The sequence below is a fragment of the Somniosus microcephalus genome, chromosome 17 (genome assembly GCF_052327205.1).
Source record: "Somniosus microcephalus isolate GS21.2 chromosome 17, FLI_Smic_1.0, whole genome shotgun sequence".
NCBI lineage: Eukaryota > Metazoa > Chordata > Chondrichthyes > Squaliformes > Somniosidae > Somniosus > Somniosus microcephalus.
In genome coordinates, this window is record NC_141003.1 from 81,249,242 (window position 1) to 81,321,330 (window position 72,089).

At 43.2% G+C, this 72,089-nt stretch overlaps 1 protein-coding gene and 1 long non-coding RNA gene across 6 annotated transcripts; one reads left to right on the plus strand and one right to left on the minus strand.

The window, feature by feature from the left end:
• The first annotated feature begins 12,690 nt into the window (after nucleotides 1–12,690).
• Nucleotides 12,691–21,294, plus strand: LOC147105876 (uncharacterized). The gene is made up of 2 exons (XR_015081634.1): nucleotides 12,691–12,811; nucleotides 18,394–21,294. It is a non-coding gene; the product is annotated as an uncharacterized LOC147105876 (long non-coding RNA).
• Nucleotides 21,295–21,343: 49 nt separating this feature from the next.
• gata3 (GATA binding protein 3) lies at nucleotides 21,344–41,198 on the minus strand. 5 transcript variants are annotated; one of them, XM_086010732.1, is made up of 7 exons: nucleotides 41,060–41,195; nucleotides 40,179–40,553; nucleotides 38,336–38,875; nucleotides 35,243–35,344; nucleotides 33,254–33,396; nucleotides 30,406–30,531; nucleotides 21,344–22,990 (listed from the first exon to the last, which is right to left on the minus strand). In XM_086010732.1, the coding sequence occupies exons 2-7, from the start codon at nucleotides 40,411–40,413 to the stop codon at nucleotides 22,691–22,693; spliced, it is 1,446 nt and encodes a 481-aa protein (XP_085866858.1). In that variant the 5' UTR covers nucleotides 40,414–40,553; nucleotides 41,060–41,195; the 3' UTR covers nucleotides 21,344–22,690. The 5 variants fall into 5 exon arrangements, with proteins under 5 accessions (XP_085866858.1, XP_085866857.1, XP_085866860.1 ...); XM_086010731.1 differs by having other exon boundaries at nucleotides 33,254–33,399; nucleotides 41,060–41,194; XM_086010735.1 differs by having other exon boundaries at nucleotides 22,929–23,014; nucleotides 33,254–33,399; nucleotides 41,060–41,198.
• Between the last annotated feature and the right edge of the window lie 30,891 nt (nucleotides 41,199–72,089).

Below are 72,089 nucleotides of genomic sequence, written 5' to 3' on the forward strand. Positions count from 1 at the left end.
GAGGTCCGAGACTGGAGATTGGTACGCCTTACCTGGGTCTCTGAAGCCTTTTTAAGCTTCCCGCTCGCGCCTCCCGCCGACACCCGCGGTCTGAGGCCTTACCTGGGTCTCTGAAGCCTTTTTAAGCTTCCCGTTCGCGCCTCCCGCCGACACCCGCGGTCTGAGGCCTTACCTGGGTCTCTGAAGCCTTTTTAAGCTTCCCGCTCGCACCTCCCGCCGACACCCACGGTCTGAGGCCTTACCTGGGTCTCTGAAGCCTTTTTAAGCTTCCCGCTCGCGCCTCCCGCCGACACCCGCGGTCTGAGGCCTTAGGACAAGTGACCAAATGCCTGGTCAAAGAAGTAGGTTTTAAGCAGAGTCTTAAAGGAGGAGAGAGAGGTGGCGAGGCGAAGAGGTTTGGGGAGGGAATTCCAGCGCCTAGACGGCTGAAGGCTCGGCTGCCAAAGGTGGGGCAAAGGAAGTGGGTGATGCACTAGAGGCCAGAGTTGGAGGAACGTAGAGTTCTCAGAGGATTGTAGGGCTGGAGGAGGTTATAGAGATAGGGAGGCGCAGACTGGGAATCAAAGCTGAGACCCTCTGACCTGTATGGCTAAGCCAGTAACATTTCATCATTTCTCTATGTCTTGGCAGGCTTAAAATTATGGGTTGAGTTGCAAAATCGTTGTCATCTCTGCAAGTACGTATATAGGAATCACACAATTATCAGGCAGGTGATCTACAATGCGGGCATATTGCACACACTTCAGTGTTGTCAGATGATACAAATGAGTCTTTTTCTACATGTGTCACTTAGAAAGAAAGCATACATTAAATGTAATGCTCCCTAAGATTTTATTTTTGATATAAGCCTAGCTTGTGCATGCCAAGAAATAAAAGCATGGCACCTCTAAATACATGGATGCAGGGACCCATACTACTGAGAACATGTCACTGGAACCTGTAGCTGACTTGAGGCAATGCTTGAGTCATTTTATTTTTCACTCCGCACCTGTCCTCAGGCGTGCATCTCCCACCCTCCCTCCGCCAAGCCTTACAGGGATTGATATAGCAGCAACCTTGAAGTGAGTAGCAGCCGGCAAGCAGCATGAATCACACACTCTGCAGTCACTACCTGAGGCACTTGACTCTCCAGCAACAGAGAAAAATACAGTCTGCCACTATTTATCACCCCATGTGTCAACAAGCCTAGCTAAGGCACCCTACCTGCCTCCCAGCCTTGATACTCAGCGTCCTGTGCCAAGAAAGGTCACCAAGAGGTAAAGAAGCCCTTCGACGACTCGGAGCCTGCAGTTTTAGGCGCTTCCCCCCTGTCTTAATTGCAGCAATCAAAGAGTTCAGGAATTTGCAGCCTACAGATGGGCAGGAAACAAAATTCCGAAGCTCTGCTCCAGCTATTGAGCAATCATAATGTTTACTTTCCAACTTCTTCCGTATATGTGTGTTTAAAAGGGCTGTACGGACATGGTTTGCACTTAATGTCTGTTTTCCTTTTGCTTGCTGCACAAGCCCATGTTGAATTGTAGAGCATAATCACAGCTAATTGTCTGAGTTTTTGCAGTCACATCATCCTGATTATTTTTTCTTTTTTAAGGCGTGTACCCCCCCACTCCCTTGGGAATATATGTATTTTTATTTTAACTGCGTTCATTGAATTTATCATTGTTTACTCTCATTGCAAAGGTTTTCTAACTGACCCTATTGGGAAGTTGCAGCAAATGACGTTGTATACGCATAGATGGTGGTGCATCGGAGTCCATTCGTTGTGGGGAATATTTCATATTCATTTGTATAGCACCTTTCATGAGCTCAGGACGTCCCAAAGTGCTTTACAGCCAATGAAGTACTTTTGAAGGGAAATGGAGTCACTCACAGCTTTGCTACTTGCAGGTTTTGTGGCTGAGGTCCTTCATCAGATGTTTTCTACATTCAATGGAGACCAGTGCACCCTTGCACCAATGCTAAGCCTGTGTTTTGTTGTGATTTTTTTGCTGTAGTACAGAGTAGCGGATGGTTGCTTCATGATGCATTATGATATGGTCTCGATTGAACCAACAGAGGGTAAGATCTCTGATTGCTGCATCACTATATATATGATTTGATATAGGTGTCAAATTATGAAGGGACAGAGTAGATGGAAACAGGCCGATCCCAATAATTGAGGGTTCGAGAATAAGAGGACACAGATATAAAATTCAATGCAAGAGATGTACGATAGAGAGCTGTAGAAGTTTTTTTTACACCAATGGTCGTGAGGCTCTGGAATGCACGACTATCAGTCTCGCCCCTGAGCCAGGAGGTTGTGGCTTCAAGTCCCACTCAGAGACTTAAGCCCATAGTCCAGGTTGACATTTCAGTGCAATATTGAGGGAGCGCTGCACTGCCGGAGGTTAAACCGAGGCCCCAGTCTGCTCTCGCAGGCGGACGTTGAAGATCCCATCAAAGAAGAGCCTGGTGCCTTGGTCAATTTTAAACCCTCAATCAACATCATTAAAAAAAACACAGATTAACTGGTCATTGTCTGATTGCGGTGGGTGGGAACTTGCTGTGTGCAAATTGTTTCCCACATTGCAACAGTGACGACACTTCAGAATTACTTAATTGGCTGTAAAATGCTTTGGGACATCCTGAGGTTATATATAAATGAAAGTTCTTTCTTACTGGAGTTAGAGATTAAAGCAGAGCCCACGTCAACATATAAAAATAGGCAGGAAAGGGGGAATAAAGGGCTATGGAAATAGGATGTGCGGGTGGGATTACAACTAATCATGTGGAGTATAAATACCAACACAGAGTGATTGGCCAAATGGGCAATTTCCATGTTGTAATTTCTATGTAGTTCTATGGGATGTCATCTTGTTGCACAGTCAACAATGAAACTGGTTCTGGAGAGGTTCCGCGCAGGTGGAGTTGAATCCTAAAACAATAGCAAAATACTGCGGATGCTGCAAATCTGAAATAACAACAGAAAATGCTGGAAATACTCAACAGGCCAGGCAGCATCCGTGGAGAGAGAAACAGAGTTAACATTTCAGGTCTAGAGAAACAGAGTTAATGTTTCAGGTCTGTTTGTTTTGGTGCTGGCACTGAATTGGAAACCTGGCTGGTTGCGGTTTGATTCTGTCGTGGGGCGGGATCGGCGCAGGCCGGGGAGCTGGGCAAACAACACGCTGGCATGTCGAGGTCTGGAAAAATTTTAACCTCATTTTAATATTCAGGCCCCGAGCTGCCCGCGCCCGGAAGAACTCACTGTCTGGCCAGTGGGCAGGAGTGGGAATTCGGGCGGTAGGAGAACCCGGGGAAATGGTCCCCAGCAATCAGATGAGGGGGGGGGGCGGGGCGGTGGCTCCAGACCCAATTACGATCAGGGAGTGGAGGGGGGGGAAGCCTGGCGTAAGGGAGGCCCAAGGCTTCTTAAGAAAAAATGTAAACTTATCTTGCTGGGTCCCGCTCCATTTTAACTACACCTGGTTTCCATCAGGCAAGGAAGAGTTAAAATCTAAAGTGTCACATCCGCAGCCCCCCGACTTCGGTGCCTGAACTTAACGGGGTCGAACTTGGTCTGGGTCCGTTTCCAGGCCTAGTCGTGGCCCTGCGTGAACAGCATGCCACTCAAACGAAAATTGGGCCTCGGGCCCTCAACGACATCTCTGGGGCCAGCTGCTCTCGCGCTGCCATAGGCAGCTCCTCCCACAAGAAAAACAATTTTAGCGGCCCTCGGGTAAGCTGTGGGAGGGGGTGGTTTGGGATCAGGCAATGTGTGGGGGCAATCGACAGGACTTTGGAAAGTTAACCACCTTTAAACGTGCCTTTATTCGGTGGCCGCTGGGGCTGCTGAAGAATCCAGAGTGGGACAGGCCCGACACCTGCCCCGATCATCAGGAACACATTTTCTAGAGGCGCCCCTTCAACAGGCGTTAGGCTGCTCATTAACATATTTAAGGAGCCCAACGCCTGTTTTATGCATCCACTTGGGATACCTAAAAAAATGTTCTTTCACCTGAAAAACAGGCGCAAAGCATGCCAATTTGTACCCCAAAGTGTTGTGATTTAAACTGCAAGACAGAAAGACTGAGGTAAGTCAAGACATTGTACATGATTCCCTCTCCTCAGATACTCTCCCCCTCCCTTTTAAAACCACTGTCATTACCCCCTTCAAAAAAGCCTACCCTTGACCCCCCTATCCTTGCAAACAACCTCTCCATTTCCCACCTCCCTTTTCTCTCCAGGATTCTTGAACATATCCTCCCAAATCCGTCCCATCTTTCCCACAACTCCACATTTCAATCTCTCCAATCGGGCGCCTTCCCCCTGCCACAGTACCGAAAGAACCCTAATAAAAGTCACAGAAGACATTCTCTGTGACTGTGGCTATGGTGCAGGCTCCCTCCTCATCTTTACATAGAAACATAGAAACATAGAAGATAGGAGCAGGAGTAGGCCATTCGGCCCCTCGAGCCTGCTCTGCCATTCAATGCGATCATGGCTGATCATCCAAACTCTGTACCCTGTCCCTGCCTTCTCCCCATTTCCCTTGATCCCTTTAGCCTTAAGAAATATATCTAACTCCTTCTTGAATATATTTAATGAATTGGCCTCAACTGCCTTCTGTGGTAGAGAATTCCACAGGTTCACCACTCTCTGGGTGAAGAAATTCCTCCTCATCTCTGTCCTAAATGGCTTACCCCTTATCCTTAGACTGTGACCCCTGGTTCTGGACTTCCCCCGCCTCTCGACCTCTCTGCAGAATTTGGCACAGTCGACTGCACCATCCTCTTCCAAGGCCTCTCTTCCGATGAGCAGATGAGTGGGACTCAACAACAACAACAACTTGCATTTATATAGCGCCTTTAACGTAGTAGGAGCGTTATCAAACAAAATCTGACACCAAGCCACATCTGGAGATATTAGGGTGGATGGCCAAAAGTTTGGTCAAAGAGGTAAGTTTTAAGGAGCGTCTTAAAGGAGGGGAGAGGGAACTCCAGAGCTTAGGGTCTTGGCAGCTGAAGGCGAGTCAAATTGGGGATGCTCAAGAGGCCAGAATTAGAGGAGCACAGAGTTGGTTTATTTTTTATTCGTTCACGTGATGTGGGTGCCACTGGCAAAGCCAACATTTATTGCCCATCCCCAATTGCCCTTGAGAAGGTGGTGGTGAGCCGCATTCTTGAACCGCAGAGGGCAGTTAAAAGTCAACCACATTGCTCTATGTCTGGAGTCACATATAGGCCAGACCGGGTAAGGGCAGCAGATTTCCTTCCCTGAAGGACATTAGTGAACCAGATGGGTTTTTACAACAATCCAGGAGTTTCACGGTCACCATTACTGAAACTATTTTTTTCCAGGTTTATTTAATTAACTGAATTTAAATTCCCCAGTTGCACATGGTGGGATTTACATCTACTGGCGCATTAGTCCAGGTTTCTGGATTGCTAGTCCAGTAACATAAACCACTGTGCTACTGTACCCCATAAATGTTGTGGGGCTGGAGGAGGTTACAGAGATAGAGATCCCCTCACTTGGTTCCAATCTTACCTATCCAAGGATAGCCAGAGCATCTCCAGCAATGGCTTCTCTTCCTGCCCTATGACATTACCCATTACAAACCTTAAGCAAGCCGGGGAGTGATTTGCTCACAGTTCACTTGTTGGAGTGTGAATGCGTTGTTACAGTAGGAACTAGAACGAGAAATTTTCTTCAGCAAAAAAAAACAGCATTTGTTAAGCCAACTTTAATTGACAGAAGGAATTTCCCCCTCATGATCTATTTTTTTTCTTTCGTGTGTATTTCTCAGTTGAGTAAGTCACAGGGGTGACTGGCCTCTGTACGTTCAGTGCATACGTCATCCTGCAAAGGGGCAAGGTACATTTTTCCTCACCTCTCTTGCTTCCATTGTTTCACCAGGAGAGCTTGTACACAGTTACATTATAAAATATACATACTCTAATCTCGTCGGGCCTTAGCTTTTTTTCATTCGTTTTATGGGATGTGGGCGTCGCTGGAAAGGCCAGCGTTTATTGCCCATCCCTAGTTGCCCTTGAGAAGGTGGTGGTGAGCCTCCTTCTTGAACCGCTGCAGTCCGTGTGGTGAAGGTACTCCCACAGTGCTGTTAGGGAGGGAGTTCCAGGATTTTGACCCAGCAATGATGAAGGAACGACGATATATTTCCAAGTCAGGATGGTGTGTGACTTGGAGGGGAACTTGGAGGTGGTGGTGTTCCCATGCGCCTGCTGCCCTTGTCCTTCTAGGTGGAAGAGGTCACGGGTTTGGGAGGTGCTGCCAAAGAAGCCTTGGTGAGTTGCTGCAGTGCATCTTGTAGATGGTGCACACTGCAGCCACGGTACACCGGTGGTGGAGGGAGTGAAGGTTTAAGGTGGTGGATGGAATGCCAATCAAGTGGGCTGCTTTGTCCTGGATGGTGTCGAGCTTCTTGAGTGTTGTTGGAGCTGCACTCATCCAGGCAAGTGGAGAGTATTCCATCACGCTCCTTACTTGTGCCTTGCAGATGGTGGAAAGGCTTTGGGGAGTCAGGAGGTGAGACACTCGCCGCAGAATACCTAGCTTCTGACCTGCTCTTGTTGCCACCGTATTTATTTGGCTGGTCCAGTTAAGTTTCTGGTCAATGGTGACCCCCAGGATGTTGATAGTGGGGGATTCAGCGATGGTAATGCCGTTGAATGTCAAGGGGCGGTGGTTAGACTCTCGCTTGTTGGAGATAGTCATTGCCTGACACTTCTGTGGCGCGAATGTTACCTGCCACTTATCAGCCCAAGCCTGAATGTCATCCAGGTCTTGTTGTATGAGGGTATGGACTGCTTCATTATCTGAGGAGTTGCAAATGGCGCTGAACACTGTGCAGTCATCAGCGAACATCCCCATTTCTGACCTTATGTTAGAGGGAAGGTCATTGATGAAGCAGCTGAAGATGGTTGGGCCTAGGACACTGCCCTGAGGAACTCCTGCAGCGATGTCCTGGGGCTGTGATGATTGACCTTCAACCACCACGACCATCTTCCTTTGTGCTAGGTATGACTCCAGCCAGTACTGAGAGCTAAGTGTTTTGCATGGAACAGTGGGGTGCCTGCTCTAGTGAATGTTCCATAACATAGCTTTCAATGTTCATGAAACAGTTCTGTACTCAAGATCCAATAACGGTGCAACCATATTACTGCAGCAAAGAACCTTGTGATGACTGTGTGGAGGAAAAATTCAGTATCGCCCCATTTGGGACGCCATTATCGGCCGTGCGCAAAGTTTAGCGCCTGGCGCTAATTATCGCCTCAGACGGCAAACTTGGCTTTTATCGCCCCTGGAGTGATTGGAGTGCTAAATCAGGCACTTCATACCTGTCTTAAGGCGCAAAGGCCGAGGAGCGAGGCGCTACTTCACAGCGCTGGCGAAGCTCATGTGATGTCAGTCAGCAATGGAACACAGACACACTGGCGCCGGCCAGTTCTTAAAGGGGAGTTCTGACAAAAGGTCATCGACCTGAAACTTTAACTCTTTTGCTCTCTTCACAGATGCTGCTTGACCTGCTGAGTTTCTCCAGCATTTTCTGTTTTTATCTTAAAGGGGAGGGTTGATCTTGCTCTCTATCCACATCCTGCTCATTGCAGCCTTGAATCTCGGCCTGGAGAGACCTGTACATCAAATCTGTTGGAAAGAACAATGGAGAGACCCAGGGAAAGAGCTCAGAGTGCAGCCCCCACAGTCTCTTCTAAATTGATACAAGGAAGGGCAAATCAAAATGAACCTGCAAAGTGCTGCTCAGTACCCAAAACTCCTTCACACAGCATTGAATCTCTCCAGAAGTCTCTCTCTCTCTCTCTCAGAATGCGTGGTGCAAAAATGTCACCAACAAAAAAAGGCAGGAAGCAGTTGCCTTTAAATAGCGCTCCACCAGTCCCTTTCTGACTGCAAAACGCTCCCGTCAACCTGTCATTGCTAGCGGCAGGCAGTAAGGCAGGGGGCACCTCTCAATATCCGGTCTGGGGCGCTACCAGGGCGTTGCGCACTCGACTGACGTCACGATCTGCCTGCGCAGGAGATCGTGGCGGTAGTGTTTAGCGCCGCCGCAAAATGTCTACTTAATTTCGCGAGCGGCGCAAACATCGCCGCGCCCGGGCGCTAATTGCTTTGCGCCCCATTTGCACCCTCTTAAGGCACTAACAGGAGTCACAAACCAAGTGAATTTTTCCCCCACTGTATCTTTTAAAATGATTTTATAACCAAAATAATATTTTCAGCACCTGCGGTTAAAATAATTCAAAGCAGAAATGTGAGATTCATGTGAAACGCTCGGCTGCAATTTTTCTTTCCAGTTTTCTCATCTCCTCCTCCTCCTCCTCCTCTTCAGCTGAAGGTGCTGAAGTCAAGCCCAATGGAGCCCACCAATGATCACACAAGTGATCGTTTTCCAAGTGTGAAACTTGACACGCTGGATTAGGTTCCGCTGTGACACCCCCGCGCTAAATTAGCCGGCTAACACTCAGTGGCCCCGGTTCACACGAGAGAGCGGTTGCTTGGCTGAGGTACTGGGGGACTCTCAGCACCTATGAAACTGTGTGCACCCAACAACACTGAGGAGCAGTGCTCCCTCTAAGCTGAGCGCGTAGGCGGCCGCGCAGTAATCTGCATGGCCGCTTGCAAGCTTTTCCGTCTGAAATACTAAAATTTAAAGGGGCAGAGCGCATTTGAAGGAAACAGGTCGCGCACAACAAAGACAACTTAGAGGGAGCATGGCTTAGCAGGTGTCGACTTGGGCAGGGATGCTAAACGGGCGGCATCTCACCTGCCCCCTGTTATGCGCCCCGCTTAATATTCCTTTCTATTGAAGTCAGTGGAGCTGAACTTCGGGCGCGGAGTATAACAGGCAACCCATACGACGCCATCCGTTTTACACTGCCACGCCAGGGCAATTTCTACCCCTGAGTTCCTTAAGAAAAGGCCCAGAGTAAAGAAACTGCTGACTGTTTTAATATGGCTGAAGGAGACAGCCAGGAAATGCTATAAACCAGGAAAAGAAAAGTAAGGATAATGGATAATCCAAGATTTTTTTTGTGAAGTACAAAAAGCTGTAAATTTGCATAGCGCCTCATTTCCCTTGTAATATTGCAGTGTCCGACATTGGTGCCCAACATTGCAGTTTTCCTGTTACATAAATTTGGTAAAACCAAGACGCTATATAATAAAAGAAAAGATGAGAGAACAGGCAGGGAACACAGCACATTTCTTCTTCATTATCTACTGATCATGTCTAGCGCAAAGCTATGTATTTACACATCCATTATGTCATTATGCCTGATGAAGCTGAGTTATACGTTCTTCAAGCAAATATGTTCTTGCACTTTTCAACATGTATTCTTGCAATAAAGGTGTATTATTTCACAAAGATGTGTAAACTATATTTATTTAAGTCATTTTTTTAAATTCACTGGTGATCTACATGCGACTATATCAGAAATTAAAAAGCCTTAAATCAGGATTATACATCATACAAGCTACAGTCCACACACAAACCCCAGAAATGTCACCCCTCTATACCAAATAAATCTTGGAGGGGCTGCGGCGGAAAGGACATCCTCCTATTCTGGTCATTCAGCCGCTCTGGACAATGGACCAGGGAACACAGGGGCCGTGACTAGCCTTGCAGCTCAGTTGGACATAGCCCAATGCTTATTGGACGCACTTGGCAGGAGCGTGAGAACTCCCTGCTGTACGCCGCCTAGCTCAGTTCTCACTGTTGGCTGCAAGAAGGGCACATCCCCCTCACTGTGGCAGACTGCGACAAATATCTGGATGAAGCACTCTGGGGAAGAGCCCACTCTGAAGGCGTGATGTTTGGCCTCCACCTGGAACTAAGGAAATGCCAAACAGTGCCAGTTCTTGGAGACCAATCTGGAACAGCCCCAACATCCAAACCATCCTCCAGGAGGATAAAGCAGAAAGAGTAAACAAGCCAGCAACAGCAAACCACCGAGTGGATTGGTCATGATCGCAAGCTCAACCAAAAGGACCACTTTTCGAAAGAGTCGGCGCAGACTCAATGGGCTGAATGGCCTCCTTCTGTGCTGTCCTATTCTGTGATTCTATGGTTCAATATTAGGCAGGACAACTCCCTCCCCAGTCAAAGACTCAAGCTGAACCCCAGGGACCAAGAACAAACTTTACACCCACATTGCACACAGTGCCAGTGCAACCATGCCAAGAAACACTCAGCTGCTTGTAGATTGTGCTAAAACCTGATCCTTGGGTCTCCAGCAGCCAGCTGCTACCCAAAAGAAACGTTTACTGGGATTCGCTAAAGTCACTGGCCAAGAAGATTGGGTTTTCCGAACCACAGGAATTAATGGTTCCTCGGAAGTTTACTTCCAGATTGCCGCTGGTCACCAGAAGCCCAAGTGTCAGGATTCGGCAACACTAGCGCAGGCTTTAATGTATAAACGCACTTCTCCCACAAGCACCAAGTAATCAAAATGTACAATGATTTTACAAAACGTCTGGGGGTGTTGGTGCACAAATCTTCGAAGGTGGCAGGACAGGTTAACAAAGCAGTTAATAAAGCAAATGGGATCCTGGGCTTTCTAAATAGAGGCACAGAGTACAAAATCCAGGAAGTTATGTTAAACCTTTATAAAACACTAGTTCGGCCCCAGCTGGAGGATTGTGTCCAGTTCTGGGGCACCACACTTTAGGAAGGATGTGAAAGCTTTGGAGAGGGTGCAGAAGAGATTTACTAGAATGGTTCCAAGGGTGAGGGATTAGAGATACGAGGACAGACTGGAGAAGCTGGGGTTGTTCTCCTTGGAGCAGAGAAGGCTGAGAGGAGATTTGATAGAGGTGTTTAAAATCATGAAGGGTTTAGATAGAGTAAATAAAGAGAACCTGTTTCCAATGGCTGAAGGGTCAATTGGGCAGATGCATGGCAGATGCAGTATAATGTGGATAAATGCGAGGTTATCCACTTTGGTGGCAAAAACAGGAAGGCAGATTATTATCTGAATGGCAATAGATTGGGAGAAGGGGAAGTGCAACGAGACCTGGGTGTCCTTGTGCACCAGTCGCTGAAGGTAAGCATGCAGGTGCAGCAGGCGGTTAAGAAGGCAAATGGTATGTTGGCCTTCATAGCGAGAGGATTCGAGTACAGGAGCAAGGATGTCTTGCTGCAGTTGTACAGGGCTTTGGTGAGACCACACTTTGAGTATTGTGTACAGTTTTGGTCGCCTTATCTGAGGAAGGATGCTCTTGCCATGGAGTGAGTGCAGCGAAGATTCACCAGACTGATATCTGGGATGGCAGGAATGACGTATGAGGAGAGATTGGGTCGATTGGGCTTATATTTGCTGGAGTTTAGAAGAATGAGAGGGAATCTCATTGAAACTTATAAAATTCTAACAGGACTAGACAGACTAGATGCAAGAAGGATGTTCCCGATGGCGGGGCAGTCCAGAACCAGGGGTCACAGTCTAAAGATAAGGGGTAAGCCATTTAGGACAGAGATGAGGAGGAATTTCTTCACCCAGAGAGTGGTGAACCTGTGGAATTCTCTACCACAGAAGGCAGTTGAGGCCAATTCATTAAATATATTCAAGAAGGAGTTAGATATATTTCTTAAGGCTAAAGGGATCAAGGGATATGGGGAGAAAGCAGGGACAGGGTACTGAATTTGGATGATCAGCCATGATATTGAATGGCGGAGCAGGCTCAAGGGGCCGAATGGCCTACTCCTGCTCCTATCTTCTATGTTTCTATGATAGCTAGAGGACACAGATTTAAGGTGATTGGCAAAAGAACCAGAGGCGACATGAGGGGAAAATGTTTATGCAACGAGTGGTTAGGATTTGGAATGCGCTGCCTGATAGGGCAGTGAATACAGATTCAATACTAGCCTTCAAAAGGGAATTGGATAAATATCTGAAGGAGACAAAATTACAGGGATATGGGGAAAGAGCGGGAGAGTGGGACTGACTGTATTGCTCTTCGAAAGAGGCGGCGCAGGCTCAATGGGCCGAATGGCCTCCTTCTGTGCTGTACTGTTCTACGATTCTGTGATTAGAACGCTGGAACTCTTCAAAATATCATTTGATTGAAAGACCACAGTATGGAAATAATGGCCCAGAAATTCGGGTCCCAACGCGTGAGTACGGACGGAGTACTCACGCGTGGACCCGATGGAAGTGCCGGAATCTTGCATGCACTACACATGCGCGGGAAACCAGCAGTTCCGATCCTCTGAACCAAGGGGTTCAGAGGTCGAACGCATGCGCGCGGGAGTCTGCGCGTGCGCGTTGAACTTCCTTTTTTTTTTCAGGTTTTAACATGCGGGTAAGTCTGTACATTTTAGAAATGTAAAAAGCAGCCGTAAGGACTTCATTTTCAAAGGTAAGTGGTCAATTATTTAAAATTAAAACATTTTTTCCACAGGTTTTTTACTTTTAAATACTTTAAAGCAAGGTAAGTTTATTTTTAGCCCCATTTTTTTATAAAATTATTTTTTTCAAAAATTTAAATTTTTGTTTAAAATAGTTATTTAATGTCATTTTTAGTTTATTTACAAAGTGTGATTTTTTAAAAATTTATTTGAAGGTAAAGTACAGTTTTACAGCCTCAGCATTTATACGTTTTGACAGGTCTATCTGTCAAGACTTATGAATGGAGCATTCCCTGCTCCGATTGGCTGCCTGTTGCTCACGTGATCCCAGGGGACGCTTCGCACTAACTACGCCCCTGGGACACGCCAGCATAGCGCGCCGGCCTCTGGGACAGGTCTCGGAGAGGAATTCCACGCAGGCCAAGAGGCCAACGGCCGGCGCGCTAGGTAAGTGTAGGTCGGGGGCTTGCACCCGCGGGAAGCCCCCGACCCGAATTTCTGGGCCAATGTTTCAGCCTGCTATTTTTTTTAATTGCCTTGGCAACCTCAAAAGGAAACTAAGCAGAAAGTGCTTCACTTTCACGACAGAATAATTAGAAGTTATACTCCGTTGCCCTGTTCATCAACACCATCAGTATATACAAGCACTAAACTCAGTAAACCTGGTTGTGTGAACGTTTACAAGGAAATGCATGTGACACCTTAATGGAGAGTTTGATTTCTTAATGATTCGGTTAATTCCCTTAATTTGTCTTTCAAATTACAAGAGTGTTTAAAGTTTTGATTGTCGTGTCTTTTTTTATTAAATAAAATTTAAATGAAGCACCAATAAAGTAGTCTGTTGTTACAGGTTAAGGGGGAGACCATTTTGGGGCGCTAATATCAGCTGGGCGCAAAGTTTAGCGCCCGGCGCTAATTAGCGCCTCCAACTGCCCCTGGAGGTGATTTGAGCGCTAAATCAGACGCTACACATCTCTCTTAAGGTGCTAATGTCGGGGAGCGAGGCGCTACCTCAGAACGCTACTGAAGCCCAGGCAATGTCAGTGACCATGGAAGCCAGACAGACTGGCGCCGTCCAGTTCTTAAAGGGGAGGGGACTATCTTGCTGGCCAGCCACACCCTACTCATTGCAGCCTTGAATCCCAGCCTAGAGAGACCTCGAAAGTAATTGTGTTAGAAGCACTAAGGGATAGGCCCAGGGAAAGAGCTCGGCGCTTAGGAACCTCAAAAGTGGTGCTGAGGACCAAAACTCCTTAGGACAGCGTTAACTCTCTCCAGACGTCTCTCTCCCTCTCAACCTGCGTGTACCAAAAATGTTGCCGACAAGAAAAAGCAGGAAGCGCACACCTTTAAATAGCGCTCCCCCAGCCCCTTCCCAACTTGAAAATGTTTCCCTCTACCTGTCATTCCCAGCAGCAGACGCTAAGGCAGGGGGCACGACTCAATTTCTGGTCCAGAGCGCTACCGGGGCGTTGCACGCTCGACTGACGTCACGATCTGCGGACGCAGGAGATTGTGGCGGTAGTGTTTAGCGCCAGCGCAAAACGACAGGTCAATTTCGCGAGCGGCGTTAAAATCGCCGCACTTGGGCGCTAAGTTGTTAGCGCCCCCGACGGGAGGTGCTAACCAACCGAAATGTTTCCCCGTAAACCTCTTTCTTTCATAAAATTATGCCACTTAATGCTATTGGATTAAAATGGTATACTACACAGTTGTGAAATGCTACTGTAATGCGTTGGCCTATGTTTTACTAATTCTTACATTGATGTAAAATTCTATTGCAATGCACAAATGTTTGCACTTGCCACAGATGGCAGGATTGGGGTTTATGCTTGTGTCCTCACCACCCCTCTTCCGCCCCCCCCCCCCCACACACACACACCAAAACACTGTGATGCCAACAATACCGCTGTAGAGATGGCCAATTTTTTTTTCCACACAAGGAAGGAAAATTCATCTCAGCCTGGCCTGCTGCCTCGTCACCGCCAGACCATTCCCGTGGAATCGTTTCTTAATGGTGAGAGATTAGAAGCTCTGAAGGAGCAAAGAGATTTGGATGTCCATGTACACAAACAGTTAGTGCACAGGTACAAAAAGGAATCAAAAAGTCGAATGGGATGTTGGCCTTTATCTTAAGGGGATTGGAATTCGAAAGTGTGCTTCAGTTGTACAGAACTTTGGTCAGATCCCCTCTGGAGTGTTGCGTTCAGTTTTGGGCACTGAACCTCAGCGAAAATATAGTGGCCTTGGAGGGGGTACAGTGCAGAGGCACCAGAATGATACCAGGGCTTAATGTGTTAAATTATAGAAACATAGAAGATAGGAGCAGGAGTAGGCCATTCGGCCCCTCGAGCCTGCTCCGCCATTCAACGCGATCATGGCTGATCATCCAAATTCAGTACCCTGTCCCTGCTTTCTCCCCATACCCCTTGCTCCCTTTAGCCTTAAGAAATATATCCAACTCCTTCTTGAATATATTTAATGAATTGGCCTCAACTGCCTTCTGTGGTAGAGAATTCCACAGGTTCACCACTCTCTGGGTGAAGAAATTCCTCCTCATTTCTGTCCTAAATGGCTTACCCCTTATCCTTAGACTGTGACCCCTGGTTCTGGACTCCCCGACCATCGGGAACATCTTTCCTGCATCTAGTCTGTCTAGTCCTGTCAGAATTGTATAAGTTTCAATAAGATCCCCTCTCATTCTTCTAAACTCCAGCGAGTATAAGCCCAATCGACCCAATCTCTACTCATACGTCATTCCTGCCATCCCAGGTATCAGCCTGGTGAATCTTTGCTGAACTCCTTCCATGGCAAGAACATCCTTCCTCAGATAAGGTCAAGGAAGGACAAGTTACATAAACTTGACTTGTATTCCCTTGACTTTAGAAGATTGAGAGGTGATCGAATCGAGGTGTTTTGATTAAGGGATTAAGGGGAAGCTATCTTCTCGGGTGGGGAAAACCAGAACAAGAAGGCAATGTCTTAAAATTAGAGCTAGGTCACTTAGGAGTCAAATTAGGAAGCACGTTTTCACACAAAGAAATCAGGAACTCGCACCTCCAAAAGGCTGTGGATGTTGGGGGTCAATTGAAATTTTCAAGACTGAGATTGATGGGTTTTTGTTAGGTAGGGTATTAAGGGATATGGAACAAAGGCAGGTAAATGGACTTGAGGTACCGATCAGCCATGATCTAACTGAATGGCAGAACAGGCTCAAGGGGCTGAATGGCCTACTCCTGTTCCGATGTTCCTAACTGAGCAACAATGTTGATAAAATAAAAAACAGAAAATGCTGGAAATACTCAGCAGGTCAGGCAGCATCTGTGGAGGGAGAAACAGAGTTAACGTTTCAGGTTGATGACCCTTCGTCAGAACTGGAAAAAGTTAGAAGTATAACAGGTTTTAAGCAGGTACAGAGGCTGGGGAGGAGGGGAGGAATAGAACAAAAGGGAAGGTCTGTGATCGGGTGGAAGGCGGGAGAGATTAAATGACAAAAGGGATGATGGTGCAAGGTGAAAGGAGAGGGTAATGGGACAAGTATAGGAACAAAAGATGAGTCTAGAGGAGGTGTAAATGGGAATGGCAGAATCATCAGCAACAGCTACCATCCAAAAAAATGAGGGCCGAGGTTATGATCTGAAATTGTTGAACTCAATGTTGAGTCCGGAAGGTTGTAAAGTGCCGAATGTTGATAAGATCTTCTTTTAAATGCCTCAGTGTCATATTTGCACATAGTAACAGGATCGTTCTGTGTCACGCTGAAGTCCCAAATAAAGTAACAGAGCATGGCACAAGTTGGTGCAACTGGGTCTAAGTTTGGGCTAGTGCCAGGGAGTAGTAAAATCAGATCACTTAGATTGCCATCCCTTGGGTTCATGGATTGGGATTTGCGAGTTTATTGCAGGAATTAAATAATCTCGTGGGCAGCTGCCCTTTTCCCTCCACATCCTCGAAGTTTAGAAATATATTTTTCCGTCTTTACCTTCCAACATACATATTTTTGACTTGTGAGCTTGTTGAAGTGACGCTCCTTGCAGAGCCAGCAGTCTGCTGAAATGGGAGAGATCCTGGCCTGTATTGACTTGCATGAGTTTCAGAATGTGCTCATATTTACACAGCCGCCCGGCTACCATTTCAACAGGGTGCACGGTCCAAGAGGCCCTCCTTAAATTGGGTGTCTGGTGTCAGGAAATGGTTTCACTTCGAGGAGGGAGGCTGAGCCACAAAACAGGGTGCACTCTGAAAGTTTCTCTGAGAAAAGGCAGGCCACAAGGTCCACTTTACAAGAGTAAGGCTTGGCCAGAAGCAGCGTGCTAGCGGCCCCAGAGTAATCTACACACTGTACGGAGGAAGCAAGTTAGTGGGAGGTGAAAGCGTCCTGAGGCCAAACAGACTGTGCGATTCAGCAGCCATGCGGGGGTGCACGGTGAAGGTGACCAAAATAATAATCACTCCACTCCCTTGAATGGATCAAACAGCTTTGTTCTGTGGCAGAGCACAGGCAGCTAGTAATTCTGAGGGCAGGGAGACATCACAGAAATCACAGAAACCCCACAGTGCAGATAGAGGCCATTTCGGCCCATCGAGCCTGCACCGACACATATCCCACCCGATCCCCGTAACCCCTACACCAACACATATCCCACCCTATCACTATGGGTCAATTTTTTTTTTTTTTTATCATAGCCAATCAACCTAACCCGCACATTTTTGGACTGTGGGAGGAAACCGGAGCACCCGGAGAAAACCCACGCAAACACGGGGAGAATGTGCAAACTCCACACAGACAGTCACCCGAGGCCGGATTCGAACCCGGGTCCCTGGCGCTGTGAGGCAACAGTGCTAACCACTATGCCACCGTGCTGCCATCAGTTCCACTCATTTGAATTCAAACTTTGAATCTAATTTATTTGCTTACAAGTGGGAAGAATAAAAGCTCACCAAATTCTCTCTGGCACGAATAGGATTAAGAGACAATTAGACATGTTTCTGGAGAAAGAAGGGTTGATGGAAATGGAGAAAAGGTGGGTTAGTAGGATCAATCTCAGGCTCAATATATGAGTAAAGGCTTGTTGGGCCTAATGGCCTTTTCCTATTCCTAAAATTTCTTAATGAGGCAAAAAGGGAATTGTTCATCTAAATATCTAGGAATAGGGCTCGAGGTGAAAATCAAAGTGTTGGCTCTGAAATGGGTTTGTGCATGCCAGCCATGTCTACAAATGGCAGCATGTCCCTCTTGTTGGTGTCTATAACAACACATGCTGCATTACTCAAGAGCTGTTTCCTGGGTTGTCTAAAGTGAGTTTTTTCTGACAACACCTGAAGTGATTCCCATCGCTCACGCCGTTAAACCCACAGACCAAATCTGGCCCATTCGGTTACCTAATCCTGCAAAACAATGTCTTTTGTGAAAAGGAAAATTGAGGACAGAATGATACAAGAGTCCCATGTCACACAATGACACTTTCATGACACGGCGAATTTTTCAACAAGAGCCATATCACCGTATGAATTACGTCATTGCATCACTTTAATAAATGCAGTTGCTAATGAATTTCAAACAATGCCAATGCTCCTGTAATTATTCACACCAGCCAACAGATAGATTTTTGTTAACCAATGGTATTAAGGGATATGGGGCACAGGCGGGTATATGGAGTTAGGTCGCAGATCAGCCATGATCTCATTGAATGGCGGAACAGGCTCGAGGGGCTGAATGGCCTCCTCCTGTTTCTATGTTCCTAAATTCCAACTCATCAATGTCTATCTCAAACTATTAAATGTTAATTATTAAAAGTTTAAATATGAAAATCACTTTTGGTCAACTTTACATTGGGCAGTTGCATTAAATGTACAATTCATCCCAATTAATAACATTTATAATACTCCCGTCATTGATGGCACTGTAGGGCCTTTCTAAACCGATAAACTAAAATGTGCCTCATTCATACCAATCTCGTGATTACGGTATGGTTGTGATTATGATTACTGATTATGAATATAAAGATAATTTCTTTTTAAATTTCCAGATTTCTCTCCATCGCCATTGAAAATGGCAGCTCTTGTTGGGGCATGGATCCACAGCCAATGGCAGCCCTCTAATACCTTACCCAAATGGCTCTTCTGGATACGTGTCTGGACAGTATTGGCGGACTGATTGGTTGAGAGGGCTTCACAGCCAAGCCCACACACCAAGAACCAGTGGATAGTGATCAAGACCCAGCACTAGCATGGGAGGCAGAGGGCAATCGCTAAATTGAGTATTAATATAAAATATGTCCAGACCCTAATATACCAGTTGAAGATCTTTGTTGGAGCATGTGTCATTTACATCAACAGGCTGTTGGTACGCTGAACTTTGCAGTGGTGACTAAGGTGTAGAGAAGCATGTTAAGTTCCAGATGTAAGCCATCTGTATTTATCTCTGTTCCCACCACCTAGGCCTCCTACAGGGCGAGCATAATTGGCATTACCAGTCACAGAGGGGAGTCAACCTGCAGTAAAGGATGATTGGCAGAGATGATGATCTTCAGTGACAATTGGAAAGATTGAGGATATTTCAGATCAGTGATTTGCTTCCATTTATACTGTGTCTGAAATCTATGCAACAAAATGCCAATGGCTGCACAAAGCTGTAAATATAAGAATTGTGCATCAAAAGGGTTTTCAATGTTGGCTCGCTGATTGCATTGCAGCATTACCAGAATACTGTACTGGAGTCAGGCCCAGCTCTGCATGCGTGTGGGCGCCTCTTCTACAGATCCCAAACCCCTCTCCAAATAAATAGAGGCTATGCTGAGGAATTGAGTGTTCTGTTGCCTTTTGCTGTGGGCTCCACGCCGCCCTGTGTGTCAATTGTCAGCTGGCATCGTCGCTTGGCAGAGGTCACCGCAGAGAGAGTGGGCCGGCCGACCGGCCTCTTGACCATTCGAATGAAACTCTCCATCTAACATCTGTCAAAGTTAAACAAGGAGCCGCTCTAGTAAAGGTCGATTCAGCCGCTGAGATGGCAGTGTCACTCCGTGTTATTAAACTGATAATATCGCACATGTCAATTTCTGGTTGCCAAGTCAATGTCATAATGGCTCCCCTCCCCCCAGAATTTTTTCAACTGAACTCATAGTTCCCAGATAAGTCCGTGATGTAAATGTTAAATTTTACCTTGGAAGTTTAAATTCCCTAATACTCCATCTTGAGTTAGAGAAAGAACGTGCATTTACTCATTGAAACTTATAAAATTCTAACAGGACTGGACAGACTAGATGCAGGAAGGATGTTCCCGATGGCGGGGGAGTCCAGAACCAGGGGTCACAGCCTAAAGATAAGGGGTAAGCCATTTAGGACAGAGATGAGGAGGAATTTCTTCACCCAAAGAGTGGTGAACCTGTGGAATTCTCTACCACACAAGGCAGTTGAGGCCAATTCATTAAATATATTCAAGAAGGAGTTAGATATATTTCTTAAGGCTAAAAGGATCAAGGGATATGGGGAGAAGGCAGGGACAGGGTACTGAATTTGGATGATCAGCCATGATCTCATTGAATGGCGGAGCAGGCTCGAGGGGCCGAATGGCCTACTCCTGCTCCTATCTTCTATGTTTCTATAGCGCCTATCAGGACGTCCCAAAATGTTTCACATCCAATGAAGTTGTAATTGAATTAAATCTAGTGGTTAATATATCCCCGTAGGCTTCCAAATTAGGGGGGGGTGCGGGGTCTGCACCCTAGCAAATCCACAAATGGATGCAAAAGGGCTCATCGGGATTTTCTATTTTTGATTACTTTCTCGCACATTATTTAGGTTGCTGTATACTAATAATATTTTCTGCAAAGATAGCATTGTTTTTCCTCAGGAGTAGCTTTGACACCATCTTTGTCGGCTTAGGACAAGGAGTAGCTGGGAAGTGTGTCAATGTTTGCGTGCGACCCCCAGGAGTGCATGAATATTGCAGGGGGGGCCGTCCACACAGACGAGTTTGAAAACCAATGCTGTAGGTAGTATATTACTGACGTAGTGCACCGTATGTCTATTTTATGACACATGTACACGCTTATATGTATATACACATATACACACACACGCACACATACGGCAGAGTACCAAGTCCTAAATGCTGACCAGCCAGCACTCCCTCAACCGATGAAAAGCATGCAAATCAGTCTCAAATTTATGTCCTACCCACTCACGATGGACACTGAACAGATTTATCCAGCCCAACCTGCAGAGCCTTACAACTGGAAAGGCCAGATCACTACATAAGACAACGGATTCAAACTTGTACACTTCTTCTGTTCATTTATTAATACAAGTAGCATAGTATTCCATTCTTTACAAGGGATAGGAACAGGTCAGGTAATATCTATTCACCAATAACTTACTTTACTAGAAAAAAAAAAGAGAAATACTGTATCCTTAAAAGCTCCACATCTGAAAGGTACTGCATAATGTACAAATAACTTAGAACCTGTTACATTTGTCTACGCTGCCAGTTTTCTATGTCATATTGCACATTTTTTTTGGCTTTGTCAGTACCTCGAAAAAAGACAGGAATTATTTTACAATGAAAAACAAAGGAAAACAAGAGCTGTAATGGGCGACGTGTTTAAAAACCAGCCACTAAAAAGATGCACAAGTGGTTATTATATTATGTGTATGCTCTGCGCCATTGGTATGGGTGCACAGCACCAACAGTGGTTTTGGGTGGTTTTCCGGCACGGCACTGTTCAAAGGACTGACCATAACTTGCTTGTTAACTCCCAGATGTGCTGAATTTAATGAGTTTTTACAGTTATTTAGTCCTTTATTAACTTTATGTGGTTGAGGTAGTAGAGATTGGACAAGTTGAAAGCAAAAAAAGAGATTTTTTTTTTTTAAGAAAGGGCTTGTAAATAGACTAAAGAAGCTGTAAATGTTTTATTCACTTTTTTTTTTAGAAAATAAAATAGACTGTAGCGGTTAAAAGTTGTACATGGAGCTAAGTTTTTTTTTTAGTAATTTTTTTTAATGTTTTACGTGAAGTTAAGGAAACGACAGTTACAGTACTTAACTCTCAAAGCTACAGAAACCCTCAGAGCAAGACCTGAAGATCACAGGAGGTACACATTACCAGAACCACAGTATTTTGTCACTAGGCCTTAGGCTTTTGAGGCCAATAGTGCTAACATGCAATTTTCATATTTCCTGTACACCCACAAAAGCAGAAATTTTGTGGTGAGAGGGACAAGCAAAAACAGACGCTGTGGTGCCAGGAAACCATCCAAACATCAGCAAACCAAAACAAAATTTTAAAAAACCCTCTCAAGCAGAACCGCATTAGATCAACAAAATTAAATCTAGTTTATTTTTTTTTTAAAGAAAAAAATATTATCGAACAAAAACTGTAGCAGTCTTTTTTTTCCCACTAGCAATTATAATTCTGTTAAATGTATACAACCATTCAGTTTGTAAAGCGTGTAATGAAATAATTCTTCTACATCTTCTCCTGGTAGTCTGAATTACTTACATACAAACAACAGTTACAGGAACTTGTTCACAATGCATTTCAGCCAGGGACAATAGCTGTCCGGAGTCCTCATTGGCAATATCCGTGTATAACACTGATTGCCTGCAACTGATAGCACTTCCTATATAGAGGCTGAAGCCCAGATAAATGGTCTGTCTACAAGGTAATGCATCAAACAACTTCCGCTGGTGTGAGGCAGTAGATCTGGGAGTTTGTTTTCGGCAGTTTTACGAGCAGCGAGGAGTAGTCTGGCTCTCGTCTGTCAGTTTGCTGTCTCCTCTTTTAAACTCTGTGCGTCTCCCCCTCAGTCCAAGGGTCTTCTCCAACCATCCACAGCTGATTATGGTACACACAAGAAGCTCCCACACGGTCTCTCACAGTTGACCCATTCTTCCTTGTATATTTTACAGGTATTTGCAGGATTGGGGGTGGGGGTGGAGTGGGGGGGGATGGGGGGGGGTGAGGGGAAGGAAGGGAGGGTGGGTGGCATCTTGTTTAAAATTATATTTCACAGCAACAAGATCCTGTCTCACAAATAAACAGGTGATCAGTCTACAATGGCGTATTCACAAATGGTGGTTGAGGATTCAGTGGTGGAGCATACATACACAGCATACTGAGCTCCTTGTAGGTGATGTCTTGGGAAACTCTTATCTGAAGCGAAGCTTACTAACAGAAGTATAGTTTATGGTCGTCCTGTCTCAGAGGCTTCCTACCATCTGAAAACGGTTGACGGTTGCTCGCTTTTTTTTTCTCTGTCATTTGGAAAATGTTAATGCAAAGCAGGCTTGCTCTGCAGCCCCAAGCTTCCGAGCGGGAGGCCTCTAGCCCATTGCGGTGACCATACTAGAGGGATGGTGAGGTCCGAAGGACAGACCGGAAGATGGATGCATTGGTGTTGGCGTCGTCAGCATGTGGCCAGAGTGGCTGAAGGGTGGAATATGGTGAATCGGGGACATGTGTCTCGTGAGAGCCGTGGGACTGAAAGAACTGGCCTTGTCCATGAGGCTTTTTGAAAACTCATCCAGACCATCGTGGGTCTTTTTGCTCTTCTTGGATTTACTGGACATTTTCCTGTTCCGAGTCTGGATTCCCTCTTTCTTCATGGTCAGTGGCCGGTTAATCTATAGATGAAGAAAGAAAAGGTACTTTTAAGATATTATATTTTATTCCCCCACCCCACCCCACCCCCTCCCCAAACCTACTATTTCCTCTCTTGTAAGTGCTGACCTTTGCTGAGCTATGGTTCTATGGGCACGGGCAGCTCTCACTGAAGAAGCCACCCTGCACGTGCGAGTCTAGACAGTGAGTATTGGCAGGCTATTCAACTACAGAGGGCCGAACCCAATGCTGTGCTCACACATACACGCACAAACTTTCCAGCGGGATTCCCTGAACCGCTATCAGAAGTGAGAACTCCATCTCATTACATAGGATTACATGGGATATACGGCACAGAAACAGGCCATTCGGCCCAACCAGTCCATGCCGGCGTTTATGCTCCACTCGAGCCTCCTCCCATCTTTCCTCATCTAAATCTGTCAGCATAACCCTCTGTTCCTTTCTCCCTCATATGCTATCGAGCCTCCGTTTAAATGCATCTATACTATTCGCCTCAACTCCCTGTGGTAGCGAGTTCCACATTCTCACCACTCTCTGGGTAAAGAAGTTTCTCCTGAATTCTCTATCTTTCCCTTTCCTAACGCAAGGTTGCGGAGGCTAAATTTTAACAACCCAACTGCTATCTCAGCGAAGATGAGCTAACTCACTACAGACTGGGAACTGAACTGTGTGTGACCTCTTGATCTGCAAAATATTACTGCAATGTTTACTACAACAAAAAGTACAGCTTGCTGAATTTGGTTTGTGACAATATTTTTCAATAATACCTTCTATGTATTGTACATACGAACAAGTAGCTAGAAAATAGATCATCTGCTATTTGCAATCAAAACAGAAACATTTACTGTCTAAACCTGAGGTACTCCTTATTTTTGCCTGTCTGTTCCTTTTACGCAGCGTGGACACAGAAAATGTTACAATTCCAGAGCACGAGAAAAGGAATGTTCTCAAGTTTCTGTGAGTACTATCTAGCTCGTCCTCATTTACAATTCCGCTGCTCAATTCCAGTCTTCAGACGCACTAGGTAACTTCAACAGCTGTCAATCAGGTTTTAAGTGGAAAACTAACACCTTCAAGGACATCACACCGCAGGGATTAGCACGGCTGATTTTCAGGCAGATGAGCCTTTAAGTACAGAATCAAAAAGGGCCTCAATCTTAAAGGAGTTTTAGAGCGCTAAATCTAAAACAATAATAGTTTGTGTGGTAAATGTCAGGAAATGACTGCCTATTTGAAACATTTCCCTTGATTAACAATGGTGCAGCACCAAAAAGAACGGAACATTTTACCAACTTCATCAACAGTGGACTCCACCTTTTTGGTTCCCAACCCGGTTCTGACAACTGAATTTGGCTATCACAAGTGATGCATTATGTGAATGTCCAGAATTAATACAGACTCATTTCCCTAACAACTGCCACCAAGTGTCTTGGAAAGGGATTCTTGCTCTGATGTGTGCACTGCACGTCACGCAATAGAACCCCCAGTTATAGACTGTTTAGTGGGAGAATTCAACTCCCAGTTTATTAGAACCTCGCCATGTGCATTGTACACCTATCACAGAACCATTGCTTTTAAAAGATCTTTGATCTGTTAGGCTTTTTTTTCATTCCTTTAAATAGCTTCATTTTCTTCACGCTTAAAAGTAAGGTTTCAGAAAAAAAAGAAACTTGCTGACACAGAATTGCATACATGTAGGCACTGTGAACACCCAAGTACGATGCGGTGTCACCCAAATGGATGGGTCGACGTGTTGATCTGAACACTGCCTCTAGCACTGTTCTGCACAGATCTTAGAACACTTTTTTTTGTTTCACACCCTCTGTAGTTCTTTTGCATTATATCCAGCGTGGATGTAAAACATTGTGTACGCTGCTCACCAGATGACAGCTAAATGGCTAAAACAGCCCTGGTTGTTAAATTTACAATTGTGCCTTCAAAGCATTTAACTTCCAAATTTTTTAAAAATACAAACTAAGTAAGTAGAGTGCTTAAGTAGTGGGATTGCGTTAATCTTTCCATTGCATACAGAAAATTAAGGTTAAGAGAAAATTAATCCACTCAGGCAACCAAAGATCCCTATTCCTCTTCCATTTCTTCCCATCCATTCTAAAGGTACTAGTTCATGCTGGATGCTAGACATCCTCTGGTACCTCACCCGAGTGGCCATATGCAGGGCTTGATCTTAATTTTTTAGCTATTAAGGGAATCAAGGGATATGGGGATAATGCAGGAAAGTGGAGTTGAGGTAGAAGATCAGCCATGATCTTATTGAATGGTGGAGCAGGCTCGAGGGGCTGAATGGCCGACTCCTGCTCCTATATCTTAGGTTCTTCTCATAATGCAAATAACAAGCAAAGGAAACTGGGAAACGTTCTGAGCAAACTTCTTAGCATTGCAAAGACAGTAAAATTCACTCTACTCATCATGTTGCAAACTATAGGACTTGGATGTTCTCCAGGTCTCACCTGTTCCCTCCACTTTTTTAGGTCAATAACAAGAAAAAAGGCATCTTCTATCAAACAGCTTGCAGTCCCTGTACACACAAAGGGTGCACATAAATCCATTCAGATTGATTGAGGCACATGCTACATGCAGGGGTTAAAAATGCCAAATTTGCACAGGAGGAAATGCGACCAATTTTGGGATTAAGGATCCAGAATTTTGCAGCTGCACGCAGTTTTGCACAGCAGAGATGAAACTCCCATTTGGAAGTGGATTGCACACATGTGGCATGAAAATCGTGCTCGAAGATTTGTATTGTTAAATGTTTTTATCTCGTGCTGGTGCTGCCAGGTTCTCAAAGCATGGACCTGGTGCAGCTGGCTGGAAGGTAAATGCAAAACTGCTTTAGGAGTTGCTAAAACCCAAAGGGAAGGATCAGAAGGTTAATGCCATCAGCCACTCTTAGGAAGTGCCGGCAGTTTTACATTTGGTTCACAGCCGTCTGCCCGAGACCAGCAACTTGGGAACACAGTGGTGCTAGTCGTGGGTCTTGCGCAATATAAAAGCATCTTGTGTTTCAGCTCACCTATTCTGGAAGATAGCTCAACCCCTGGTGAGTTACCATGTGGAACTAACTGTCTGCCACTGACTGTAGGGGTTTGTTTCAAATTTGCCCTGGGCTAATATTTATCCCTCACTCAAACATCACAAAAACACAGATGATCTGGCCATTGTCACATTGCTGTTTTGTGGGAGCTTGCTGTGCAAATGGCCTACTCCTGCTCCTATTTCTTATGTTCTTACGTTTGATGGTGTCGCTAGCTATTCAACTATAAAAACATCACAGCTAAGCCTAATCCTGGGCTCATCCAATGCTGAAACACAGGCACTTTCAATTGGGGGGGGGGGGGTGCGGTGGCAGAATGATGACTGGATTGTGATTATAAGCAAGAACCTTTGTTGATTTTTTTTCCTCTCCCCAGCCAAGGGCTGCTGAACCCAACTGCACCACCCCAGCCACTGTCCAAGATGAAAACTGCTAACTCAGCACAGGCCATGGCTGTAACCGCAGAGCTTACTGGGGAAAAAAGCTTTTTATTGTTAAGAACCAGAAAGGCAACACCAAATGTACATATTTCTCTCTGACTGCCAGACACAGTAAACTATTGTTTCCGACCTATCGTCAGTTTTCAGTGTATAATATTTGTACTTGCTGCATGTGAGACAGTGAGCAAATATGTCACCTTGACCCCGCCATCACCTCCAACTACAACATCTGCCTGGCCAGTTAGTTGGCGAAGAAACTGAGGACCAATCAATAGATTTTGAATCAGTTCCTTGTTTAGGTTTGGAGAATGGACTTCACTGATCCCTCAGGACAACTGAAACTTTTTCTCTAGGTTCTCACTTGCTGGCTTACTGTCTCAGACAAAGAAAATCCAAGCCCTTCCAATCTTAAACCGGTTCACCAATCTATGGCTTTCTCAGCTGTTCAATTTCCACCACCTCCCCCACCCCCTTCCGCAACGCAAATCTTTCTTCAGCGTGTATTGTCACATTGTGCCCCGTGACTTCAACTCCATCTCTGCTCAAGGTGCGTGTCTTCAAAGAATAAGGTCAAAGCAGTGGTCTGCTTTCCAAACTCTAGCTTGCAACCGCCCCTAAAGAGCAATCACTTTTCTAAACTGATCCGAAGCTGAAATCAAGTTCGCCACAGTGCCAGCACAGTAGAGAACGGACCTTCAGAAAGTTTCTGAATCTCTTTTTCCCTCTTATAGGTTGGACCCCCATCTCCCCTTCCCCAAACCCACGATAGAAGGCAGCAATCAGGAAGATTGCCATAATAAATCAGACTGAGGAGCAAGGAGTGAATTCCTCTTATGTATATTACGAGTGGGAGACAATTCACCAAACCTGCCCGAAAGAATGATAGTCAACCCTGTCCTAACTGAATAAAATGCTGTTCCAATGGTAAGACCAAAAATAGCATTTTAGTATAAACAAAATCTTCTGTAGTCATAAATCTGCTATACCACTTAATGGTTTACTTTAATACTGTCATCAAACTAATGGATCCTTGGCTGCATATTCCAAATGAACAAATGCCTACATAACAACAGTTACTGTACTCCAATGTAATTAATTGCACAAAGTGCTTTGAAGTGTCTCGAACATGTGTTAAATGATGATTTTCCCAAGTCGTACAGTGAACACATTACTATGGTGCGGATGCATTTGAACTTATGCCTTTGATGAACTCAAAAGGCATGACATTAATCAGAAGAAATCGTTGAGTCATTTTAAAACTATGCAAGCAATTTTATTTCTTTTACCATTGCTAAAATGCTGCCATCATTCCTCTTCATCATCATTCCTCCCTATACGTAGCACATGCTCTGATGCTCTCTGCACTACCTAGCTACTCTATCTGAATAGGTGACACGACCCAGGCCAGCGCCTCATCCATTCCTACTGAGGCAAGTTCACTTCTAGCCAGCAAATCTGTACTGAGGCTGCCTCATTCAACGCTAGTTAATGCCAATCTTCTCCTTTATTAATGATAAGCACTTACCAGTTCTATGTATTTTAACTCAATACTGTAAATCAGCGACTGCAGAAATTTGCTTTTTAAATTTAAATTAACACACGGAAAATTAGCCACTTTCCGCTCCATCTATACATTTACTATGTATTTTTGTTAATACAGTAACTATTCAAATCTATTAAATTACATTGCTATTTGTGGGAGCTTGCTATGCGCAAAATGGCTGCCGTGTTTTCTACATTACAACAGTGACTACACTTCAAAAAGTACTTCATTGGCTGTAAAGCGCTTTGGGACATCCTGACATCATGAAAGTCACTATATAAATGCAAGTCTTTCTTACAACTAAAATTATAGCACATTCAACTGTTCTTGCTAAATAAGCTATTACATCATGACATATTGTAATATTTTATAGGTCTTATAAGTCTGTAATGGAGGCTTAATGGTAAGGAAAGTACATTACAATATGGTCCAAATACTCTCAGCCCACAGTAGGATGCCTTTAGATGTTATATATGTTGCCCTTAGGCTAACCAGTTGGGCATAGACGAGGGGGTAGTACAGATTTAATGAAGTATTACCTAGACTGTATTGACAATGCAAAGATGGACAAGGGAGAGGAAATGTACAGTTACTGAGCATATCACCAAAATGATTTGATAAAGAAATCGGGGATGGTTAGTGAGCATCAGGCCAATCGCTGCCCCTCAAATCTAGTGTCACTCTATATTATTGGGCTTCAAAAGCAAATGTTTGTTCAACAGAGGTTGCTGATGTGGGAATAGTCAGTTAGAGAATGTGTGCAATACCTGTTTAAAATTACTGGCAAATACATCAAAGATCCAGAGAGATGCAAACCCCAATGCAACTATTTGAACTCTTAGGAGTTCTAGAGGCTAGTCATTATCTTTCTTCAATGTAACACTTTGAGACATTCTTGTAAACTTGCTAATAATAAGACTGGACAGAGATGGGCAGCGCCTAAATCAACAAACAAGACTCAAGAGCCTGTGGGCTAAAGTTTATTGGCAGCTGCCAGAGAAATGCACACCAGATGAAGTCTGCCCACACTGATGCACCGTAAGGATTAATTGATTGAATTAGACTGGCGCCACTCACGTGACAACTACCACAGCCTCTAAATCCTCCCCAATAAACTGACAACAGAGGTGGTCTCTCCCACACAACCTGCCCCGCCTCCTCGGCACATTTCGGGGGGGGGGAGACACAACCCAAAAGGTATCGCTTCCAATTTAAACCGTGCACTTGATGACTTCGTCCTTTTGTCAACCTTCACTCCACAGAATTTGATTAAAAGTGCCCGGGCGCCACATATTAACACGTTAACCAATCCAAGTCAATTACATTGGCTGCACTTCAATTCCATCTCATTTACAGCTGAATTGCCTTCAATTTCACTTTTATAATCAGTTACCTACTTTGACTCGCTGAATTTATTTCACAACATTGCAGTCTGCAATCAAACCGAGCAAGAGTTTGACCAAACGCACATCATTTGTCCCCCGCGAATTAATTTACATATTATTAGATTTATATATGATGTATTTATTATAGGTTTGACGGGGTCATTTTTTTCCTCCCCCCTCTTTCAATGAATGACCGTGTCATAGCGAAACTCCGGGTCTTATTTAACTTGCTTTGACACTCACATCACCCTCTACACACGGGATTGTTGATGCTTCAGCCCCGACAGCTCAATAGATCAAACCTTTCTGTTCTCTCAAGTTCCCTAGTTTTACAAGCACAAATGTCGGCCGCTCAGCCCATTCCATTTTTGTTTTCTTACCTCGGAATTATCTCGACAGTCTCCTGCTTTTTTGGGGGAGAGTGGGGGGGGGGGGGGGGGGTAGGCGGTTAACTTGTTAAATTCAAATGTTATCTCACGGTATATATTTCCCCCCCGCATCAACACACTGCTGCCAGCTGACCAGGAACTTGATGGTGTGTGTTTGTGCAGAGTCCCGTTTCTTCCTAACGTTGGCTTTCTCTATCCTGCAATCGCTGTATTTCAAGTAACTCTTCATTGCCGGTTGATGCTGATTATTTTCTCTCTTAACAATTCTGATTCGAATCAGTTTCGCACGTCAGAATACGTGCCAGGTGCGCCTATTTGTTTTTAGACAGCGGAATATCTTAATCCACAAACCATCCGCTCTAGTCCTTCCTGTTAAAATGACAACTTTTTAAATCATAGCACAGAAAGAGGCCATTCTGCCCGTCCTGCCTGTGCAGGGTCTATATTAACATGCACCGTCCTTTTGGATCATTGGAATGTGTGTCCCCCCCCTCCCCCCTCCCCCCCCCGAAAGGTGCAGGACACCGATTTGCAAAAGGAGGTGTTTGGGAGAGAGCCGGCGGGCAGGTCACAGAATCGCACCGAGGAACACGGTTGCGTCTACTCACGTTGTGGAGTTTGTAGTAGAGCCCACAGGCGTTGCAGACAGGGTCTCCATTGGCATTCCGTCTCCACAGTGTAGTGGTGGTGGTCTGACAGTTCGCACAGGATGTTCCTGCCCGTCTGGCAGCAGACTGGAATAACACAGCACAAAGGGAATGTTTTTTTTTAAAAACACACGCACGAAATCTGTCTATTCAAGCAAAGTCACAAGGGTTGAGTGCAGATCAATATATTGTGCTTCATCTCGCCAGTTTAAAACAAAATTCAGCATTAGATTTTTAAACTCAACATGTGTACATCATTTTCTATCGTGTTTCCTACATTGCAACAGACAAAGGCACTTCATTGACTGTAAATGCTTTGGGACGTCCCGAGGTCATCAAAGGCGCTATGTAGATGCAAGTTCTTTCTGTGCTTTTTAATTTTATTTTTCTAAATTTATGTATCATACTGGAGGCTTTTTAAAAAAAACGGTCTTGGGAATGCAGACACAGGCGATGATTGACTGTAAGCCCGCTGTTTCTACTGTACATGGTAAATACATCGTTGGATAAAGATGTACCTCATTGAAGCCCAAACCCATCGAAAACGAAATCAGCACAAATGTTACCTGGAGTAACTTTGATGCTCTTACAAACCCCCTGAAACGGATGAGTAACAGCCAGGCAAGTGAACAGAAACTTATTAAAGCAGGCCTGTCAAATGTTCCACAAATCATTAAACAATTGCAGAGTGAGGACTGAACTTAAAATGCGACATTTTTTTTGTTTACTTTTTCTTTTATATATGTAAGAATGTCACCCTGCTTAAAAATTCGCTCTTGAATTATTATATGTTTAAACCGAATCAATTTGTTAATCATAGAATCAGAGTACAGCACAGGAGGAGGCCATTCGGCTCATTGAGTCTCTGCTGGCTCTTTGGAAGAGCGATCCAGTTAGTCCCACTCCCCCGCTCTCTGCCCCCCCCCCCCCACCGCTCTCTCCACCCCCCCCCCCCCCCGCTCTCTCCCCATAGCCCTACAAGCTCAATCGGGATAAAACACATTCTACAAAAATCCTTCAATTCTTTGGCAAGCAGTTCATTGTATAGAACATCTTCAAAAAGAAAAATGTGCTCTATTGAAGGAAAGTGGGTTCCCTGCAATATGTTTGCGTAAGTTTAGGCAGGAGAATGGTCCACGTCTCTTTGGGGAGCGAGCCTGGGGTGGGGGTGAAATTCTTGGTATCTTTCGAATACTCAAGGAGTCCAGCTATAATATAAAGTTTCGTTAGTTTAAGCCATGATTTTCCCGGTGCTGCTAGCCGATTCCCAGCTTCCTTTTCCCAGGAACAGAATGTGAAAGTATTTTTTTTCAGGACGTGCACTGATCCACTTTAAAAAAAACAACAATCGACACAATTCAAACGACTCCTGGATTGAATAACTCTCAATACGTGTTATTGTCCGAAGGGAACAGAGAACAGTCCGGACTAATAGGGTGGCACATATTTTTCTCCTGATGACATAGACTTCGAGCTGATCCTGTTTAGACAGTCACCCGAAACTCCCTACACCAAACTTTAATCGTTCCATTCCCCCCCCCCTCCCGATTTCTTGTTCAAACACCTTTGTGTTTTGAGGTCGGGAAGCGATGTTGTTGTAGAAAGCAGTTATCTCGAGCCGGCAGATATCCGGCCGCCTTTGCAAAGGAAGTCAGCTTTTTACATTAGAGAGCAGGGGAGGCGGCGGGTGGGGGGGGGGGGAGAGAGGAGGAAGAAAGGGGAGACCCGCTGCCAAATAAGTGCACTGCAAACATTTCCCTCCCTCGAAAGTTTTCCTATCCTAACGAGGCTGTGAAAGATTGGAATTCCATTAGGGGGTCAGTCATTAGAATCAACATTTTCACAAGAGGACAAAGGAGTGCCCTGGGAGCGGGATGGTTTGGACAAGGGAATACAATTGATACAACAACATTAAATGCACGCTGATTGATTCGCAACAAATTATAATCAACTTTATTTTTTTTGATTTCCTTGAGGGGGGAGGGGGGACCGCGGTCTGAACAAGGGCTCTGGCAAACTAGTGACATATTAAAGCCAGAATAAGCCAGGTTCCAATGAAGACTAAAGAGACGGCATATCCCTCCCCAATTACAGTGTGAACTATTCACAGATATTGATGGCGAGGGTGACAGCAGCGTTTCCATAAGGTTATGGGGAAGGCCTGTCAAATGGTTTTGGAATGGTTTGTTAAAACCCACAAGGGCCTGTCATTCAGGTATACTGCTTTATATCGGATTAAAATGGAACGAGGACATGGTGTGCCTAAGTGGGTTGTACAACATATAAAAGGGGTTCGTGTTGGGTCCCACTCAATGACGTAGATACAATGCGTAAAAAAAAAGCCAACCTCCAACACTGACAACGGAAAACCAATAAGTACATTTTCTGTGAGCCATTCAGGAAGTCAGAGTGCGATTAGAAATGTCACTTAAGGAACGTATTGCTTGCTAAGATTTCAAATGGACTTCTTTTTTTATTATTTTACACCAATTTAATTTCCATTTGAACTTCAGTAATAAGTTGAAGCTTGTGACAATGAAAAGGGGCAAGGCGTTGAATGCATACAAAAACAAGACGTGTTATAATGTTCTTTGTCGTTTCTGGGTGATAGAAAAATACTAGAAATACCCGCGCCGATTCGCAGTCGCCTTTCCTTCCAAGACATTTGAAGAACTGGTTGCAGTACTCGAGGTGTCGTGTCAATTTCCGCAAACCACCTCCCCGCCCCCCGCCCCTCCAACAAAAAAAATTCTTACTCGATCAGGAAATGAAAAGCTGCTGTTTGATCATTTGATCCCCTGCTACGTACCAGTCTCCTCTTGGGTTTGATGAGAGGTCGGTTCTGGCCGTTCATTTTGTGATACAGACCGCAAGCATTGCACAGATAGTGCCCTGTGCCGTCCCTCCTCCACAGGGGGGTCGAGGTGGCTCCACAGTTCACGCATTCTCGACCTTCTGAAACAAAATCACAAGCCAGTCACTTCCAGACACCTCAACGCGCCACACTTTAGGAGCTGAATTATTGCACGTGCAGGCCAGAGGTTGGGCAATGCATTGCTGTACTCTCTGCATTGGTGTCGCTTTGCAGTAGTGTTGCCCAAAATGCATTAACCACTAGCCACATGTGGCTAATTGGAAATCCAGAAGTGGCTAATTGCCTTTCTGATTAGCAGCTAAAAATGTGCATAATAGACACCGTTCTTGGGCATGTGATCTCAATACTCATTTCGTGCCTGTGTGCGTTAACCTTTCTGAACGTTTGTTGTTTAAAGGAAAGCAGACTTGTTTCTTTTTCATCGTTGTGAGTGCTTTACTTCCTTGGTTACTGAATGGTGGCAGATGCTTGTTAAGTAAATGCACACATGTGGAAGTGCAATGACTTGTATTGTGTGAGTGCATTAAGGTGGTTTCTAGTAAAATGAGTACGTGTGGCGATGGTGTCGCCATAGCCAGACCTGCACCTAATCAACAATTTCTAGTGGACAACACTGGCTTACAGTGTACGTACCCAAGTGTCTGCATTCAGAAAACAGGCATGACTATTATTTCCATGCAGGAATATTGTCTATATTAGTATAACTAGGTATGTACACTCTGGTTAAACGTCAACAATTGCCTAAGTACTATATCTGAATGTATCGTTGACTGTATGTATTTATATTATAAAATAGATATTGTGTGTAGTATTACTATTGGACCTGTCTATAGGCCTGCCTGCAATGCAGGTATGTTTTACTTTACAAATATGGACTGTACAAATGGACGCGGTTGGGTAGGCATAATGACCGATTTTGAGGATTAGAGTTGTAAAACATGAAAGGTTGTGTTATAATATTGGAAGCCAAGAGTGGAATAGTCCACTCTCAAAGGTACCTCTGTAACCCAGGTTGAGGTAGTTAGAATGCTTTGGCACATTTTGCTCGTATATAATGTGCTTCTGCTACACAGTCATAATCACACAGTTGCTTTTCCTCTATCTTTATGCAGGGCCCTTTGTTTTCGTTTATCTTTCAGTACATCATATTGTAAAAGTACATGTGAAATGTTTTAGCATTACTTATGATGGTTAGTGCGTTTCAGTGCTCTTTAAAATGATCCTTTATTTAATTTCTACATAATGTGCATGGCGCCACAGAGGACATCAAAGTACGATCAAGTGTGTTCTAACTCACTTTTTAGGCAAATATTTGCAGTGCAGTGGGAACACAATTACATTAGGCTGAGTGCAGTCTTTAACTTGGAGGTTAGGATATCTTGTTAAAGCTATTTGTAAACGCCAGCCAAAGGTTATTACGAAACTTTAATGGTCGATGTTTATTGGAGGACCAATAGATAACTAAATGAGTAAGTTACATGCACTGGTGGGTTCACATAAATGGACAAAAAAAAGTTTTATAAAGACTATTTCCCAGTTATATATTTGCCAAATTTGGGTCAGCTCCACAAGAGTCAACCTGCTGAGTACTGGCAGCATAAACAGATTGATAAATAACTTTAAAATATGACTGATGCACATTAACAACACACACACACACATACACAAACTTAAAACAATGGATAATTGTACATTTTACAGTTTTCAATAAATTGCCATGGATACTGCAAAAAATCTTAATTTCTAGATGCAAAAGTGTCAACTGTGCTAAGGCTGGCTGTCTCCATCAGTAGAGCAAAAAAAATGCACATCATCTATTGGTAATGACTACGTGAGCACTCCTAGCTGTTCACAGTTGACATCTTTTTTGACAATCATATGCCACATACTGGACAATGTCCTGACCTACATAAAGTTGCACACCTATTAAAATGTCGAATGCACATATCCCCAGTTCACTACAGCTTGATCGGTCAACTTCCAAATGGTGCAATTTACAGTCACGAAGTATTTTTTCGCGATCCCCTGAAAAAACAGAAGGGGAAGGGTCAATGCATTGCTTATTTATTCTGTATGCCAGTCTGAAGAAGACTCAGACACATTAAAAGGGACTTTTGTGCATTAGATTTTTTAATAAACATTCAAAAAAAGGGGGGGGTTGGGGTGGGGAGAGGGGTATTGTGATCAATTCCTGACTGATTCTGAGACCGTGCTGTTTTCAAATTCAAAGTAATATCAGTTTCACAAATCCAAAATTCGCCCCAGCTCAGAGATGTACTTCGAGCTGAGCAGAACGTCAAAAGAGCAAGCCAAGAACTCGCCGGTTTGGGGACAGCAATAAACACTGTCCAGCTGAAAATAAAGTGAGCTTGAAAGGGGAGTACTGCAGCTCTAATGGACAGTGTTGGAGATGTGTATTTTTTGAAGGGGGTGGGAGATGATGAAACTAACACGTCCCATTGTCTCAGTAGCAACTCTTGTATATTCAGTTTGGCGCGTGTGCGCGGTGACAACCACAAGATTTAAAATAATAGTTAGCTGGTAATATCACAACTACAGAATTTTTTCACCCTTTCATTTTTTTTTCTGTACTACCACCTTTAACTTCTAAGTTGCAATCGCTCCCCCCCCCTCCTCAACTGTTTCCCCCCGCCCCCCTCCTTGAATGTTTCTTTTCTAGACGGTGAATCTTTAAAGAGCATGCAAAGGGTAATGAATAAATACGTTGAGTGGAGGCATCCGCACCCTAACCACAAGCTCTAACCGTTTTTCCAAAAGTTGCAGCTTGACATGCTCGCGATAGAAAAAAAACACACTCGGGGGCAAAGGCACCCGTCCTTTGAACCAGAACAGGTTCCCAATATTTCACCTTTAAATGTCCGTATCCATTCTTAATTTTTAAGAAAAAAAGGGGAAGCGAGGATAGTTGTTGCGCCAATCCTTCTGTCGGTTCGGGCCGTTCTAAACCGCAAATACCTAACTTATGCATTAAAAAGTCTCTCATAAATAAAGTGTGTAAAAAAAAAAACCCATCACGCAGAGCGACAAAAATGACCTATTTTTAAACATTTTTTTCCCTCCTAGCATGTATCAACTTACGCCTAGTCTGCTGCCACATGCAACACTACAAGAACAGCTTTGTCGAAATCCAGCTGATGCAAGTCATTTTCAATAAGTTAGCCCTAGGACCTGATCTGCCATACAAATAGCTATTAATCTCACAGTAATCCCACCATGTACAATATAACTGTGGCGGAATATTTTAGAAGCGTCATTCACGCAACATATAGATGCAAATGCAAAATGCAAAAAAAAATCATCATAATCATACACATTTATGAAAGGAATAACTGCAAAATAAATATTGCTGAGCGGAGAAACCACTTCTGTTATTTTGTGGGCTGTCTTTACCCATTACCTAACCTGTAATTACTTAATATATAAAATTGAGGTCTTAATGAAGGAATGTATTTATTGACGGTGTTCGAGTTAATAAATGTGCATGCTTGTATTTGCTTGCTCCACTGTTAATGTCTGATACTTGCATTAATTAGATCAATGTTGCCGACTAGCTAATCTCGGGCTCGCTGGTTTATTCAGTCACCGATAGCATGCATAGCAGTTCCATTTGTGAAGCTGCACCACCACCACCACCCCCCCACCCCCCTCTCTCTCCCTCTCTCTCTCGGCTGCTCTGCAGTTTGGCCTGTGTCTTGCCGCATCCGGAACCTATTAAAGTTCACGGCGCTGGATAAACAATGTAACTGTCGCGTGCATCAGTCTGAAAATAATTGGATTAACTAAAACACAGAAACCCGAAAAGGGCCAGTCTGCTTGTCCCAGTCCCATTAACCGCTCCGCCGACACAGCTCCAGAAATCTGATCAGATTCGCCGGATCGCTCTCACCGGGAAACATGCACTAGATTAAATTGAGTTCATATGCAACAATAAAAGGTACACAATAAAAGCGATTACAAATCTCCGGGTATAGTTTTACATTGCAAATTACAACGTTTAATGGGAAAGACATTGCTATTTCCCTCTGTTTAATGGTCTTCAGGTTGTTGTAGGAACAAACTGACATCTAAACTACTATCACAGTTGATAAGCAACCTATGAACTACTGTACCTGTGCTGCTCAAGAGGAAATGGGAGGGGTGGTTTGATATTAAGACAAGATAGGCTATTTCCAGTGTTTAGGTTTGAAGTCTGTGTCAATATAAGATAGGTTTGCTGTAATTTCGTAAACTGCACTGCTTTGTTTAGTTTAGTATTTTTACATAAAGAAAGCCTTGCATTTATATAGCGCCTTTCACCACCTCAGGATGTCCCAAAGCACTTTACAGCCAATGAAGTACTTTTGAAATACATCCATCAGCCACAGCTTGTGTGTGTTTGGAGGAGTTGTGTGTTAGGATTTGACATCTAGTCAAATTCAGAACATGTATGTCCCTTTCCAAGCTTTATTACTAATAGTGACATAATCACAGGATGCACGTATTACTGCAAATATGCCCCAGTTCTTCTGTTCTAATTATAAGCTAACACTAACCCCTATTGGTGAGTGTATGTGTTTTACTTATTACAAATTTGAATTCAAAAAGAATTCACAGTGGGTAAAAAAATTGGTTTTAATGCAAAAGTAAGTTGGATCAGGACATTTATGGCACTCAATGTGGCGTATATTGCATGCACTGCATGAATGAATTGGATACAGACTAGAATGTCTTAATTACTTATTTAATGTAAATCTTTCTAAAGTATTGCGTTCTGTTTGTGTTTATTTGTGCACTGGTACACACTTGTTTATCCCAAAGAGCTATCATGAGTTCACAATTCCTTTCATAATTCCGACTAAGGGTGTCTACTTTCTAATATCTAGATGATAAACATACAGGTAAGATTATCAATTTGATATAGTAACCTTGATTTCACAGTGCCTCCAGGTGTTTCAGTGAACAACACCATGGTTGGTGCTGGATGCCTTGTTTAGTAAGGAATGGAGTGATGCTTACCTGTGCTGGAACGAGCTTTTGGTCTTGCTTTGGAAGGAAAGCCCGGGGGAGATCCTCCTAACAGGCTGCCAGATGGGAAGAGGCTGGAGCTGTATTCAGGGACATAAGGTGGGTAAGAGGCCAGAGGGTGATGGGCTGAGGATGAGCACCCTCCTAATGACATGCTGCTTCTAGGGTGAGAGGATCCTGTCTCCAACTTCATGCCCTCAGCCAGGGACACCTGGTACTTGATGCACTCCTTGTCCTCCTGGCGGCTGGAGCTGGTGGGCCCGGAGGTGGCGATGGTAGGGTCTGGGGAGACATCCTTGGGAGGGGTTGGGGGAAAGGTGAAGAGGTGAGGGCTGGAGTGTCCCGCCGAGAGGGATGCTGATGAGGACGGAGGGTAGACGGAAAGAGCTCCCGGGGAGCTGTGGTGGAGTGGAGCCTTGCTGAATGCACTCAGATTCCAAGGAGAAGCATTGTGATGAGAGGCAAGGGCTTTTCCTCCATCAAGCCAGGACAGAGAGCCATGAAGCAGAGGAGGGCGGCAAACCTGACCCCCTAGAATGACAAAATAAAGGTGTGGATCAGTATACAACATGGCACATCATCAAAATCCCTACTGAAATGTCTTTCAAATGTACTTGACATAGATGCCTCAATTCCAGTCTCAGTAAAGCTTTTTAAAAATTTTAAATCATATAAATGCTTAAGACACGCAGTCTGATACTCAGTTTTTACCTTAAAATGAACCCCTTTTGGTAGTGGTGCTGCCTGTTTTAATTGTTTATGCTCATCTTTATCCATATTCCCAAACTTTCATCAAGGATAATGTGCTGACGCTGAGAGGCGGTTTTTTTCTGCCTTTTTGGACAATATTAAACGCTTGTTGTACAGTATTCAATTCCCTCAACATATCATTCTTTATGCATAATGTGTACTGCGGTCGATATGGTATATTAGGCTAATGGGAAGGGCCGTGCAGAGTGGAGCCTACAATGGGAATCCAGATACATCCTTTTAGATACAAATTTAACGTATTTTTTTGCAGAAAAAGTAAGAATTGTTTTTACGGTGCGTGTGTCACATAAACGCTAAGCGGTAGGGAGAAATGAAAAGGCCACAAAAGTACTTTCAGTTTATAAAATATATAGCTTTCTCCGCCAGCCACTAAACCTGTCACGGACAAGCGCCGCCAATGACAGCTTTTAAAGGCATTCAACAGGTTACAAAATGAACGCCCACGCTGCTAATGGTCACACACAAAAATGAGAACATTATGTACCAAGTGTCCAGTCAAGCTTTGAAATGTCAAACTTTGCGATAGGCAACGGTGAATGTAATAATCCCTAACGGATTAGAAAACCTGGTTTCAATTGACATCGTAATTTAATGTTTTTTTTTAATGTAATAGTTTCGAGACACACCAAACAGCACCTCTCTAGTACATCCGGGAAGTGCTTGCAGTAAATGGCCCAAGTGTCCCCTTTTTTTTCTGAAGATCTCGAACAATATGTCAATTTCAGACCAGAAATTGCAATAGGAAGTAGGTTCTTTTGTTCCCTGGTTAGTAATAAAACGTTGCCTTCTTGGAATACAGTTTAAAAGGCATTTGTTTTTTTTAAATGTTCCATATAAGTTAGCTTGCACTTTTCTCACTTCCCCAGGAAAGTTATCAATAGAGGCCTCTTTTTAAAGAAAAATGAAAATTTCGCCATAAAGGCAGACTGATCTTATTTCACTTCACTATGGGGTTTTTTTCACCCCCCCTGAAATGGTTATCTGTGTGGGATAAATGATAAAATATCTGGAGCGGAGAGAATGCACCCGGGAGTGTTGAAAGCTCCCGACGCCTCAGTCTTACCATGGTGGGGCGGTGGGTATCTCTGCACGGCTGCTCGGACCGAGTTTCCATAGTAGGATGCAACGTGGTTGGCTTGGCCGTCGATGTTGAAAAGTACATCCACTTCGTCGGACTGGAGATAGGGCGCCGAGTCCACGTAGCCATGGCCGAGCCCGGGGTGGTGAGAATCGGGATGCTGCCCATTTAACACGGCCGGGTGGTGGTGAGTCATCCAACGGGGCTGATCAACTTCCATCGCGACCAAACTTTTCGAACGAACTTGGGGGGTTTTTTATTTAAAAAAAGAATATATATATATATTTTAAAAGTCCAAGATTTGGTCTCTTTAAATTACAGAATCCACAAAGTGATCTTGGCGGCTGTTTGCTCATACACCTGTGCAGCGGGAGGAAGAGGGAAAGAAAACGAAGATTACTTCAGACGAAACTAACACCTGATCCCCTTTAAAGCAAGAGACAAAAATCAAAAAGAAAAGCAAACAGATCTAAAATCGAAACTAATTTAAAACGGCGGAGACTGCTGAATGCCTCGCATTGCCGAATGCGGAAAAAGTTATTAACAAGGAACAATTTTTTTTTTTAAAGCTATTAGTTCCATCGCCTGAATTCACTTCGTATCGAATACACGACCCCACCAACCTTTAGTTAAACCGCGACTCTAACCATGCATTTCCCTGATCAATAATTATCTTCTAAATTATGAACTTTAACGCGGCTACTATTTAATTACAATAATTATACTTCTGTCGTAAATGCATCTTGTGCTGCAATATTTGTTTTCTTTTTTTTTTAAATGAACAATTTTACAACACCTTCGCCCTTTAAAAAGATTTGGGATAAAATGAATGGATTGTTATTTTGCAAAAAGAATGCAAGACAAACCTTTTTTTGCTGGCTGGGAGAGTTTTATCAGCCGCACACATTGGCTGTGGCTAGAGAGCTGACTGATCAGATTGTGTTTATGTCCCAGTTTTTTTTACAGTGGAGGCATTCTCTCTGAACTGGCGGATGGCGCCAGTCGGCTCAGCGCACGGCGCGTCGAAACTTAAAAACAACCCACCCCCTCGCCACCAATCAGGGACCTCCTTCTGCTCGCCTCTCCGCCGCGACCAGGCGTCGCCCTTAAGCGCCCCTCTCATTGGCCGGACCTCCCTGGGCTCGGCTGCCGATTGGCTGGTGGGCCCAGTCCCCGGCGGGCGTTCCATTGGCCGAGGGCTGGGCACCATTGTCACAGGGTTCGAAGGAGGCGGAGCCCAGTCAGAGGGAACTTCCTCCTCCTGCCCAGTCGCGGTTGATTGGTGCAAAGGTTTAGGGCTGGAGAAGGCAGCTTCTGACTATTGGTTAGCTACAAACGCCAATCAATTCGCTTCCGCAATTAAGTTCGTCCCAACTTTCCCCCAAAAAAAAGTCAATAAAAAAAGGCACATTTTAAATAAAATGCAATTATGTTTAAAAAAGATTCTGTCCATCCTGAGAATGATTGTTTCTTTATTATATTAACACTCACCGGGATAAACACTCAATGTATTTTACGCGTGAAGACTTCTCATTTTAATTTATACAAAACGCTGTTCTCATTTTAAAACAAACCATTTATATATTGAGCAACATCTTAGTGTGGTAAATAGGTAACGAGGGAGAAGTGTGGTGATTGAGTAATGAGGGGTTACTCGAAAGGACCAGCAATTCTGAAAATATGCATTGCCCTCTGAACAACACACGATAAATGGCAAGTAACACTTTAGGAGATTCTGGCGTTTTGCAGGTCAGATTGCTCACGAGTAAATCAAAGAGGTTCTTTTTGGAAAATATTTTCCTAAACATGTTTTTTTTTCCCTTCCCCCCCCCCCCCCCCCAGCAAAGGATGGCAACAGGTGATTCCACCCCCCCCCCCCCCCCCCTTTTCTATTCTCTCTCTTTCTAGATGTAATCGCGTCAGGTAAGCGCAGTGGCTCGCATTCGGGAATCATTCCACTTCACTGCATCGGAATAGGAGGGCCGCGGGGTGGTATTTAGTGTCTGATTCCCAGCTTGGCGGGTTCTGGCCCACAGATTGACAGTATGTAATTGGGAAATGGGAGGTTGCTCTTTTGATACTATGCACTTCACTGAAATGCCCAGCCACGCCGACGCCACTTGACGTGACGTCACGAGTTGAATAAACAGTCAGGAAATGAGTTTAGCACAATGAGAGAGCAGAGGGAATTTCATATTTAAAAGGCTTTGGCGTGCCACCGGAAACAACATGCAAGGGGGAGGGGGTCCATAATTTCGTCTATGCCAGATAGTGCTGAGAAAATAAATATTGTTGATTCTGAGCAAAATAATTTGTTCTGGAGTTTTTTTTAAAAGAATTAAGGCCCTTCTAAACATGACCACTTTTCTAAGGTTTATTTGTGCCCCTCTAAGATATTAAGACCTGGAGATTCTGGGTGCCAACAGGCGTACGCGCACTGTTTATTCACCATCTAAAAAATATTTGCCAAAGATAAAATTCACTGAATGTGCTCTGACAGAAGCAGCAGAGGCCGAAAATGCATTTGTGCTTTTCACGTTCAGAGACTTGAATTTCTGCACTAACTAGCAATCCAACCTAATTCCAAATAAGGTCTCGAATCCTTTTGATGTTAGTCACTGTAGTGCTGGCCCTAAACATAGAGTTCCTGTTTATTCAGCATGACTGGGTTTGCGAAGAGGTTACTCTTTTTTTTTAGAAAAAAATTAATCAATCTTCATGATCATCACACAGAACCGGCACAATATGCGTTTCAAACATAACTTTTCCCACCTCACCCACAAAAAGATCTTTGTATTTTCTTTGAATGCGGGAGATGGTTAAAATGGCGATTGATTTCTGCCTTACAAGTTTGTGGCTAACTCCTTGCCTATTGATGCACAGAAAACCTTGATAATCGTGCAAGCATATCATATTTAATGCGTGTGCTTTCAAAAGTCGGGCTACTTTTAACAATAAAATGGACATTGACCTTTTCAAAGGGGTCGAATGCCTCCTTCGCAGCGTAGTTTTCCATTATACAACATTGGGTCCTATATTGTTCACTTTCTTTCCCCCGTCCCTCTCTCCAGACTAACCTGCTCACCTTCCATCCTCGGGTTGGTTCATAAACCTTCTCAGGAGAGCAATGATACTTAATGAGAAATCAGAAGTCTCACCAAGCACTTGAATAGGCCAAACAGATGGTATATAAAGTGACATGTTGTTAACACTGGACTGTAAAAATATGTCATGTATAGAGAGCATTTTACTCGAAGCATTGGCCCAGGCCCAATCTTCCCCATTCCTTAATACATAGCTTCCTAACTGGTGAAATGTTTGATGGCAAGAGGAATAACCTCGCGTCCCAACACTTTCAGGTGCGATCTTAGCAAAGCTTAACAAGCCCAAGCAGTTGACTTCAGTAACTACCGTGGATGAGTGATGACACAGGAACAGCGGTACTATAATTACAATCTGTGGACCATCATTTATTGAGGGCGACCACACACGATTGGGGGGGGGTGAATATGGTACAATGACGGATTGAAAGAATAACTTGTCGCGTGTGGCAATTGGCGCTCTCTGTTGAACGCGGCAGCTGGTTCTTTATACACCACAATTGTTAACTTTAAGAAATGTGGAGTCTGAAGAAGACCTATTTTTTGTTGGTTATTATGCTTCAGCTGTTACTTGTAATCCCGCCCAGTTACATGGTGTGTGCTGATTGACGGGAGCCGGCTAATAGGCGCCATTGTTTCAACAATTAGCGCAAAAAAAACCAATCGTGGAGAGAGAAAGAAAAAACCATTCCATTTGATTTGAATTTTAAAAGGCGCGCCACCGCGATTGATGTGGCTTGTATCTCTCTCTCTCTCTCTCTCTATCCCTCTCTCTCCAGTTGAGAGATCCAAAGAGAGACCAAAAAAAAAACCAAAAAATTGCCTGGGGAACATTATCCGTCGATTCACATCGATCTCGTCCTAAAGACTCAAGAACATGCTTGCTGTTCTGCTGTGATCACGCACCGCATTGGAGATAGACCACGTGTAAGCGGGCAGATCCTGACTAGCCAGAAATTACTGTTTAATTAACTGGGTAACAGTTGCACTGCCTTGCTTGCGGTTCGATTTGATCTTTCTCTTTCAATATATATAATATTTGGTTTAATCACCGCTCCTCTGTGCAGGTAAAGCTGTATAAATAGCCCTTGGCTAAGGCGCAGGGTTACGCGGAGGACACACAGCCTGGAGGCGGACAGCTCCCATATTGTTAGGAGAAAATAATGTTAGCCAGTAAAAAAAAACTTAAAATAGAGCGACTGACTTCTGCATATTAATAATAGAGATCCGTTCAAACGAGTAGGTGTGCGTGCGGACCGGACTGGTCGGTAACTAACAGATAAGCTGCTTCAAGTCGGACATGGTTTAGATATGTTACTATCCTAATGGATTACAATTAGGTTTATTCCTCTTTTTTTTTTTAAAAGCCTTTTATAAACGCTTGAAGGAAACGCGTATGAAAAAATATAAGGTAATGGAATTCGTTAGTCGCTGTGTAAGCGCAATGCATTCTATTTCAAATTGTAATTACAACGCCTTTTTATCAATCTGTTTAGTGACAGACCTCTTTCTAAATCAACTTTGATATAAACGCGCGGAGGTTTCAAGATTTATGGAACTGATCTGACATTCACAAGCGAATCGTTTGGGTAAAGGAACCCAGACATCTGTAGGTAGTAAGGACAGGCTGATTATTTATTGTCCTCCTCCCTCCCCCAGAACATTCTTATTTAAGTGCTAATTCGATTCTTATCAGATTTATCACTTACAGAAGGAGTAAAGGTGTTGCGGTGCTGATATATTTATCGTTAAGTGGTGACACGCAGAGGAGAAATGTCTTTTCATCAGAAAATTGATCAGTCCGATGTTCAGGCGAAATCAGAAAACCGAACAGCGCAAAAAATGGGCAATCAGTGATTGTGCGATACTTGTGAAAAGAATGTTCCCGATATTCTGAAAATGTGCCTTTACTGATCTGGATGCGGGATGAGTGTGTGTGTGTTTTAAGTCCCTGCCTTGCGTGTATGAACACGCTGAGCAATGACATGTCAATTTCAGGTCTCAGGCTGGTAAGTTCCGGTGAGTTTCACTCTTTGAATAACTGAGGCTTGTTATGAACTTAAGACAGCGAGCGTTGCTGTGCGTAGTCTTAAGTCGGATCATGTACTGCAGATCCTGAATGCAATATTTCTTTAAGCGCTTCTCCTTTCTCTTCGCTAAAACCAAAACGAGTTTTTTTTTTAAAAAGCTTAAGTCGTCTAAAGTAACCTTAACAAACAAACAAGGAGAGTTTAGAGGTGAGCTCAAGTGTGAATTGGACAACGTGCAGCTAGAAAGCTCGTCAGCGATATAGGTACTAGACTGTGGTTATATAGTGAGGCGGCAATTGAGTGTGTGACCATCTCCACTGCACTGATGTCAACCTTTCTAAGTCGTATCCCATTCACAAAGCTTGATGGGAGATGGTTGACAAGGATTGTAGAAGCAAAGTTGTGTAAATTTTGCGAGAAGCTTAATAAATCTGCACACAATGACGTTGTCTGAAAAGGCACTCAGTCCTTCACTTTGGCACTGTGGCATTTCAGGCCGAGGAGGAAAAAGCGTGAAACAGGCTAGAATATTATTGGACCAACATTTTCACAATTCCATTAAATATTAATCATAACCAACTTGTCTGTCTGTCTGTGTGTGTGTGCGCGCATTGGACTTAAAACAGGATTACATTCTGTATTATCACAGAGCGAGGATGGGCCATTCCTCTTCCTAACATTGTCTTGTGGTTGGGGGGGGGGGGGCGGGGAAAGAATTGCTCTGTTCGCTATCTGTAACCAAATCGTAAAGCGTTCATAGCGACCAGAACAAATCCTCGCTTCACAGCAATTGTTGAAACTCAGTAGGAAGACTGAATGCTTTCTACTAAGTTACAGCCTGGTCCATTAATATTGTGCCTCAGCATTGTGTCTCCGTCCCGTTACAAGACTTGATAGATCTTTCAACTCATTCTTTTTTTTTAAAAGTCGTCCGGTTTACCGAAACGGAGCAGCCAGCCATTCTGTAGCGGTCTGTTTAGAGTTGACAGAGTGAGAGGTGAGGCACTAGCCTGAGCTCCTGACTTATCTCCGGCTTTGTCAGGTAGAATACTCGACCTGGCATATACTGAGATAGTGGCCAATGACTGTGCGGCGATGACTGCAACAGTCGATTCTGAACTCCAGTGTGTCCTCCCTCGAGTATCAGGAAGGACCTATCGCCTCTCAGAGGTGACAATGTGTATCTTTAATGCAGAACAGTGTTAATAAAAGCGCCTACAGTCTTCAGAAGAACATCCCCTCTCTCCGACGCACTGTACATTCCCCTTAACAGCAAACAGTTCCATGGGATGGCAAGGGCCAAAGAACGGCCGCATTGTTCGGGACATGTTTCATCGCAAAGTTTAGCTGGTTAATGAGATAGCACTTTATCTGTCGGCGTCTCTGTCAAGTTTTACAAGACCCACCGGGGCTCCGGGGCCCATCCATGCGACCCTTTTGCTGTTTCCTAAAACATGTTTTAACATTTCAACACGGGGGGGGGGGGGGGATTACAATCCCAACAAGACATATTTCGCTGTTTTAAACGAAACGCGGTTTAATTGCCAGTTCAATCCGCGATGCGGCGCTTTCGGCGTACTGATCGCTATCTGTTCTAGGTTTGATTTCAAAGGAAACACCGCGTATACATTCGTGTTCACTCATTTCCCTCTCATTTTTGATCTGTACGCCACAGCAAGATCGCAGCTCCACAAATAGCATCAGACAGGCCGGGTCGCCTTTGTCTGTTAGAGGAGTGGTTCACATTGCGGCGACTGCGTCCTTTATGTAAAAAAAAGACAAAAGTCGGAGTAAAACTGAAAGCAATGAGATGCGTTGTGGTGCTAGGGTAAGAGCCGGATCCACGGGGACAAGGTGATTCACTGCCCTTTCAATACCTTGTCGAAGACTGGGCATAAGTTTTGCCCTCCAGACAGGGAGCAGATAGATGGGCAACATTATGTTAAAATTGACAAGCCATTGTTGTCTTAACCCGTGGGATATTCAAATCCCCGATAGAGGTACATCAAAACCATCAAAACCACTTCACATTTATATCCTTAGCGAAGTCATTTTAAAAGTTCCACATATAAATATATACACACATATATGTATAAACATATATGCACACATTGCACATGCATGTATTCACATATACAGACACGCACACACATATATATACATCAACATGAATAAACACATACATGCACATAAAATACACAAGTATATACATAAACATATTCACACTCCACTTACAGATGTTCCCGTTGATGGATTTACCAAGGGAAGACAGGAAGCGCCTGTCTGCAAAAAGTGAAATTGACATGAAATTGATCAGTATTTTGTTTGAAGAGAGACACCGTGGCTGTTAAATCACGACCTTCCCGGGTGACACTCTACCTTTCGTTGCTTCTGTTCAACAGTGTTTCACAGACTTAACACAAAAACGGTGACCCGATCTGGCGCAGCCAGTATCACTCACCTCCTTAAAGAACTTTAGCACAAATGTTTCATTGCCAACAGAAAGGAGGATTCCCAGACACAACCGTAGTGCGTTGTACCATTACTGTCAGCATGCCTGAGCAAGATACCTGCCCAATGCTCTCTCCCCTCACCCCCCCCAAAAAACCTTATTCCGTTAATAAATTCCACTGTGATACGCCACATCGATTGAGTCAGTGCCGGATTCTAATATACCCATTCGCAAAAATAGAAATGACGGTATTTAGGTTATAATCGGACTAAGCCTATCCACTTTGTGTAAAATTAATATTTAGTTTGTTAAATAAAGGGTTCGCAGAGATACCCATCGCGTTCAGATCGTTCTCTTACACCTTTACATTCCAGACCGGGTTAATCAGGCTCAATTTCATATTTTGTGCAGTTCAAAGCGTGCATTTTGCACCTGTACCTCTCTCTCTCTCACACCCGTCAAAGTCCATTAATTGAGTTCCACTCCAGCACAGCAGCAAGCGGCCCCCCACCCGATACAGTGTCTGATCAGTCTCACACCATATAACATTGTTAGTTTATTTTGTGTATATCTACACGCGATCAGACCGCTGCATTGCCAAGTAGCCCCGCCAGTTGTAATAGTAACTAAATATGAATTAATTTTGATTATTTCATCCTGTGTAATGCACACTGCCTTTGCACAATGCGATCAGCTGTATTTTAGGGAAGGATCGTCAAGATGCAACTGAAATTAAGTTCTGACTATATTTAATTTAAAGGTCAAAACCACTATTCATCGCGATCAGTTTCACATCAGGCAAATTTACTCAAATGCTTCTTTATTTTTGGAGATGATACCGATATCTGATTGCCACGTTGTCCCACATGAATGGGCATTTGGAAATTATTTCTATTAATGTTTCAGGATCGTGTCTAAATTCCAATCAAACCGGCGCAGGAAAAAAAAACATCGTTTGCTTGAATTACAAAGTAATTGATATCGAGGCGTTCCCGATCAAACTGTTAAATCGATTCTGATCGGTTTCACAGCATAGCTTCATTTCAAAATTCGGCTTGGCATTAGAAAAAGATTACAGCCCACAGCAAAGGCGGCCCAAACGGTTGTCATCGCGGACCCGTTTACTAATCCTACATTATTCTTTATTTAACGTAAGGACCAAATTGTTATTAATTTAACTCCCCCCTCCGATTGAGTGCCTTTGGGGCTGGCCCCGCTCCACGTGGAGAAGATGTTGAGAAAATATAAATATTTACTGACCTCTTGAGCTCTTGTGTGGAGCCTGGCGCTAGCAGCTCGCTGGGGTTGTTTTTTTTTCTGATCTCTCTCTCTCTCTCTCCCAAAAGTTATTGCAGAGTGACAGACAGACGAGCGATGTGCAATGAAAGCCCAGCCCGCTATTTCAGCCAGCGAAAACCCTTCATTCAGTCCTGTCTGCCCGCCTAAAGCCAGCCTCTCCCGTTCTCTTCCGGGTTGTTAAGGTAGCTCAGGTCAAGGCGAGGGAATGACCATCGACACAACACGATTAAATCTTCTTTTTAAAATGCTTTTATTCGTGTAGAGAGAAAAGCAAACAGACATGCCGTTTTATAAGCGCGGTTGTGATATAAGGGCGGAGTAATATCTCCCTGATGCAAATGACTTCGTGTTGCTTATTTTCTACAAAGCAATTTCCGAATGCGATATAGAAATGTTTGAAATGCCCAGAAATAAAAGCCTTTGCCGGTTCTATTGATGGAATAGATCGTTTTACAGAATCTAATATGACTGTTATATTACAATCTCTAGATCTCCACTGCCTCTCACACAGGGCTCTTGCTGTACCTTAAGCGAGATGGGCTCCCATAGAACTAATGAATGGAATAAAGGGGTCGAATTTTTTTTTGCATCATTTTACCTGAATTTTCACACGCAAACTTTCTTATTAATCATCTAACAATAAGGCGCCGGAAGTGCGATCACACTTTTAATAACAAAAAAAACTTCAATGTTTCAGTCTGTCCCACGGACACTGGGCTGGGATCAGTCAGAGGGACCAGAGAAGGAATGCTCCTAATGTAGAGCATTCGAATCGATGTCTTTAATGCAAAGATAATCTTTCAGAAGTGTTACAGATAGTATCTTTGCAAAAAAGTGAAGATTTTGTTACAGTTAGAGTAGAATTTTCCTCACACGAAATTAAAGCTGGATTTGAGAAAAGTGTTTTTCCCCCACCTTGCTCTTTGTGTGATTAGAATAATGATAAATTTAATCCAGTACTGGTAATATCCACCCCACCCCCCCCCCCCTCCCACCCCAACTATCACCCCCTCCGTGACAATTTTTGACCCGCTTTGTTCATCCTGCGTTTTGTATATTTGTTACTTCCCTAACTGTGTGCAAGAAATCGAGTGGAAACTGATTAAAGGCCCACTGGACTGATGAAAGGAGTTTTGATATCATCCATTGTATCTCCTTGTATGTTAAGTGTAAACTGATCGCTGCAATTTCTATCTTCGGTAAGCGAATTCAATCAAGCTAATAAATTAAAGATAATTAAGTAGCAAACAAGGCATGATAAAATTCAGAAAGAATGAACCGAATTGCAGCTGGTTAATGGAATAATTTGGAGGAAGTCACGGGCTGACATGGATGAAACCGACTTTAGGTTTATTGCAGGAGATGAAGAAAGCATCTTCCCCCCCCCCCCCCTCCATATTCATTCAATATAATGAACAATTGTAGGTGACGCAGGGAGTGACGGATTCCGTTAGAGCAGAGCAGAATAACACGCTATCCAATTCCTATTGTTTGCAGCTGCAGAAATGTACACAACATAATTATTTATTATACTATAGCGACTTTGTTGTGTCTTTTTCAGATTGAAATCACAAAACGAGGAGTTAAACGAGAGGTCATGAATACGAAACCAATAGACATTAAAACGATATGCAATGTTTTTAAATATATATATTTTAATTTAGCGCAATTTTTTTCATGAATGATTTTCTTGCTTGTGACTGGCATACGTTTGACACGTTTTCTATGCATTGCAGTCGCGTTTTTTTTAATTGATCGGTGAGATATTAGTGTTATCAAAACGACTGGAGATCAAACCCGTGCACAATTCAGGACCAATGTTTGAATGCAGGGGCTGAGGAACTGCCGAAGATCTCTCATGGTGCGGATGCAGGAGGCAGCAAAGAATTTTATTTTGCCAATTCAATATGAGGGGGGGGAAAAAGCCAATTTGGGCGATCTGACTGATAGCAGTTGACATATATTAATATGAGTAATATTTTACTCGCTGTGTACCCAATACACCAGGCACTGCTCCTTTGTGTTGTGACAGGCGCCCACTAATCCGTCAGTCTTGTTTGCTTTTTATCTGCTTTTTAAAAAACATTTTGCGTGTTTCCAATGGACATTATACAACTCACAAGAGAGAGAGAGAGAGAAAATGGAATCGGAAACACACTCTCGCACATTCAGATAGTTTGATACAGATTAATATTAAAACGGGATATAAAAACGAAATGTTCGAAGAATACATCCGAATATAATATTTCTCGAAAAGGATGGATTAAGATTATGTACTTATAACCTGTAACTACATATGAGATTTATTTCAATATGTAATTCTATCTTTATTTTTGAAACTATTTGAGAATCGTTTTCTCCCCCGCCCCCAGAATAGATTATTATTCATGTTGGGGCACAGTATGATTGGCATTTGTTTTCTTTCTCGAAATATCTTGGAAGCCACAGTAAGAATAAGGTTGTCTATATGAGGCAATTAGCAGTAGTAATTTTCTTATTAAATCGATGAAATGCAGCAAACGATAGCAAGATGATTAGGTCTGCTAAGCGGGAGCTATTGAGAATCATTTGAAACTTCTTAATATAACGAAATTATTATTGATGCTCATTCATAACTACCCCACGAATGTAGAAATGCCTTTAAAATTTCATTGAGACAGGCAATCCTCAAACCTACTCAATTTTGTAAAAAAAAGGTTTTTAACAGGGACGAGGAAAATACAAAAAAAGATAGAATACGAATAATGATATTAGTCCTCGGATATACTATCCGCTGTGGTATTTTATCTCGATCTAGCATCGTATTCCGTGGTCCTCTTCGGGCGAATGATGTAATCAAACCCTCGGCATCTGATTCATCAAAGGAGGTCTTAATACCGTCTGAATGTCCCTGATTCGCAACCAAAATTGTGACAGTCACACTAAAAAAAATTATGTCAATATTCTTTTTTCCCTCTCTCTCTCTCTGAGGCGTGGGCTGAAAATTTAATTAAATTGTGTTAATACCAACAATTTTTCATCTGGGCCCGCGTTAGTGTTTTTTTTTTATGGCGTTCTTGGGCTGACTTTTTAAATATTAGTGAAGGTGGCGAATTATAAATTACTTGCTTCTTATCTGTGCTGCTCACGGAGCCAGGATAAGAACGCCTGATTAAGAAAGAAGTCAGCGCCAACGTCGGTTTCATAATGATCTCGAATAATGCAGCCTTATCTCTGCGCTGCAGATAATCAGCCTTTCAACTCCCAATGTTTTGTTACATTGGGTAATTTATTGCATCTAATACATCACAATGAATCTGATGTAAAAATGCGATGGTCACCGTTGTAAAGCCCCCTATTTTTCATCCAGGGGGCAGTGGAAATGCCTTACGATTTTAATTGGGAAAATATAGTGGATCTGATAAGGGCAATAAGCTGCCTTTGAGTGCTCTAGTGCTGTTTAATTAGTGTGTCAATTTCCAGCCTGAAAGTAACAAGAACGACCTGAAATTGCGCGCTTTCCTCCCCCATTCCCCCCAAAAAACACCGCAAGATATTTTCATCAGACTGCATGCCTGGAATATTTATTTTAAAACAATGATAATTATCATAAACGTTAGGATCGCCCACGAATATTTTGCCTATTAGAAAACGAGTTTGATCAATTCACTAAATATGTTATTTTCCCCGGGTGTTTATATTGCCCAGCCGTTTAACGGGTAGTTTGGAAGCTAGATTGTGAGCATACGGTTTTCTGCATTCCACAAATATCATCACACTCACATTCCTAAAACACGACCCAGATCTAAAGGAAGCTCCGCAAAGACTAATTATGGACGAGGATGATATTGTGTGTGCATATTCTTGCTTTTCTCGTATGTTTGCAAATGTATCTTATACAACGCCGACGATCATCCTGAAACATATACAAGTATTGGAGCGCTGATTGTCAATATACATCTCGAGATAGGTTTTGACAAAAAATTGAACAGAGTAAAAAGTCTGGAGTCGCATTATTGACAGTCACTTATTGAAGAAGGCATACAGCCTATTTCTTTGTTTCTTAATCTATTGATCCTGTTAAGGAAGCTCTGTTTCCCCTTGCACTGCATATCTGGGAGACAAGTGCCTATAGAAATGCTGTCTCCGTTTTTCTCTCTCACTATATACGCTTTCTTCCATAAACACATTTTTAAACCGTGTGTTCTTAATTTCTTCTCTGATTGATTGGTCTTACAGACAAAAGCCGCTGTTCGCTCTACAAGAACAGTAAAGCAATCTAGAACAACAGCAATCGGATACAGAACATATATCCCCCGTCCTCTGCGTAATTAGCCATTTATTTAAGCACTTCCACGCAAATTTAAACATGACATTTGCATAATAATTGCGTGTTTCTAGTTGTCGCACAGGCGCTTGCAGATCTGATCTGCGAGGAGACAAACCCTCGCCACATTCCAGCTCTCCGTTTCTTGTTTCACTAACATCAAGAGTGACTTTATGAAGGGGCAAAAAATAGTGAACAATGAACATCTTCAGGAATTCTTGTCCATTTCAATTACCTCTATATTAAGTTTGCGGAATGAAGCAGCATCGCCTTGGTACCGTACACATACAAACATTCATCCACACGGTAAATACCACCTTTGAGAGAAGATGTTTACACATTATCTATTCCCACATAATCATTCCAGGTTTTTTTTTAAAAAAATTAGCTCCACGTATTTAACCCGCATTTTCATCCCCTTTGCCAGTAATAAATTTGCATGATATTTGCAATTTTAATTATTGGATGCACATCTACCTCTGGGTCCCTCGCCTCCGCTTTAAATCCCAGCCTCTCTCGTCTCGTCCACCCCCCCCCCCCCCCCCCCCCACTTTCCCCTCACACTTGAGATCTTATTTGTATTTAAAACAAAGGCAGGGCGCTGTGAGAATTATCTCCAAGCAATTGATTTTTGATAGCAAAGTCTTCATTGTGTTTGATAAAAGTGCAGAGACAATTCATCTACATTGAGAGCATCAGCGAGCTCTCCGCGTCCTTCAAGGTGTTCGACAATCCAAGGCTGGCCTCTGATTCAGAAGGAGATTTCGAGGTAGTGCCAGAAACTACTGCTCGACGTCAAGTCATTTCATGCAAACACAGACAGGACGATATTAAATATAGTTGTGTTAAAGTCACAGGGGGGGGCAGGGGGTGGTGGAGAGAGGAATTGGGGATAAAAGATATTTAGCAGCCAGGGAGCTCAGTGCTTTAACAGAATAACACATTACTGTCCCCCATTTGAGTGGAAGCGACAGCGTGCCTCCCATCCTGTGTTTGCATCCCCCCCCCCCCCACCCCACCATTCTCCGATTGTATGGGGAGACAATCTCATATTGTGACAATCCATTTATTGACAGACCCGATTCCAAATCACACCGATTCTACAGGGGTCGCTGGTTGGTCGATTTCGCCTTTATGGAACCGACATGCAGGGCTGTAGAGGGGGGGGGGGGGGTCTCCTAGACTCGGATTATTTCATAAATTAGGGCGATAATTCCATTAGCATACCAATCGTATAGAAAAACTCACCTCCACCGCCAATATTCCTTGCTGTATTGTTAACCGCGGTGATAAACAGGGGAGTGTATTTTTTGTACAGCGTTCATTTATACCTGGAACAGGTTGCCCAATGCTAGCCATTTCAGTAAAAGTTTATATCTTGCACAGGGACGTTCAAGTTTGCTTTCATAAAGATGAACAATATGCTATTCACAGGGGAATAAAAAGGGGAAAACTATTTTAGAAATTGGATTTATATATGAAAATCCCCATGTATCGCTGGGATAGACAATATATGGAGTATGGAGTGCATATATTAGACAGCTAGGTGAATCTTTCATTGTAATTTAATCTTCCTTTACCTGATCATTTTGAAATACCTTTATATGATTCATATGAACGTAAATTATATTGAATAAAATTAGAATACTTGCATATATTTAATAATACAACGTATATGAATCTAATTGTTATCAGTGATTTAAAATGTACCTTTAAGTTCTTCATTGAATATATCATTGATTAACTAAGTTTAAAAAAGTTAAATCGCATTTTTTTTTAAATATGCCATACTGTGGTTGGTGCAGGACTAACAGTGCTGCGATTTTTAAATTTGTTTTTGCTACTGTCTAAGCCATGTAGGCTGCTTTCAGTTTTGCTCCATTCGGGAATTCATTAAAGTATTATTAGAGAGTCTGTAAGCGGCTTAGTGAATGGCTGTTTGTGGAGATTCGGGGGCTCCAGTGAAAAAGGACTCGATCTCACTGCAATCGCTGGAACAAATAAATGTCGTTTAGCGTTTACACCCCCGCCTGGCGACGTCCTGTCGGTGGCTTGCTGGAGATCGGCCTTTCCACACGGCTAAGATGTCTTCAACTCTTTACAGAGCCTAACTTTGAAGCTATCATATTCTACTGATCGCCCTCATTTCACAAGGCTTTGGTTACAGCAATGAGTTGTCCGAATATTACACACTGCTGCGAAGTCCTCAATGAGTGTCAAAGATCCCAATATCAAATGGCCAGGGGTCACCACATTTAGTTAACTTTTCTCTCTCTCTGTGAGTTCAGTTGGATTCCGCTTATATAAACTCAACACTTCTTTTTGCAAATTAAAAGACTATTTAGAATTTCAATTGGTGTCATCAAAGGAGACAAAACGCGCACATATAAGCCGCTCATCAATGACAGCGTTATAGTTTATGGGAGGAAAGTTTAAATATTGACATGGGAGCAATAGCTGGAAGTATGCGATGTGATTCTTGACAAAGAAGCAAGATTTTTTCTGATGAACCTTACGACAAACATTTAGGTACATACATATATATAATATATATAAATACATACATATATAGAATATATATATAGAATATATATGTATACATATATAGAATATATTGCAATAAGCGTATATAGTTAGCTCTGTCATATGGTTCATATATTTCAATATTCTGTTATGTAATTAAATATGTAATTAAATTTATGACATACTTTTACTGGAACGCACATGAACACAATTTCGTTAGATCATTTTTTTACTGGAATACAGGAACTCACAAGTGCACACACATCCACCACGTCTTGTTAAAATATCTTTAAATGATTTAACATGTTATTTAATGATTCGTGCGGTGGTCCGTGGACTGACTGCCCCAGACCGGGAGAGGGTTTGACACAGAATTGGTGAAGTTGACAACAATCTATAGTGAAGGGAAATAAGTCAGCGAATAACGGAGGAAAGCTCCCCAGCGACAAGCGCACCGGGTGGATTGCGGATCAAGGTGAGGGGAGAACAGGTGCCATATTCCCAACCATTGGCACCTTCAAACATACGGAGCATCCATTTGGCGAGAATGGAAGTTACTTTTCCAATATTTAATTTCCTGGCCAGTTCTCAAAACACGCACACATTATCTATCACCCATCATCAGTAAATGGCTCAAAATCGAACAAAATCCAGGATTAGGAATATATACGGGGAGAATGGAGAGGTGTCTTCACCTGTACAATGTGTTCTAGATATATTGGGCTTGTTACCCTGGTACTTAGAGCAAGATTGGGGCCTGTCTGCGTTCTGCTGCCTCCAGTATATTGGAGCAAACATGTGAGTGCAGAGCTCAAAGGGTTAAGCGGAGCAGATCCCTCAGTCTGGGGCTGTGATGGGCTCCAAGCGCCGCAGGATTTAAACGCCGCCAGCATCAAATGATCTAAATAATCTTAAAGAAATAAATAAGCGGCAAATCTGCAGGCAGATTTTGAGTTAATGCCGTTCAGAGGCTGACATGACATATTTGAAGGGGTTGGACCCAGTGGAGAGAAAGAGGCAGTCTCAGCCTTAAAAATAGATGAAAGTGCAAAAGTTGTACCTTTGGGTCGCAAAGAGGCTCCTTCCCCAAATAACTAACTTAAATGATACGATGGGGCGGGGGGGGGGGGGGAAGCAAATGCGACGATTTATTTCTTCTTGCAAGGCTTTCTGATTGACATTCTGCACCTCGGATCGGGTTAATCCCGTCTTCACTTCTGCGTTTTCATAACTCATTTATCCCTCCTAGATTATGACTTTGATGGTTGCCATGGAGAAAGCGATAGGACTAAGCCATTTCCATGTCTGTAAGGAGACCATTATTCCGCATGCATAGGCCATTTTCAAAAAGGTCGGCCCAAAGTCATCGGCCACTGAACAGGTTTACACTTCGGATTTTATTTCCCCCTCCCTGCCACACGCATTAAAAAAAAACATTTAAATATGTTTCTTTGCATCTTTTCAATAAATAAGAGTGACAGCCTGTTAAGACGAAAAAACAAGCAACAATTTAGCAAGCTCCTGCATTGAGATCAGTTTATTCAAAGTAAATTAATAGTTAGGCCTTACAGTCTGGAATCAAAGTCTGGAATTAAACATAATCATTTAATTACCTGTTGTACGAGTCTGTAATATTGCAATACAATATAAATAGAATTACTTATCTTTCCTAGTGTCTGATGGAGTTTGAAATACAAGATGCATAGACATACACACACACACACAAGTATATAAATGTATTCCTGCAGTATATTTGCCTCCAGGTATCTGGTACTAAGCGGCCAGTGTTGATTAAATATATACAGCGCTGCGAATTACTGTCAATCATTTATTTAGTGAAAAATTGACACCGTGTCAATATATTAGCAAAAGAAATACGCTTGAGTGGAATTATTTGTACATATGAATATGACATTTTAATAATTTCTGATATAGTTCATTTTTTCACCGTTCTTTCTAAGTTACTCATTTAATTCTAGCAATTGGACCGACGTTAACGGGCGACCTGTTCTCGTCCTTGGATCCCGAACTTATTTTAAAATTATATCGCTGTCAGAGTTCAGGGGGGTAAAAAAAAAACGATTACAGCCACGTTTTCTCTTTTCTCAATAAAACTTTGACAAGGCGTTATAGAAATGCGTCTGATGGTCTATTTTATGTAATAAACGCCCTTGGACTAATTGATGGGCTCCCAATACTTCATTACTGATAAAGGCTCTTGGAGTAATGCTGATGTTTAGTGGAGTCTGATAACATTTTGTTAACAAGTAGATAACAGAGCAGCAAGATACGTTTGTTTAGCTGTTTTTAGATAACCGGCTGCCTGGTTTGTTGATAGGGTTTTTTCCTTTTGTAAATGATTGCAAATGGAGGCGCGGTCACTCCTCCTATTGCAATTTGTCATGAAACTGTATCATAAACATCTTTCCGGAAAACGTAGAAGCTTTTCATTGTACCAATTTACGCGCCCTATATTGTTGCAGTTACCCATCAAGAGACATTCGGGCGTGTAATAGTGTATATCAAAGAAGCGTAATAATCGCTAATGCGGTGGATTAATGAATGAATACCTGAATATTAGACATTATTCCTGTTAGAAAGGGGGGACAGACTCGAACCCCGGATTAACCAATTAAATAAACGCGTGCAAAGTTTAGCTCTAAAGTTTAATTCGGGCAGAATTTTGGAACTCTATGAGAATGATATAACTTCCCACGAATTCAATTAAAGCATTATTTTTTTACGTTTAAAAATTGCTTTAAGCGGTCGTGCATTCAAAATGACATTCAGCCACAAACATTTAAAGAAGCCTGATAAAGATATATAAGCTATTCCCCGGTAACTTCGAAGTCTATCCACATATTCGGAGAACTGGGCAGCTAAAGCAGCTCGTTGTTTAATTGGTAAAAACAATTTTTTAACGGTCTCCACATGTTTCAACAGTTAACTAATTTTGTCGAGAAAATCCTACATTTCAAAAAGTCGTGCTGCCCAGATGTAATGCTTTTGTTGATGGTTCTGATTACAATCCAGGCAGTCAGACAACTAAGGCGGGTTGTCTGTTTATCTCTGATCCACTTATCTTTCCGTTGCTTGACTGTACACACAGTCCGATCAGAGAGCTCCCTCCTCCCCCTGATGTTTTTGCCTGTTTACAAATACCCCTCGAACTGTGGTCGCTGCAGCTTTAACTTGACAAAGCTGCAATAGCGGCGAAGCGCGGCAGGTGGCGGTGCACCGCGCTCTATCGCTTCCAATGTTTTATTCCAAATCTTGACCCAGATTGAAACTGCGCTTCCTCTACACTTTTGCCCAGTTCTGTGATTGTTCAGTTAAAGAACCAGTTTCCCCCAAATCCACCCCTTCTATCTTTATTGTCAGATCTGAGAAACGTCAATCCGACGTTGATTTAACCCTATTCCTCTATTTTGTTTTCAAGTACAATGAATTTGTACAATTTATTTATGAATTTGGGCAAATCGTTTCGCATTGACATTGTCGTCGGCAGCTTGTGACCCGGGACGATTTGAATTTCGTTGCTAAACGATTCGGTACAATGGAGCCAATTTAATGGCCATCCCAGATAAGAACACAAGCCCACTCCAGATCAATATTTGGAAAGAAAATGAAACGTGAGGTCGGCCTTATCGGGGTTATAAATGTGTATCAAAGTAGTCAAATTAAGCAGCTTAAGAAAAAATATAGCAAGCCGCCATAATCGTAGGTGATGTTAAAAAATGCAGATAACCAAAGGTGACGAGTTTATTAATGTTTTGGTGATTTGCCTAATTAAACAGAAATGCTGTCAACTGATAAATAATGAGATTCTTAATTAATTTCCGATTCTTCCCTTCATTTCACTTTTCAATAATAACATTGGTCTGAGTAGCAGTAGGTGATGATTGTCAGACTGGCTTAAAGCCGTCTAGAAGTGAGGCCGGGAGTGTTTGATGTACCTGCCCTTTCTGGGCCTTTAATGCAGAGAAGGCATAAAAACAACTCACTTTCATGTCAACCTTTTACATTTGTCAGCTGCTTTCATCCCAATGTCAGCCAATACTTTATGCTGTTAAGAAAGGGGAGAGGAGTTGTATAATTTATACGGTGCACAGTGTACCAGGGCGATTTGTATTATTGATAATTTAACCTGAGATCAGAATGTGGGCAGTAATTCGGGTAATCATTTTAGGTTTGGGAGAACACAGATCTGAATGGGAGAGAATCTCCCCACGGGCTATATATATATATATATATATATATAAAACAAGATTCAGGAAAGTGGCTTCTGTCAACCTGTGTTCAGCAATTAAACAATTCAGTTAATAATACAATTTATGGTACATCAGAACATGTGGAGCAAAGGGGCCTCACATCATAAATAAATATATGTATAATTCATGCTAAATACATGCATAATAATACATGCATAGACAGAAAGAAAGACTTGCATTTATATAGTGCCTTTCACGACCACCAGACGTCCCAAAGCGCTTTACAGCCAATGAAGTACTTTTTTTTGGAGTGTAGTCACTGTTGTAATGTAGGAAATGCGGCAGTCAATTTATGCACAGCAAGCTCCCACAAACAGCAATTTGATTATGACCCAGATAATCTGTTTTAGTGATGTTGATTGAGGGATAAATATTGGCCAGAACACGGGGAGATCTCCCCTGCTCTCCTTCGAAATATTGCCGTGGGATCTTTTACATCCACCCGAGAGAGCAGACGGGGCCTCGGTTTAATGCCACATCCGAAAGACAGAACCTAGATTATAAAAAATGGATGCTCGCATATACAGAGTAAGAAAAAAATCTTGCATTTATATGACAACTTTCATGTCCTCAGGAAGTCCCAAAGTGTTAGCAGCCAATTAATTACTTTTGAAGTGTAGTCACTGTTGTAATGAGCTCAATGGCCAGATAATCTGTTTTAGTGATGTTGACTGAGGGATAACTATTGGCCAGGACACCGGGGAGAACTCCCCCGCTCTTCTTCGAATCGTGACATGGGTTCTCTTACATCCTGAGAGGGCAGATAAAAGACAACACTTCTGACAGTGTAGCACTCCCTCAGTACTGCGTTGATGTGTCAGCCAAGATTGTGCACTCAAGTCTCTGGGGCTTGAATTTAAGTGCAAAGTTTAGCTAATTTACATGGACAATATTTTAAAGTAGATTTAAAAAGAATCAATGATGAATTAATGGGGAAATGCATTGTCTAGTAGTGTTGTGCTGAACATTACAGAGCAGGATGAAGAATTAAGTGTTGCCACTTGGGTGAGGTAATCAAGGGATGCTGATATCGCAAGATATGCCTGCCCTGATAACAGAGTCTCCCCCAAGAAATCCATTTCAATATATTTTCCCCCAGGGAATCCATTCTAGTAAAGAGAATCCATTCTAGTATGGAATCTCCTCCAGTGAATTCATTCCAGCACAAAGCCATCCCCAATGAATCGATTCTACTACCATCTCCCCCAGGGAACCCGTTCCATTACTGAGTTCTCCCAGTGAATTCATCCCAGTACAGACTTTCCCCAAGTGAATCCATGCCAGTACAAATGTCCCCCAGTGACTTGATTCCAGTGCAGAGTCCTTTTGAGATAAGCTCTAGCCTTCAACAAAATAATGTCAGCCCCACAAATACATCCACCCTAAACACAACTACAACCCTAACGTTATACCTAATACCATGGAAATGTGAAATTAAAACATAAAATGGTGGAAATGCACAAGTCAGTATTTGAGAGAGAAAGATATTTCATTTGACAAAGAGCTCCAATTGAAATGGTTTATGTATCTTTCTTTTTCAGATGCAAACGGACCTACTGTGCATTTCCAGCATCTTCTGCCTAGAAGGAGTAGGGAGCAGGGTTTCAGATGCAACAGATAATACCCCAAAAATCTAGCAGAATCATTTGCGGATGAGGGTATCCCAGTGGATATAAATTATTTGAATTATCAGAAGACAATTGACGACATTCCTTTTCCAGAATGGTAGCATAGTGGTTATGTTAATGGACTAGTAATCCAGAGTCCCAGACTAATGATCCGGAGACATGAGTTCATAATCCCACCATGGTAGCTGGGGAACTTAAATTCAGTAAATTAAATAAATCTGGAATAAAAAGCCAGTGTCAGTAATGGTGACCATGAAACTACCGGATTGTCGTAAAAACCCACCTGGTTCACTAATGTCCTTTAGGGAAGGAAATCTGCCACCCTTACCCGGTCTGGCCTATATGTGACTCCAGACCCACAGCAATGTGGTTGACTCTTAACTGCCCTCTGAAATGGCCTAGCAAGACACTCAATTGTACCAAATCATTACAATGGGCTGCAGTTCAAGAAGGCGGCTCACCACCACCTTCTCAAGGGCAATTAGGGATGGGCAATAAATGCTGGCCTTGCCAGCGACACCCACATCCTGTGGAAGAATAAATTTAAAAAAATTCCAAATAACTCAAATAAAATAAAGCTCATAGAACAAACAACACATTGGCTAGCTGATTGACAACAACGATGTGATTGGCAGAAATGACTTTGATGGGCTACAGTGATTGATGGAGTTCTGCTGGGGTCTGTTCTGGGTCCTCTACTGTTTAACACTATTCCAGCTATGGAGATGGCAAGTTCGAGTGATATTAAATTTGCTGCTGATACCAAGCTATGCGGCCAGGTTAGAAGTGTCGGGGAGATCGATTGGGGGAATCTGGACAATCTAAACAGGCTGACTAAGGAATGGTAGATGGATATTAATTTGGACAAATGCACACGGGAGCAGAAAACACGGGTGCATAATGGATGGGTGTTCATTAAAGGGGGAAATGGGTGTGATTATTAACTCAGCACTTAAGTATCTAACCAAAGTGAGGCTCTTATCGACAAGGTTGACCAAGTTCCAAGATCTATGTCAAGGGCATTTGATGATCAAATTAAACCACCTGTTTTAATCTTGTAAGCTCATTGATATTGCCACATTGATATTGCCATATTGACTTTTCAATATGGGCGATTAAAGCTAGCCTTTAAGGAAGACTATAAGAATGGACTCGAAACCGCGGGTTACAATATGGGCGATTAAAGCTAGCCTTTAAGGAAGACTATAAGAATGGACTCGAAACCGCGGGTTACAATATGGGCGATTAAAGCTAGCCTTTAAGGAAGACTATAAGAATGGACTCGAAACCGCGGGTTACAATATGGGCGATTAAAGCTAGCCTTTAAGGAAGACTATAAGAATGGACTCGAAACCGCGGGTTACAATATGGGCGATTAAAGCTAGCCTTTAAGGAAGACCATAAGAATGGACTCGAAACCGCGGGTTACAATATGGGCGATTAAAGCTAGCCTTTAAGGAAGACCATAAGAATGGACTCGAAACCGCGGGTTACAATATGGGCGATTAAAGCTAGCCTTTAAGGAAGACCATAAGAATGGACTAGAAACCGCGGGTTACAATATGGGCGATTAAAGCTAGCCTTTAAGGAAGACTATAAGAATGGACTAGAAAACGCGGGTTACAATATGGGCGATTAAAGCTAGCCTTTAAGGAACACTATAAGAATGGACTCGAAACCGCGGGTTACAATATGGGCGATTAAAGCTAGCCTTTAAGGAAGACTATAAGAATGGTCTAGAAACCGCGGGTTACAATATGGGCGATTAAAGCTAGCCTTTAAGGAAGACTATAAGAATGGTCTAGAAACCGCGGGTTACAATATGGGCGATTAAAGCTAGCCTTTAAGGAAGACTATAAGAATGGACTCGAAACCACGGGTTACAATATGGGCGATTAAAGCTAGCCTTTAAGGAAGACTATAAGAATGGTCTAGAAACCGCGGGTTACAATATGGGCGATTAAAGCTAGCCTTTAAGGAAGACTATAAGAATGGTCTAGAAACCGCGGGTTACAATATGGGCGATTAAAGCTAGCCTTTAAGGAAGACTATAAGAATGGACTCGAAACCGCGGGTTACAATATGGGCGATTAAAGCTAGCCTTTAAGGAAGACTATAAGAATGGACTCGAAACCGCGGGTTACAATATGGGCGATTAAAGCTAGCCTTTAAGGAAGACCATAAGAATGGACTCGAAACCGCGGGTTACAATATGGGCGATTAAAGCTAGCCTTTAAGGAAGACCATAAGAATGGACTCGAAACCGCGGGTTACAATATGGGCGATTAAAGCTAGCCTTTAAGGAAGACCATAAGAATGGACTAGAAACCGCGGGTTACAATATGGGCGATTAAAGCTAGCCTTTAAGGAAGACTATAAGAATGGACTCGAAACCGCGGGTTACAATATGGGCGATTAAAGCTAGCCTTTAAGGAAGACTATAAGAATGGACTAGAAAACGCGGGTTACAATATGGGCGATTAAAGCTAGCCTTTAAGGAACACTATAAGAATGGACTCGAAACCGCGGGTTACAATATGGGCGATTAAAGCTAGCCTTTAAGGAAGACTATAAGAATGGTCTAGAAACCGCGGGTTACAATATGGGCGATTAAAGCTAGCCTTTAAGGAAGACTATAAGAATGGACTCGAAACCACGGGTTACAATATGGGCGATTAAAGCTAGCCTTTAAGGAAGACTTAAAGTCTTTGGCTTTGTAATGGGAGCAAGAGTGGCCGACGGTAGTAGGCCAGATCACCAACAACGATGAGTCAGCCTACAGGGAGGAGGTCCAGCATCTCGTGAAGTGGTGCGCCGACAACAACCTGGCCCTTAACACCAAGAAAACAAAGGAAATAATCATGGACTTCAGGAAGTCCAAAGGCGGAAGTCGCACCCCCATCCACATCAATGGGGCGGAGGTGGAAAGGGTGGCCAGCTTTAAGTTCCTCGGAGTCCACATCACGGAAGACCTCTCCTGGTCCCTCAACACCTCCTCTCTGGTGAAGAAGGCCCAGCAGCGCCTATATTTCTTGAGGAGGCTGAAGGGATGTAATCTGTCACCCCCGATCCTCTCTAACTTCTACCGCTGCACTATAGAGAGCATCCTGACAAACTGTATCACGGTATGGTACGGCAGCTGTAGCTCCCATGACCGGAAAGCCCTGCAGCGGGTAGTCAAAACTGCCCAACGCATTACCGGCACCCGGCCACCGACCATAGAACATATATATCAGAAACGCTACCTACGGAGGGCACGGTCCATCATCAAAGACCCTACCCACCCCAGCCACAGTCTGTTCGCCCTCCTACCATCTGGAAGACGCTACAGATGCATTCGCACCCGTACGACCAGATTTAGGAACAGCTTCTTTCCCAGGGCTGTCATCCTACTGAACTCCACAAATAAACACTAAAGCCTGCACATCTGCCGATGCACTTTATTATGGTCATATTTATGCTAATATATATGTACAAATGTATGTTGAAATGTTTAAGTGTCCTAATCCAAATTGTACACTCTCGGGAGCTGCAAGCCTACATTTCGTTGTACTGCACTTGTGCACTAACAATGACAATAAAAGTTGATTTGATTTGATTTGATTAGATTTGATAAGAATGGACTAGAAACCACGGGTTACAATATGGGCAATTAAAGCTAGCCTTTAAGGAAGACTATAGAATGGTCTAGAAACCACGGGTTATTTACTAAAAGAGTAGAAGTTTGTGAACAACAAAGGGAAGAACACAGAACTGTTAAACTTGACCAGAATCAGAAGGCATGCTGGGAAGCTTTACCCAGTTCATGCATGTTATTGTTGAATAGAGAAAGTGTTGCTAACTGCGGCTGCAAGCTCCTTTTGAAGGACAAGGTTCGAGGTATGGACACCATAACAAAGACATCTGTCTTCTCTAAACCATGAGAAGAGGGAGGGAGAGAGGAAAACTACTGGCGACCTGTTCTTCCAGCAGCAAAAAGAATATAAAAACAGCCATTTTATATTTTATAATAATGGTTTCTAGGAAACAGAACAAGAAGCAGTTCAAAGACAGTGTCAACGAAGAATTAACCCCTCAGTCTCCCGAAGCAGAAGAATTGACCGCACTGAGCTTCGAGTTATACTCCCGGATAAGGTTGTAAGCATCTTTATCTGTAAAACTGTTGTGTCTTAATGTAAACCAAAACAGTTATTTAGAAAATTATTTCAGCCTCGGTTGATTTTTACCTCCAGCACGCTAAAGAGTAAAGAGTTAAAAAAAAAGAATCTGCAACATTGTGACTAATTTTGCCTTCAAAAGGATATTGGCAAATTGGCGAGAGTTCAGAGAAAATTGCCAAGGATGATTCCAGCACTTAAAACGAAGCCACGAGGTAAGGTTAACAGAAATTAATTTCTTTTCAACAGAGAAAAGACTGAGCAGGAACCTGATTCTGATCTTTAAATTCCAATCAGTATAAACAATGTATGCAGCTCTATTAAGTTAAAATGGGATCACACAACAAGGGCTTGAGTGCAACTTGGCAAGCGTCAAGTAAGACTACAGATTAGAAAAAAAAACCCAGAGTAAGTAAATGTTTGCAACAGACTCCCATTAACTGTAGTTTTGGTCATTAACCCTTTAAAGAAGAGCTGGACAAATATTTGGTGAAGGAAAGTCCGAAAGGATAAAGATAGATTGAGACAAAGATGGTCACTGGAATATTGTGGGTCAAGTCCTACTGGAATGGTGGATAGGTCATCTATGAAATGCAACTGGGCAGGATTTCATTCTGATCTCTGTTGTCAGCCTAAAGTCGGCAGACAAAGGGAAACATCAGTCCAGTCCAGTCTGATCACTGTGTAGATAAAAATGTTTGGTGAGGTCAAGGAAGAATCTTGCACAGTTTTATCTCCCTGGAGGCTTCATCTGTAGTTATTAGAATTGAAAGAGTCCATAATATTGCAGATTGCACATGGTCTGTTGAAGACCGTTGCTTCACTCGGATGAACAGCCTTTGCACATTCTTGACTTTCTTATGCGGTACTAATTACGTTTTGAATAAAACTGTCAATTTGTTTTTTTTTTAAATTTCACCAGGGTAATGCATAGAATCAGACAGGACAGAAGGTGGCCATTCAGCCCATCGTGCCCATGCCGGCTCTTTGAAAGAGCGATCCAATTAGCCCCCCTCCCCTCTGCTCATTCCCCATAGCCCCTGCAAATGTTTCCTTTTCAAGTATATACCCAGTTCCCTTTAGAAAGTTACTATTGACTGTGCTTCCACCGCCCTTTCAGGCAGCACATTCCGGGGATGAGTAACTACTGTTATGGGGGAGACTTGAGATACTGGGATTATTTACATTGGATTACAAAAGGCTAAAAGGAGATTTAATGGAGGCATTTCAAGCAATGAAGAGGGTGAAGATTCTTTCTTCTGGTTGGGGGAGTCATGGGGGTGGGGGATGCAGGGGTCATCAGTTTAAACATGCTACTCAGAAATGAAGGAGTGTGGTTAGGATAAATCTCTTTAAGCAGAGAGCTGTTTGAGCATGCTTTACTGCAGGCAATAGCTGAGATTGCATCTTTTAAGGGAAAGGTATATAAATATTTGAGGCAGATGTAGGAAAATGTCATGACGTTTCATCCATATATCCTGTATAGAATATCCGTTAACTTCAGTGAGGCACAGGCAGTGATGGTGTCCTGGCCAATATTTATCCCTCAATCAACATCACTTAAACAGATTATCTGGTCAATATCACATTGCTGTTTATGGGAACATAAGAACATAAGAAATAGGAGCAGGAGTCGGCCATTCGGCCCCTCGAGCCTGTTCCGCCATTCAATAAGATCACGGCTGATCTGATCTTGGTCTCAACGCCACTTTCCCGCTCGCTCCCCATAGCCCTCGACTCTCCTGTAGCTCAAATATATGTCTATCCCCGCCTTGAATATGTTCACTGACTCCGCCTCCACAGCTCTCTGGGGAAGAGAATTCCAAAGATTCACGACCCTCTGCGAGAAGAAATTCCTCCTCATCTCCATCTTAAATGGGCGACCCCTTATCCTGAAACTGTGCCCCCTGGTTCTAGATTCCCCCACGAGGGGAAACATCCTCTCAGCATCTACCCTGTCAATACCCCTCAGAATCTTATATATTTCAATAAGATCACCTCTCATTCTTCTAAACTCCAATGAGTCTAGGCCCAACCTGCTCAAAGAGAGGTAGCGGGGCGGAGAGGCTTAGGCAGGGAATTCCAGAGCTTAGGGCCCAGGAGCTTGCTGTGCACAAATTGGCTGCTGTGTTTCCTACATTACAACAGCGACTCCACTTCAAAAAGTACTTCATTGGCTGTGAAGTGCTTCTAGACGTCCGGTGGTCATGAAAGGCGCAGTAGAAATGCAAGTCTTTCTTTAAAATGCAACGGTTCAGGATACTCAGAAATTGCACCATGCTTCAAAGTGAAGTATTGTGTGTTGTTTTGGGTTACACATGATAGGAAGAATTTTAAGGCAATAACGAGGGTACAGGGCCGATTAATCAGCCGTTGCCTGGTATGAAGTCACACTACAACAATAACAACAACTTGTATTTATATAGCGCCTTTAATGTAGTAAAACGTCCCAAGGCGCTGCACAGGAGGGTTACTGTATAAGACAAAACATTTGACACCGAGCCACATAAGGAGCTATTAGGGCAGGTGTCCAAAAGCTTGGTCAAAGAGGCAGGTTTTAAGGAGCGTTTTAAAGGAGCAAAGAGAGGCAGTGAGGCGGAGAGGGTTAGGCAGGGAATTCCAGAGCTTAGGGCCCAGGCAACAGAAGGCACGGCCACCAATGGCCAATAATACAAAAATGACAGCTGTGATTGCCCACATAACACTAGTGGCTGTACTTCAATGTAATTCATTGTCTGTAAAGCACTTTGGGATGAGTCAGAGGGTGGCGATCAAGCGTTTTATAAATGCAACCATTTTTTTTCTCCTTTCCAGACACGCCTGACAACAGTTCGAAAAGTTCTCTGAACCGCAAAATAATTAATAAAATTCACAGAGCCAGTTAGGCTGCAAACGTTACCTTTCCCATCACGGCGTCACTAATCCAAAATGAATATTTTGCTCTGAGATTTGATGTCACAAATACAATTGAGCAGTGGAGCTGCTCTTGCCCGTTAAATACGATAGCACTGAATATAACTGTGACACAGCCACAAAGCCTCTGAATATAGCAGTGATAGCAGGGAGGAACGAGTTTCAGCAGTGATCTAATCACACTGTACGATAAATTTCTGGAGTGTCATAACATTTCATTATCAGAATGGGATTTATCAAAATACAACCAACTAAGTACTTAGTGGATTGCACTAGAATGCTGTTCTTTAATAAACACAAGCCTAGGGATATTGATAGAATAATATAGATGCTATATTTGAAGTAATGCTCTGTGTCATTGTTCTTCTATTCCTGACAATAGTAATGGGGTCGTGGTAATTGTATTAATATAAGAAAGTGATAGATAATAGGAGCATTAGGGCAGAATGATTTAATATAATTAAGCTTGTTAGATAGTGTAAATAAGGAGAAACTGTTTCCACTGGCAGAAGGGTCAGTAACCAGAGGGCACAGAGTTCAGGTAATTGGCAAAAGAGCCAGAGGGGAGATGTGGAGAATTTATTTTACGCAGTGAGTGAGTTTGATCTGGAACGCACTGCCTAAAAGGGCGGTGGAAGCAGATTCAATAATAACTTTCAAAAGGGAATTGGATAAGTACTTGAAGGGGAAAAACTGCAAGAGCAGGAGGAGCGAGACTAATTGGAGAGCTCTAACAAAGAACTGACACAGGCACGATGGGCCGAATGGCACCCTTCTGTGCTGTAAGATTCTCCAATTCTATGAGTCCATGAGATCCATGCTGTAAGAAGAACTCTTAAACTGTATCTTAAGAAGAAATGCATGAAGCTCCCCAATGGTTGAGTTGGTAAGTGCACTACCTAGTGAGGGGCAGGGGTATCTAGACCAGAAGATTCCAGATTGGATCTCCTGGTCTGTGCTGAATTCACTGTGAACTGTGAACAGGGGTGCTACAATCGATATCGGCACTGACTGGGTTAGGGAGGGGAAACAAATCAGCCATGGTCCCTGACATAATAAAACTCACTACGCACTTGGTTCGAGTATAAAGCAAGGCTTTAATCAACTTGTTTCAGAACATGGAGGTCTAGTTGTACTTCACTAGTTCCTGTCTTACAAAATGTCCCTGGGCAAGCTGGACCCACGCCCGAGTATTTATACTCCTTGGACGACGCCACCAGCTGGCCGTCCAGCATTATTTCATGAGTCGTTTCTTCATGATGATGAGATTTATAACAGTCCCTACTCCTGACACTCTCCAGTGAATGCTGCCAGAAAGTGTGCTTGTGTGGATGAAAGGCGAGGATGGGATTGGACCTGGCTGGCATGAACCACATGGTAGAATAACCCACTGAGACTGAAGCCTGAAAATTTTCAATTGGTATTCTTTCAATACCGATGGTGGTAACCCAGTTAAGATAACGCTGACTGAAAAATCAAGCATTCAGTGTCTGCACTCACACACGAAGAAGGACCATTTGGGTGAGGTGCTGAAGTGACTGCTATGACCTGTGGAACTGTATTAGTAAGGATCACGCCTTCAGGATAGAAGACTCAAAAAATTAAATACCAGGGACCCTGACAAATGCACGTCAATGTGTTGGGGCGGTGGGCGGTGGGAGGTGGGTAGTGCAAAACCTGCTGCTGTCCATAAGCACTGGAAGCTCCCAGCACAAATACTACTACAATCTGGAGGATCACTCGATGTACTAAATTTCTAAGCGAACAAGAGCCTGATGATATCTTCATTTTGCTCACACTAAAGACCTCAGCCATAGTTGTGCCGCACTGGGGAACTGTGGATCACAAGGTGATCGACGGACTCCACTTGTGGCCTCATCTTTCAGTTCGATTTGCTTATTTGTCAGTTGCCTGTCAGAGTACACTTACACTTTAAAGTGTTTCAGGGAAGGTTAGAGATTGCAGAGACAGGTGTTTTATATATATATATTTTTTATGCTTGCAAGAATTGTGAGTTTGTTAAAAAAAAAGACAAGAGAAGTGTAATTTCCCCCCCCCCCACAGATGTTATTGCCCAAACTTCTTCTTCTTGCATCTGGCAATTTGTGAAGCAACATTAAATGCTGCCATTCAAATTGGTCATCCACTGTGTGGCCACGGAGTGAATAGAAGCTATTCCACCAAGAAATGATTTTAGGCGTCATCCTTATGTGGTTGCAGCGCCCATGTGAAGTTTCCAGGGAACCAACTGAGCCATGGCTGACACTCCGGTGCAGTACTGAGGCAGTGCTGCACTGTTGGAGGTGCCGTCTTTCAGATGAGACGTTAAACCGAGGCCCCCCGTCTGTCCTCTTGGGTGGGCGTGGCACTATATCAAAGAAGAGCAGGGGAGTTCTCCCCAGTGTCCTGGGGCCACTACTTATCCCTCAATCAACATCACTAAAACGGATTATCTGATCATTATCACATTGCTGTTTGGGGGAGCTTGCTGTGCGCAAATTGGCTGCCGCGTTTCCCGCATTACAACAGTGACTACACTTCAAAAGGTAATTGGCTGTAAAGCACTTTGGGACGTCCTGAGGTCGTGAAAGGCGCTATTTAAATGCAAGTCTTTCTTTTTTCTTTCTACCCACCGAGCCATGGCTGAACTCTCCACCATAGCAGCTACTTACTGTAGTCTGAGCAATAGGCCATCAATATGAACTGGGGTCCTGTCCCACAAGAGCCCTTAAAATGCCCCGCCACCCCAGCAAAATACAAAATTAAGACGACCCATGACCTGTTCTAATGGCTTGCCCCTTACAACATTGTGCTGTACACTGGTAACCATATAACAATGGCGACAGAACATGTGCAGTAATGGAACCATGCAAGAGCATCTGGGTAAAAAATTCCATATTTATATTTCCTGCCTGCTGCTATAAGGCAGAAACCTATTCATCAATAATGCAGCTCTATTGTCACAGAGTATGACCATGACTCTGGATGGGTATGAGTGGGCACTGCGGACTTACACTGCTCTGCATGCATTACTGTGTGTGTGGATACTTAATCACACAGCTCCAGTCACGGCTATCGACTGCCACCGACATTTTTAAAGTTAAAGAAAGAAAGAAAGACTTGCATTTATATAGCGCCTTTCACGCCCACTGGACGTCCCAAAGCGTTTTACAGCCAATGAAGTACTTCTTGAAGTGTAGTCACTGTTGTAATGCG

What these genes read in the sequence shown, in the direction of transcription:
- gata3 (XM_086010731.1), bottom strand. Translation starts at nt 40,413, where the DNA reads ATGGAAGTTGATCAGCCCCGTTGGATGACTCACCACCACCCGGCCGTG. An exon ending in ATACCCACCGCCCCACCATG is followed by an intron (nt 38,876 to 40,178) that starts GTAAGACTGAGG and finishes TTGTCATTCTAG; the next exon opens with GGGGTCAGGTTTGCCGCCCT. An exon ending in AAAAGCTCGTTCCAGCACAG is followed by an intron (nt 35,345 to 38,335) that starts GTAAGCATCACT and finishes CTGTTTTTTCAG; the next exon opens with GGGATCGCGAAAAAATACTT.